At 40.9% G+C, this 72,089-nt stretch overlaps 1 protein-coding gene across 3 annotated transcripts; it reads right to left on the reverse strand.

Moving 5' to 3' along the window:
- Positions 1–5,623: 5,623 nt before the first annotated feature.
- insyn1 (inhibitory synaptic factor 1) lies at positions 5,624–49,609 on the reverse strand. 3 transcript variants are annotated; one of them, XM_040144132.1, is made up of 3 exons: positions 49,044–49,609; positions 46,876–48,497; positions 6,365–7,186 (listed from the first exon to the last, which is right to left on the reverse strand). In XM_040144132.1, the coding sequence occupies exons 2-3, from the start codon at positions 47,017–47,019 to the stop codon at positions 6,365–6,367; spliced, it is 966 nt and encodes a 321-aa protein (XP_040000066.1). In that variant the 5' UTR covers positions 47,020–48,497; positions 49,044–49,609. The 3 variants fall into 3 exon arrangements, with proteins under 3 accessions (XP_040000233.1, XP_040000066.1, XP_040000150.1); XM_040144216.1 differs by lacking the exon at positions 49,044–49,609 and adding an exon at positions 48,762–48,861; XM_040144299.1 differs by lacking the exon at positions 49,044–49,609 and having other exon boundaries at positions 5,624–7,186; positions 46,876–47,019.
- Between the last annotated feature and the right edge of the window lie 22,480 nt (positions 49,610–72,089).

The following is a 72,089-nucleotide window of genomic DNA, read 5'->3' on the forward strand; positions in this document are numbered from 1 at the left end:
TTACAGGCTGAAGGACGAAAGGTTTTCATTTTTTAAGTTGAAGTAGAAGTTGAAGTAGAAAAGAAACCTGCCCAGATCAATGTCTGAAACTGTTCACAGATATTTTTTGTCCTCTCTGCCTAAATGTGGACTAAACTTAAGGAAAAGCACTGAAGTTTTAATTAATTTGTGTTTATTCTTCCTGCTTTTCAAGCACCTGCCTTAATGAAATCCCACAGCTATTAATCTTTTGACAAACCTCTGAGCTACTTTGTCGGCAAGCCACCTTGAGAGCGCAAACCGAGCCTGACATTTGACTAATTGCAGTCATTTGAGAATGATCACTGCTATAATGTATTGGAAATGCACAGCGGCGTAACACAACATTCAGGCACCCCTCTCCGTCTGGTGACCCACTTTACAGTCAGAGTAAGGAGGAAGCTGTTGAACCAATACCAATTGGAGCAAGGTAAGTACAACAGTAATTATTGCAATAAGAACTTTTTTTTTTTCCAAGGTCCTGTCAGATTTTTGCAAGAAATGCTGAAGACAAGGAACCAATCCATGGCACAATCAGTCATTCAGTGCTACAGCATAACCAAACTCCAACTTCCCCTTCCTTCTGTTTCATAGAGCAGCCTCAGAAGAATGACTCTTACCTGTCCTTGGCACCTGGCGAATTGCTGTGTGTTTGATGAAGATCTCAGTCACAGCCTCCTGGGCTAGAGTGGAGAGCTCATTACAGCCAGAGGAGACAAGTTCATAGGAAAGAATGAAAAGAGGAGAGTCTTCATGTGTGTTAGAGAGAGAGAGAGACATAGAAAGAAAGAAAGAGAGGTAGAGTATGGAGAAAGTAGTAAATATGAGTGATGGGGAAAGCCCCTTGTAAGGTGAAATAAGGGGCACTTGGGGACTGGTCTTATACATTGCACCTGTCTTATCACCATTTAACTCTTATTTGTTGGTCATACTAAACTGTCAGCAATTCCCTGCCTTCTTGGCCTTTACCTGTAAAATGCCATGGAAATGCTGACAGGCTGCCAAACTGGAGCTGTCTGGAAAAGACTGCTGCTGCCTTTTCTTTGACTTCTACCATGTATTGTCAAAATTAGGTATACACACACAGAGCTGCACTCAGCTGCATTTATATTCCTCACACCTTTCAAATAAAAATTCATGTAACAGAGGCCTTTTCTAGTCGACTCTTCCCTTTCACAACTCACCAGTATCTTATACATATCTAATACATATTTTCTGATCATGCTATTTTCTGAAACATGTTTCACCCATTCCTGCAGTCTGTGTGAGTGATGTTTCCTGTAATTGTGTATTTTTCTGGATCGATTCAATTGTCTCTTGATGTATTCCTCGCTCAGCTGAGCATGTCATTACACACATCATTTGGGGGCAATTTAGTGCGGTATGCAACAAGGTTATATTTCTTTGGTAGTTCAATTTGAGGACTCGAAGCATTTCAGCTGCAACCATTTCTCTCTCTGTCTTTCTTTTTCGCTCACTCTCAGAAATTGCCTCAACAATGATTCCGCACCCCTCTGCCCCTGTCATGCCACATTTTAAGTTCACATTGGGAGATATTCCAATCATCAGTCAGGTAATTTGATGAAAATGGTAACTTTCTCTTTTTAGCCTGGATGTGCTAATCAATTCTTCCCAAGCGCACTGCATCATGCAATTATAGCCATCTGTTAATTTATGTCTTTTTCATTTTATGTAGCAGTTGCATGATTTATGTGCTTCTCAATGACTCTTGAATGGTGGTTGCACTGAAGTATGTTTCTGGTTTCTAGAAAGCTTATGCTATGCTATGCTCAGAACTGCACCTGTCTGGGTCGAGTAGAATTAGCCACACAGTTTTTACAATTAGTTGTATCTGTCATTGGTGACAAGTAGCGAGTTTGCCACCTTACAGTCAGTGCAACAAAAATTTGGACAGGCACAGAAAAGTAGTCAAACTTCAAGTTTGTGTACTGTTTTATGTTCATTACCCAACCTGCACTAATACAGTATTTCCCAACCAAGGTCCAATACAAACATTAAAAATTATTTGGCAGCTTTATTTGATCAAGGCCTTATGGTTGCCCTCTCTTTGACCCATCACAGAATAATTATTGCCTCCTATTACCTTTCTTTGTTTTGCTTGACACACTGCTCAATCACAATGCCACGGTGTATGTGAAAGTGACAGGGTTCTCATTAACTTTAATTACTGTGTGCCAAGTCATCTGGAGGCAGTGTTTTGTCCCAGGAACCACCCAGCCCCCACTCGCAGCCACAGGCCGTCCTTCATCACCTGTGAAGGTCTAATCTTATCTGTGGCTGTTGCATGGCTCTTCATTAATCACTCCCACTGCCCAATCAGATGGTGACTGATGGCTGATGTGGCCTTGTCCAGCCACTCCTCAGGTGCTGGGAGGCGCTCCTTGGTTTGCCAGGGCACAATGCGATATAGATCCTGTGGCTGATTGTCACCGGTGTCTGTCTGTGCATAAACACGACAATGTCCTCTACATGGGTCACTCGGTGTGCCATGTAGCTGTTTGCCAACTGTCCAGTGCTACACTAAATTATTATCCCATCTCTTGGTGAGCTCAGTTGAAGATGTGCAGTGACTTACAACAGTATGAATGGAAAAGGGTGTGTACGTTGAAAGAGGGTTGCAGGTGTGTGTGTGTGTGTGTGTGTTTGGGGGGGGGGGGTAGAAATAGTTTGTTCTTGTAGCGGCAAAGATTTAAATGGCACAAAGATGAAACAAATCAACCTCAGGTAGCCACGGCCTTTAGCCGATCCATAGTAATCAGTGAGACTGCATTGAACTCTCAACTTAATGGACCCTTTCCAATCAGCAGAGAAAACAGAGATCTCTCATCTCTTTTCCTCTGCTCACTGATGGAGGCATGGGGCAGTGCGAGTGAAGTGTGGTAATTATAAATGAACGGTGGGTAAGGAAGGGCCTGGGGGCATATGGTTCTGAGTTTTAGTGTCATAATCACCTTTTTAAAGTGGTTTTGCTCCACACTATTTGTCATTTACTCAACAGAGAGTGTCCCGCTGGCAGTGATTAGAGGATTGATCAGGGATGTGAGCTAATACGTGCCCACCGCTGATGTCAAAACACAGATGGCATGACTCACTTTGCAGCCTTCTAAAAGAGATTTTGTTTAATCTTATTTTTATGGACAAGTCTGGCCAAATGACTTACAGGGGGATGTGCGGCATCTATTTGTATTGATCTTCATTAATTGCTGTGACAGTGAAATATGAAATTAAACATGAGGCGATGTGTAATTCAGAAAATATCACTTATCCCCTCACACAGTGTGGCTGTGAACATACAGACAAGAGACACACACATATGCACACATACACAAACACACCGCATCTGTTATGCAGTGGCATCACAAAATGATCGTCCTGGTAGGCAGATGATTTGCCATCAGTGTGCTCAGGTTTTCATAACCTTTGGATGCATCCTCTCCTTGTCCTACAGAGAACCGAGGACGAAGCTCTGCCCTATTAGAGATGAATAATGAGCCTGTTGGCAAAAGAGACGTTGCTAATGTTTGTCCAAATATGTCACATCTGTCCCCAATGATAATGTATTCTACACTCGTGCCAAACAGCTCTATATTTGAGGAGGTGATTTCATCACAGGTATGACTTATAAAATCTTTAAACTGGAGAAGGAAGAAAAAGAAATCCTGTCAGAGTGAAATGTCTGGCGGGTGTATAGGCATCACAATAAGGGCTTAGTTTGTTTTCCTGTAATTGATGCTTTGCCTGTGTGGCGGCATAGCTTTGTTTGTTTATGCTAATGGCTGTGATGACCTGTTGGTCCCCAATCTAGCAGGGAAATGGCAGCCAATGCTGTGGGGAGTGAGCCATTGATCTCTCTTCAGTGCCTCTTTCTTCACAGGTGCTTGAGATTAACTGAGCCAGAGCAAGAAAAAAGAAAACGTTACAAAACCAGCAAAAAATAAAAATCACCACATTACCTCTGGTATATGCATGTATAGCACATCAGCTTCAGGCTATAGCTGCTTGTGCAGCTTCTACCGAGCTGCCTGGTGTAAAAGCGCAAACTCTGCTTCCCTTATATCAGGATCTTGAGGCTTGATGCACAGCTGCTATTCTCCTAAGCAGTGCACTACGCAATTGTTATACATGAACACACGAACAATAGGAAAGAGGTGAGATGTTAATGGATGTGCTTCTCGAAAGCACCTAATAATCTACAGTGTCGCAGTGGTCAGTTGTAGAAAACTGGGCACATCCCAAACTACGCCTGAAGCAGAGAATCACTGACAGCGTACCCAGGCTACCAGTGCTGGCATGGGAAACTCACTTAGGTAATTCTCAGCAGATTCAATATGAGCGGATAATTCGTTGAATAGTAACTAAGCTTATTTTTAGCCATATTTTAAACAATGAATGTCAAAACAATTATTTTCAAAATTGTAAAATCTGTACTACTATGTGCACTGCTGTGAGATTTAATTTATTTTTAAAAATGCTAACTTAGTCTGCTTTAAGTAAATATCTTTTGATCTATACTGGTTTACAGTACCATGATATTTTAATTTATACTTTATTAGTATAAAGTTATGATTGATTCAAATATATTGCTTTGACCCATCGTAGATGATTTTAAGAACATTTCTGCTGACTGAAACTGTCTCATCTCCATGAATTTAGTAAAATATTTGAATTATAAATTGACTTATTGGTTCCACTAAAAAGGAAAAAACAATTTTTGTAGAAGTAGTTCTATCATCAAAAAGTCCGTGATTTGGAGGTAAAAACAATATGGTTTGCTTGGATTGGTGTATTTTACTGCGCATAAAGATTAGAAAATTTCACAGTGTGTTCAACTACCTACATCACTGTGAAAACTAATTCACCAAACAAAATGTGTGGGCATTAAATATGTTATTGAGTAGAGATGGGTGTCTTTCTGTGCAAATGAAAAAAAAAAATTCTTCCTACTGCAGATGGTTAAGTCCACATAAGGTGATCAGAGGCACAAAGAGGCGCGAAGGTCAGCTTCACAGGAGTCAGCGAGGATTTTCCTTTTTGAGACTGCGGCATTTTACTTTTCAAACTGGAAACACAACATTAGGAAAGTAAGGGTGAGCAGACCCGGGGAGGAGGCTCACAAAGCCGTTCCCCAGGGAAGATTATTGCTCGGTAAAAAAAAATCTTTGAACAGAAACACTCTCTTTTCCACCATCAGCTTTCACTCCTGGACACAGGTTTTTTGAAATGTCAGTTCTTTAGGGCCACAGTTCTAATTTTTGTTTCACTCAGTGTAAGTAAATAGGTCTGACTGTGAGTTTTTGTTAACGGATCCCAGGAGATTGGCATGCATGCTAAGCAGAGAGGCCTCTCACTGCAACCTCCCTCAAACATATTGATCAGAAATGGCTACTGGCGTTAGCCCCGTGAATAAAATGCTGCTCTCCTGAGTTCATTTCCCCGCTGGGCAACTGCATGGAGAGACAGAACCTTTAACAATTTTTTGTGGACTGCTGTTTAGCTGCGATCTTAAGCCTAATGATGTCACCGGCAGGCACGGAGAAAGAGAAAGAACATAGGAAATGTCACTGTTGTGCTCCGCACATGTTCAAATAACTTTATATAGCTGTTTTTCTGCCTGCTACTCTTATGTTCCAGCCTCTGCAGCAGACCAAGAAGAGATCCCATTGAGATGATTTATAAAATCAATGGCAGGTAAACAGTGTTGTTTTCTGGCTCTTCACTCAAAGTTGTTTGTTGACATCAAAAAGAGGAAGAGGCTTGACATATGCATCTAGATACATTTCCCCACTGAAAGCAATAATCCCCTCAACATTGAAATAACTTGAACATGAAAAAAGACAATGTTTATACAGATTCAGAGTACAGAATGTGCAGCGTTTTGTATCCACATTATAGGAACAAGCATTTTTTTTTTCTTTTTTGTGACTTATATTATTGTATGAGGAGGAGAAAGGACCTCTTCATACCCTTCATACTTCACTTCCAATTTTGATCACTTAAAATGTTCTATTAAAAATGATTGCTTTTGTAATCTCTGTCATTGTTTCAATTGATTACACATTGGGAATCCATTCAGTGTATCTTTAAACATTAGAACAGGCACTAACCTTTTGGTCCACCAGTAACTTTTATCTTAATGATCTGCTTTGCTTCATTTCATTGTGTTTTCCCTGAGCCTCAGAATGACTTTAGGTAGTCGAGTGATTTCCCATATATCATTTATTTATTTAGTAATTAATTTATTTGTGTATTAATCTATGAGCTATGTATTTAATATTAAATAATGCACAGTCCTCTTCATGAGATTTATGATAAACTTAGGGCTTTCTCAGTGGTCCTTTGTTTTCTGTTTGGTTGGAATATAGGGCAGTACAGTTTGGGTGCTCTTGTCAGAGACAGTCTGTGTGCTGCTATTTCGTAACAGTTTTTTGCGGCAGCCGGGGTTTAAGAGACCTTTCCTGGGTAGTGTGTGAGCTCCTGTTGTCCCCTTCACTGGCGAGGAGACGAAGGAAGGGTCCAGACAGTTATGGAGGAGTGAGTGCTCAGAGGAAGAACGTTTGGGGGCGACCGAGCTGGCCAGGAGACTGGGCTCAGTGTCGCTATCTGGTGTAGCACAGCCACTCTTGTCCTCCTGTAACTCGTCTTGCTCCTCCTCCTCCTCATCATCGTCACAGCACAACGCGTGGTACAGAATTTTGTCACTGAAACGCACTCTTTCTCTTGTGCCGGAGGTACGTGAAGTCTTGTGGCTGTGCGTGGAGCTGCTGGCCTCCTCGCTGGATGAATCTGGAGTAATAATGCGGGGCCCGTTGGGGATGGGCAGCCCACCATTCATCTGGGAGTAGACCGAGGCAGTGGTGGGGGGCGGGGTGGGGGTCTGTGTCTGGGTGGGGATGGTCCCGCGGCCCAGCTCCGCACGTAGATCTCCTGGTTGCTCACCAGGTCTGCGGGCAGCGCCGCCAGCCGCCTCCAGGTAGCTGCAAAACTCCCAGCTATCAGAAAGCACATCTGCATTGAGGAAGTCCAGCCTGAAGGCCTCTCCCAAACCCCGCTCACTGCTGGACGTGCTGCTGGCTGTGGCCACTGTCCAGTCATCTGGCTCCAGGTCAAAGTCAAAGTCGGACGTTAGTTTATCAATCTGACCCACCACCTGCAATAGAAAAGGGAGATCATGAGAGAGAAGAAGTGATGAGGTACTGCAGAGAAGCTAATTGTGGGGGAAAATAGAATAGAATAGAATAGAATTTAATTCTGTCCACCCCTGGTCCAGACTGAGATATCTGAACAACCATTGGATGGTACTGGTACTGATGCTGGATGGATGGTGAACATAGTAAACATAATACCTGCAAAACATCAGCAGCTGAACATGTTTGCATGCTGACGTTAGCCCTTAGCTCAAAGCACCTCAGTGTTAACATCATAGTTTGAAAAACAAAACAAAGGGCTTTTTGCAACCAAACTGCAATACTTGATTTACACAAGGGGTTCATTATTATTTATATTTTAGTACCTTTAGAAACATTACAAACTCAAATACTGATCTTCCTTCTTACAGATAAATGACATGAATAGACTCACTGTAATGACAAAAAAGTTGACAGAAGTGTGAAAGAAACTTCACCAGAAGTATTAATTGTGAAACTCACTTTAATATAAATCTCTGTGACAGCTTACTCGATATGCCATTCCATGACATTTCCAGATGCACTACATCCCACTGACTTACCCTCCTCAGGAAGGTTTAACAAACGCCTAGATTTATTCCCAGCTGCTAATAGATCTGTGTTTGCCTTTACAGCTTGCCCTTATACTACTTTTCACCCACAAATCCTTAATTGTTTGTTCATGGTTTTAAAATTGTTTTTATTTCTGCCAAAGCCTCCTGCGGACAGGTGTTGTAGTTTTATGTTATACGAAGACAAAATTAAATATCCACTGGAATTAGGTTGTAGCATTGAAGTCGTGTCACAAGTAACCAAAGGGGCCTCTTCAGCTCTGACAGAGAGAGAGAGAGAGAGAGAGAGAGAGAGAGAGAGAGAAGGTGTGATGGAAGAACTGAAGAAGCCTCTTTGATGAGTGGTGAAAGTTGACACATACACAGTCCAGTGGCTGATTCTTTTTGTCTTGAAGTTGTACTGTATAGCTACCAGGATGAATGAGATGAACCTAAGCACACATATATCTTTACAGTACAGACACTTAACCCAGTGCCTTTGATGCTTGTACACTGATTTATATTTTAATTCAAGTGCAATTGTAATGTCCATGTAAAAAGAAAAAAGGTTAAAAGTTCACCTACTGCATGGAAATGTACCACATAAAAGCATTTCATTTATTGTTACCTCAAATTTAACCTCAGCGCTTCTGTCATCAGCAGCCACAGTGTTGAGTGTTTGATGAATAGAGAGCACTTCAGCTGAAATCACACTGGTTTGCTGACAACACTTAAAATCCATGCCCTCTATACTTGACATTTTAGCACCTTCAATCAGCCTGTTCTGCTCTCAACAACAATCTATTGTAAAATGAAAACACTCAGCATGCATGTACTGTAGCTTGTAAATGATACATTTCCCCAAACCATTCAGCAATTAAGCCTAGTGGTTTAAAAAGTTTTGTTTTTATTATTTTATTTTCATATGGGTTTGCAACATAAATGCAGCGGAATAGCAGAGAAAGTGTGGTTTTACCCTGGGATTTGTGGAACATGATCTTTTGTATAAGTATTTGTAGTGTTTGCTTCTTTCTGCATATTCTGGTTTCTGGTTATGACTACAAATGAGTACGGTTGTATCAGCAACACAAAGTCTTATCCCAGCATGTAGAATTAAAAATTTTTTTCATTCTTTGTCCAACTTTGAAAGAGAAATGATGAGTCTCAGACTGAAAGTGCAAACATATGATAAAAAAAGGGGTACTGTTCTGCTCAGTAAAAGCTCAGGTGATCTGCAAGTTAAATTTGGCGGCTGACATCCATAAGCTTAATGATCCTTTTCAGCTGAAACTGAAAATTTGAATCTAACATAAATTTGCTCACTAAATCCTTGAATCAAAAATAAGAAAACTGACTTACATTAGCAGCTACAAATTTTAGATAGAATAAACATTTGTAAAAAGAGTGTGAAGGATGACTAGATGCTGCTCCTCTCCTCACTACTGCATTTGGTATATGTAGCTCCTCAATCCTTAGCTCTAAACAGTGGTATTTATTGATGTTAATTCAAACCACCCGCATTCATATCTGGCCGTATACGTCTGCTTTCACGGCACTGGTTCATCTGTCAATGAGCTTCCCTGCAGATCTGCCGGTTGTGGCATCTTACACCTCATGAGTACCTGGACCGTGCTTCTCTATTGGCAGACTGCCTGGAGGGAATTGGGCTGTATGAATCCTCTAAGCCTTGAATTACTCAACCTGTTTGCTGTGTGATTTGCAGACTTTTTACTCATGGAGTTGTTAATGTAAGATGCTTCTCAGACCCAGAGGAGGCTGAGTAGCTTTGTTTACTTGATTACACAACTTGAGCGAGGGACTTAATTTAATCAATGAGTTAAAAAATTATCCGTCAAATGTATTTCACAAGCCTGCCATGACACCAGTGCAGGCTATTGATTGGTTAAGAGCTATTGTAATGAGCAGCAAGTCATTTTAAATATATCTTATTGTCATTTTTATTTAAAACTGTTTGAACCAAGGCACTATACTGTGATATGTTGAAGGAAAGGTAAAAGGATTTGCAAAAATGAAGTTTCTAGTTCCCCATCATCACCCAAATGCTGCTGTTTCTCTGCAGTGGATCGTGACTGCTTATTTTCCGTTTTAAATTGCAATCCTGAGTGTTAACGGTAAGATTTGCAAGCTCCCACTGCCGGTTACTGACCCCTGCCTGCGGTATGTAGGCTAATTTAGCTTGATAACTGTCTCAGCTCTAAGGGTCTGCTGAATCTTTCTAGGTCACAATGCAGCACATGCTCAATGAAGCAACAATGAACACTAGTCCCTGCTTTTTCTTCTAGTCCGAGAACGTGTGATGAAGGAGCTATGCAGTGAATTGGAGGAGCAGATTGCTTTAGCACAAGGGATGAATGAACACATCAGGAGCCAGTCATTAACAATGCGTACAATGTGTTTGAAATACAAAAACACATCATGAAAATCTACAAGAGTCTAAAATAGAGAGCAAAAGTAATTATGAGACTTTACAATCAAACACTTTGTAGAGCAACCCCATCAGATCTGAAAATCAGGGAAGATAACACATGTCTTTTAGATATTTTCCTTTAGAAGGTGCCACTATGCAATAACAGGTAAGAGTAGAAAAATAACCAAACACTGTGAGAGTAAACAGAATTAGTTCAAAACTCATTCCCTATGTAATAACCAGCTCGTGTTTACTGTGCAAACACTTAATAATCCTGTGTACACAAGTCTTATCAGCCCGAATAATTGAAAAACACTAGTGTGGGTGGACAACTTACAGAGTTACATTTCTGAAGTGTAGGCTTATAGGTTAAATACCAGTATTAGTATTATAACTGTGTTTGACATCTCCTTTGTCAGGCTGTGTATCCTCCATTGACCTTATGGTGCTATCACTCTACAAAGTTCATGACACAGTAATGGCATGTCCTTGTGACTGAAAAAACTCCATATGCAACATAGTTAAGCAGTAATGTATAGTACAAGTAAGGATCTAAGTGCTGTGGATTTGAGTTTAACTTAAGTCTTTAATTTTCCCTCAGTGTCTCTGCTGACAACTTCACTTACGGTCTTAACTGTAAATGCTCGCTAGTGGAAGCTACTAAAAACTATGTCGATGGCCATAACAATATCTGTGATGCTCTGTGTGGGAATGATTAGCATACAAATTATAGCAATAAATACATAATCAGTTTTTTTTTCTTTTCAGTAATATTTTAGAATATGGTCTCTTCATTGTAGAGGCGGGATTGCCAAGCCAACACTAAGCACGCCTGATCTTGTTTGTACAGTCTATACACAGCAATAACTGGTGTAATTTTGTTTTTTCTTTTTCACTGCACACCATCAGCCAGCCCCCACAAGTCAACTGTGGTCAAAGCAACTGATCAACACCAGGTTCAGTCATTCCAGAGTCCTCATAGGTGCTTTAAGAGAGAGGCTGTCTCGGCTGCATCAGGCGGGGGTTTATTACTGTACTTCAACACCTGTCTGAGATGATTGGGCTGGGTAATTCAGGGTCAGAGCGAAAGAGGGCTCTTGGAGTCTTGTCTGTGGCAGAAAGGTACAGTGATGGAAAAGACAGGCAAGGGTAATCTAAGACAGAGTGATGGTCAGTAATGTAACAACTCTCCGAAGAGCTTCTTGTCAGGCGGAGTGGTGATGTGGGAAATAGATTCAGTACTGTTGGCTATCATTACGAGAGTCCTTCTCTCGAATATTCAGGTCCACCTGGTATCATGATTTATTTATTGTGAGTGGGTACCTGCTTTTTTTCCCCCCAAGTGAATGCCTGTCCTTGGTTAATGCTAATTGAAAATGTACTGGAACATTAGTAGGGGAATAAGTTATTCCACTACAAATGTTTAATGTGTTGTTGAATAAAACAGACCGAGGTCAAAATAAGCAAATGTGAAAATTTGGGTGTAAAATTGCCTCTGATGAGAGGGATATTTAACACATGCTCTAATCACTCCGTTGATCTTTAAACAGATGTTTAGCAGGAATAGCTTGTTTTGATGTGAATTTATGGTTCTCTGCATGAAAAGATTTTTTGTTAACTGTCTAGTAAACAGATGCAGATTGCCTTCCTTTACGAGTCTGATATATGTGACTAATGAAAAAGTGCCTCTTTAACATGTTTCTAATGATGCTAGTGGAAAGGGTATCATGGTGTCCAATTCTATGCTGTATTACATATTCTAGTATCTATCAGCAAATGAAGACAAGTCTGAAACATGGCCTCTGGAGCTATGCAGTTTGTACATATGTAAAAAAATACATCAGGTACGAATTACCAAAATAAATGAGACATAACACCCTCACTGGGTTCATTTAAAATGCACACTATATGCGTGAATTCTCTGTGGATCGCTTCATTGCGCTGTGTTCAAGTGGCCTCTCTCCATCTGTTCCTGTGCCCCCCGCTCTTCCAGGAGTCATTTTCAGAGTAGACTGAGAGATGTTTGCATTGCTTGTTTGTTAATTATGCAGAATCCAGCAACTAGCATGGCTTTGCTTTTTTCATGGGAAAAATCTGTATTGTGTTCAAATACATCGAAGTGTTATTTCTTTCTCAACATGTCACAATAGATTTCCAGCCTGCCCCAGTGCAGCACTTCCAGTGCTGGAAGCCGTGTGTGCCAGTTAGGAAGTCTCAGCAATTATCAAAATGGCCTCACATGCTGCCTCTGTAAGTAAATTGTTTGCAAATATTGTTTTATGTAGTTATCTCCTGCAGTTTTGCAGTTCCTCCTGACTCTGTACCCCACGCTTACTTCCCCTCTGTTTATTTCTCCTCAAGATGTAAAGAGGGGAGCCTTCCAAGCCACTCAGTTTGTGGTGATATGGTTTATCTTATCCCCCAGGAGCTAATGTATCATCCATGACTTACTTGGAAAGAATATAATTACTGAATACACTAGAAAAATTGTCCAGTAAAGGTGTGCAATCTCTCACAGACATCTTATTCACTGTTGGATGAAACAGCATTTTAGGAGCATTTTTTATTTCTTGTTACATACTTGATATTACCCAGTTGTATGTGAACATCACACACAATTTTCCATATCTGCACAGCACTGTTGGCCTGAACGCCTTGGGCCATATGACTTGAAACCTTAGGACAGATTTACGGCGCAGTATATTTTGTTTAATATTAATATAATATATATGCACGTTTTTTCGCTGCACTTCAAAATTTTCCATTTTCCAAACTGACACAAATAGTGTTAACTTTGGTAAAATAAGATGCGTCACTGATTATACCTTCATATGCATGAAAAAGAGCAGTGGTCTTCACTTGTGGTGTGCGAGCTTGCGTCTCGGATAACAGGTTAACGCCCTTTACTGACTGGGGTGCATAGACATCGCAGGCTCAAAAAGCATCAGAAATGCAAGAAAATGTGGCTTAGTAAGTGTTCTCTGTAAAGTGTAGAATGTATTTCATACATTTCTTAGTACATCTGATCCCTCATTACTGGAACAATGTGCTACTGATCGTATGTTTTGCACTCTTCCTTAACACTGCATGTGACATCCTGTGACATACTATGGGACTAACTTGTCAATATGTTTTTGCAGCGAAGTCATCAAGTCTAATTCCTGTATGCTCATTGGGCCAGTATACTTGGTGTATTCTCATGCAGTTGACTCTGTAGAGGTCCAGTGAGTCTGTGGGCGGGCAACATTACAGACAAGCCAAGGGAACCTGATTTAGGTCAGGCCATCTTGATTGGTGAGATGTGTTGCGTGGTGTTGGCACAGGGATGAAGTGTCCTTTGAAGTGTTCGCTGGAAGCATTTGGTGTAATTATCCTGTCATGAGATGGGCTATAAGCCTGAGACTTCATTAGGCACAAGCCTCCTGCTTTTTCATCTTTCCTCAAGAAAACACTCATCTTTATGGAGGTCTTAAAGTGCTAAACAACGCTGTGATGAGCGTAGGGCCAATACCTCCTGACAACTCACTAATCAAAAGCATCATTACAAACTTCACCGCATAATGGGCCTCATTTATCCCTTTGGGGCTTTAGAAGATGTGGGCTTGTGCAGTACTTGAGGCCTGGGAAATCAACCAGTTCCTTAGCCAAATTTAGGTCATTAGACTGGACAAACTCATCCACCTGCTGTATGGCATATTTGGAGAGGTTATGGGTTGTACAATCAGAGAGGAAGCAAGATGGGACCAGCAACAGGGAGGCAGCAGATGCAGCATGCATTGGTGCTGGCAGAGCACACTGATCATTTATTGAGGTTCTCCTTCATTGCTTCTATCTGTGCTGAGAAGCCTAGAGCCAGTAATGAGCAGAAAAAGATGGTAGTGCCACGCTACGGGGCTCCTCAGTCTGTCTGCTTCCCCGAGATAGCACTCGGATTAGGCCTGAGCACTGTCAGGTCACGCTGTTCACAACATGTGAGGAAAAAGGGTGCGCATGCGAGTGCAGCCAGGCCACACTGACCTGTTTTAAAGATTCAGTAGAGTTTTCATTAACAACATGTTGTCTTGGTGTAGAAGGCCAGCAAAGGTCTAAAGTGATTGTAGGTTGTCAGAGCGCAGCAAACGTGTGCGTGTGTGTTTATGAGTGCATAGTGGGTTGGGGGGTTGAACATAGTGGACCTGTACTGGAAAAAGGGGAGAATGTCTCTGGCAGGGGAGAACACAACTCTACTGGAGCAAGGTCAACCCAATCCAACAGTAAATCCCTCGCCCTGCACTTCACACTGCCAGTTTATCTACAGGCCAAACCAGTAAATAGATAAGCAGTAAGTCTACCCTTAAAAAAAAAAGTGATTTCTCACAATAAAAATTACTCACATAATTCTTACTACAGCAATACACTGGCACTAGGTACTGCTGCAAACATGTTGGTACATTAAAATATCAAAGCATAATGTGGTAACAAATCCTTTTTACATATGCTGCTTTGAGTAGTAAAACAAAATAAAAAGTGATGGTTTACTAAAAAATTAAATAAATTAAGTATATCCGGTAATTGTGTTGGAGTCATGGCCTTGTATTGTAAAACTAACAGTAGGAATAGTAGTAGTAGTTCATATAGTCAATCAATTGACAATATTTTGGTCATTACTGAAAGAAAATGACACAAACTGGAAGGAAAATGAGGTTTTTTACATAAAGTCTTGTTTAGAAACATGCAAGCTGAAAGTGCACATTTAGCACCCAATTAAGATATTCTGTGGTGCAAATACTGACAGTAATGTGGGTCTTGGGCTCATGTAACTGTAGAAAGGCACGCACACAAACAAAAAGCGTGCATGTGTGTCTTCACGTTAGTCTAACTGGAACATACAGGCATCCATCCATGGTCACAAGTTCTAACAGCCGTCTCCATTTCAAAGTTATTAGAGAAGAAAGTTAGAAAGGTGATTGAGGGATGGTGGGAGGGACAGAGGGATGGAGGGGACACAGCCAACCAGCCGGGGAAAGACTGATTGGCAAGAAAATTGCCCTCTTTATCAAGACTTATTTTCACGTTTAACTTACGCGGCTTTTTAAGATCTCATCGTCAGCTTTGTTCCACTTTTGTATCTATGAGAAACATGTTCATATCTGTGAAGAATATAGCCCACAGTAAGACTTCTTCACATCAGACACAGTCACATTATCACTCATGTACAGTTGCACACAGCCATCAATGCCTTTATCATAAGTGAGGATTAAACTGCAAACAACCCACTCAGCAAAATATCTTGCAGTAGCCAGTCCCCTCCGCCAACAAATTCTATTTATGGTTGCGTGAGAAATGTCCAAGTCTAGAGTTACCATGCAAAAGATATCACCTGCTTTCTCTTTGTAATTAAAAATGCTTCCTACCAGATTTGTGTTATGGCTCCTATCACAGTCTGTCTTCCTGGGCTGGGGATAGATTATATTGCCTAATGACAGTTTCCATGCCACGGTATTAGATGTCATTTCACAATTCCAGGGGTGTAAATGGATTTACACACCCCCAAAAATCTGGAATAACATGCCAAGTTGCCAAAAAACTACCCCAAAGGCAACCTTTTTTATCAGAGGAGAACATATTTTTACTGTTTTCCCGACAAGATTTTGCTGTCAGATCTATCAGCTCTGTCGGTGGTGAAGAAAATAAGGAGAGGTGAATACACAGTCTGTTTGCGGAGGATCAGATATGTGAATGTGTAAAAACTGGGCAACTCCATCATGCAGCTTGGTATTAATAACACAGGTATCATCCATGACAGCTGCCAGACTGTCTTAAGTTGTTGACATAACTGTACCCGCATGTCAATAAGTCGCAGTTCTTCCTTACACTTAGACACTAGTTCAGGGTAAGTAAATGTAGAGGTAGTTTGGTTGCTGTAGGGTTTATAATATTACGGATGTTTTCGTTATTGACATCATTTTTGTCGAGTTCAGTGTCAGCTTTACCGTGTCAGCTGTCTATACTGTCATTGTTTGTCTGAAGCAAGCAGCAACCACAATTGCTACATAGTGCAAGAAGTGCCTTAAACCATAGTTTCTAGAGCTGCAAGATGTTAACAGCTAGAAAATACTGACTATTCTGAACATGGCAGTAAAATCCTCAAGTCAAGTTAAATCATCTTTTGTTAAGAATTTGGTTTCTCTAAAGGACCCAACAGAACTGAGTTTTGCGTTACAAGTCCTCATTTCTAAACAACAAAATAGGTCATTTGTCAATGCCATCTAAAAAAACAAAGATAGGCATTCTTAAAAAAAATCTCTCATACGGTTTTTTTCTTTTGTTCTACCCTCCCAATGGCTAAAGTTGATGGATAAGAACTCAACAATTCAACTTTGTCAACTGTCCTCCCCAAACTTTTGCCGTGGTATCATGACTTCACACTATTTCTACTTTCGCTTTCTAGAGAGGACAGTCATTAATTGCACAACCTCAAAAGGTCATTTTTTCAAGAAAACATGGATGGAGGTTGTTTTAAGCGTTTGAAAAACCAGTGCTATTGGTTTCTCGGTTAGAACAGTCTCTGTATTATGCTCCAAAATGTTGTTGTGTAGTGTGGGCTATATATTCTAAGTATGTAGAATGTACTAATAATTTGGACACAGGTATTGGCAACGCAGCCAAAATATTCCAATTTACATGCCGTGACATTTTACTTAAACTATTCGCCGTGCAAGAAACATCTGCAGCTCTGCTCCATATGCCATAATGCATTATATATACGGCATTATGAATTATGTGAGCACGTCCCTCCTTTCATTCAAACATCAGCTATGAATCTGCTGTGCCTGGGTGTAACGTTTTTGCAACAGCACTGGCTGTGCTGCATCTGTACTTGTTCTCACACACAGAAGTGCTATACCCTGATGAAATAAGACTTATCCATCAAGTACATGCCAACAACAGAAAGAATAAATCCTTCACTAAAATGTAAATGAACTGCCGTTGTAGAAAAAAAAAAAGTCTGTTACAGCCTATACAAGGCCGGAAAGCTAACCAATGTGCTCTGGGCTCAGGGGTTTCTGTTGTTATTGCTCTGTGTATTAGCATGCATGTAGTTAATGATGCTAATTAGCTGGCACCGAGAAATACATATGTGATTATTGATCAATAATCAATGTTAATTACTACTCATCACACCTGCCACAAGTGATTAATTTTTTGACTGCTTTTCATGGTGTTTTTCTGGTTTTACACAGTCACTTCTATGTTTAAACCTAGTCCTTGAAAGTGTCATAATATCATGGCATCTCCCCTAACATTCACTAGCCAACAGAGTCTGTTTAGTGGAGAACAATAGTTATTGTTTTCCTTTATATCTGACACATATATTATTCATGGCAGCAAAGTATGACCAACAATCGCTACACAGCACTTTTTAAGGAATTTAATAAGTGTTAGAGCACCGATCTAAACTATTAGGCCTTGAACAAACACTGAGCTAAAATAGTCTAAAACAGATTACTCCGCCGCTGATTTTGCTGTGCTCTGCATTTCAATGCACTACAACTGTCTTTTCAGGTTTACAGCAATTGTACTATTTTTCATTTTGGTTAAACTTTGGGTTACTTGTCATTGCTGCTCATTGTTGTGGGGCCACAGCTTTGGATGAAGTTTCCAGGCTGAGAGAGCAGCAGCTAACCCTACTATTAATACAGGGCATGCAATCAATATGCCACTGGCATTTCTAGGTTTCCTTGGCCTGAAGCGCTTATCTTAATGGGAGTGTGCTCCCATTTTCTTTTATTGTGTGAACCCATATATCATTACCCACCAAATATAGCTGGATCTACCATGCTGAAGCGAAAACATTAAGGCTCCACTGGAAAAAAAAAAAAAATTATGCGATTTTTTATTTTATTTTAACCTTCTCTCTGCTGCTTTGTGGTGGTTGCGGTAAACCTCAGGAATTCATTTATAGATATTTCATTTCAGCTCCACCTTCTTTGTCTCTGCTGTGTACCTTCGGACAAATAGTTCTCTTTGGTGGTTATCAGCCAGCCAATGTTTGCAGCCGCATTACTCCCCATGAGCTATACCATGTCAGTACAGGATGATGTGCTGAAGACTTAAAGACTTAATATATGGACAGAAACAGATTTGTGTGGACAGATATCATCAGTCCCCCTCCTTCCTGCTCATCTGGAATGAGCTTGAAATGATACACACTTAGTCACATGTCGCATTATCCTGCTGAAAGATGATGCATCTGGTCAGCAGCAAGGTTGCATAATACTTTGCGGTATTCAAAAAATACAGTATGCACCTAGAAAAATGCTTCATGCCACCATATCGCCTTTATCATTTACTGATGGTGACAATGACCTTTATCTCCATTTCATAACAAACCCCTTTTTCATGATTTGGCGATCGTTACTACTAATTTACTACTGTTGTAGCATTTCCGAGGCCCGATGATGTTTATTCTTAGATGCCTATTTTCACACTGTTGTTGCACTAAGCTCTTACTTGTGGCCACTCTGTTAGCTTGAACAGGGCTCCTATGACCTCCCATCAACAAAGCATTTTTGCCCTCAGGACTATGACTGTGACTCAGTGTCTGGAGGAGTATGCTATTTAAAATAAGCACTTTGTTTTACCTCGCCATGGTAACGGATATGCTATGAGAGGGTCCAATTTACAGTGATGCATTATCCCAAGGTGTTATTGACTTTTTAAGTTGTACTCAACTTTAAAACAATCTTTAAGAAAAAAAATAAAAACAAAAACTGATATTTTCTCATGAAGACACCGATAATTCAGTAAATATAAACTTTGACAGCTAATTTGTGATCCTTAAAAAAAAAAATCAAAAAATCATTAATCCTGTGAACTTAGACATACAGTGTATTTAATCATGAGCCATTTTATCCTGTGGTACAGATGGGAGAACAAGAGAGCTCGAAGTAGTGAAGACTTCAAGAGATAAAAACCTGTAGCTGCTCTATTAAAAAAAAATTGGAGATTGAATTTGTGTACTCATAAAATGTTTGTTTGAGCTTTTACACCCAAATAAGCTTTATTTGTTGTGGTGCTAGCAGTTACGAACCAGAAAATGTGCCCATATCTCCGTGAAATCACCCTGGCTTCTGCTACCGTGTTCACAGTGTCGTTCTTGAGCTCACTCAGTGGAGCAGATCAAGGATTGTTCTCTTGATGACATAATAAGAGTCTTGACTTCTTCTATTTTTTTTATATAATAGATTGTTCATGTGCACATGCATATGTACTGTAACCATCAAGGTGTAAACATCAAAGCTTATAGAATCATGGGGAGGGAAGATTAAGTATTTTTAAGTATTATTTATAGGAAAGCAAACAGCCTTTGAAACATACTTTAAGGTACATGTACGTAGTTTAGATAAATGTTAAATTGTGCAGGGTGCTGGGAACATAATTTAGCTTAATGACTAGCTCTTTATATTTTACAAATATCTTAACGATCTTCAGTCATTTCTATCTGCAGAGAGAACCCAATTTGCGAAAGGTCAAGACACCTACACAAACGGTCATGGGGAGTGAAAACGAAGATCTTGAGTGATGGCTCACTCCCCTCCTTTCCCACCGCCATGCTGAAGTAGGCCACAGATATTGGCATGACTTGCTCTCCTACTTCTTTCTCTCAAAACAATTTGTCATTGCTTCCAGGGTTCTGCCATTTCTATCTGTGACAATCTGTAGGGCGGTCGCCTCAGAGAGTGACAAAACCTGTCACAGTGCGTCACTTTCACTCTCTCTCCGGCAAGCGGCAGGACATCTTTGAGTCTGCAGCACCTTTATCAGATATGGCAGTTCCTAAAGCTCTGCCTATAACAGCAGGCAAGTTGGAGGAGAGGAGCCGGCAACTTTACAGAGATACAGAGACCCATTTGCAAACAAAATCACTTGGAGACATTCCCCACAAGGCACCATCTGGCTGCCACACATACCTGCCTCCATCACTCCCTCACCATCACCAGCTTCTCTATTTATAGATGCTCTCCTGTCCACCCACCCACACACTGTATCTTGTAAAACAGCAACCAAAATCTAGCAAACTGAAGAATCTCCTTCAGGCAATCAATCATCAGGGTGACAGATGTCAACACATCTCCCCGTAATGTGTGGATAACATCTTCCTAACAGTCTGCCGTTGCTAACAATAGAAATGAACAATCAGCCTGCTCCTTGCCAGACCTTGCGGAGGTAGCGAGGCCGGCAATGACCTTCTTTGTCATTATCTGAACTCTTCTCCTATTTTTAGCTTGGCTGTGTTAGAGTAAATAGCGAGATGAGTTCTGAAAGAAGCACCTAAGTTTGGGGCACATGGTGAGGGTATGGGGGTTTGATCTAATCTCTGCATATTACAGTTGGAATAGAACAGAATTTGTAATGTTGTGATGTGTCAGTTGTCAACCAACAGTGGGTTATCAGAGTTATCAATAAAGCAATTAGTGCCTCCTCTCTGAGGGGGGTAGGTTGAATTCTGATCATTCGTATTTTGTTACTGAACATGCATTCCCCAGCAAGGGCATGATATTTAGGGCCCTATCACAGAACACAGACGTGCACTTGCAAGCTCGCATAACATTGCAAACATTTGCTGCATTTTGATAAGGTCCACAGTGACTGTATTTTGAATGCTATGAGAACCCTCACAGCAGTGTCCTACTTTGATTGCAATGCTAAAATGTCACATATAATTAAACTTAGGCAAGGACTGCAAAATACTGCTTCACTAATAGATGTTCTCTCTGCATCCAAACACAAATTCTCCTGTATTTATTTGTGCATTTAATTTATGCTCAATCCAAGATTTTACCCTCTCAGAGCAAGAATGGACTTCAACAAAATTCTAAGGTAAAATACAGCCTTTGAGTTTTAAATTTGTTTTCAAAATCCAGATGTGCTAGTGTGGCTCCCTGAGCTGTAACAGCCCCTCTCTCTCTCTGTGGGTGGATTGCACCAACCATCCCATTGTGAGAACAATTAATCAATGTGCATGGATAAGATCATTTAATTACATATTGAAATATTACTCATAAACTCAAAAACATATTGATTACTTGCCTGATATCTGCAGAGAATACATATATGTTCCCTTCAGAGCAATACCACAGCATATTTAACTTCCAAACAACTTCTCTTGATTTGCTTTTAAAGTGTGTGTGTGTGTGTGTGTGTGTGTGTGTGTGTGTGTGTGTGTGTGTGTGTGTGTGTATGTGCGTATATGTGTGTCTCTTGATAATTTTAGGTTGCAGAGTTGGCAGGGAAACATGGTGGTGTGTGAAAAAGCACTACCTCACTCTCACTCACACGAGCCCTCCCGGCAAGAGGAGCCTGGTATACAAATCTCCCCAAAGTGAGGTAAAAATGTTTAACTAGGGCAGTATTTTATTGTACTATTAATATTTTGCCATTTTCTGGACTCATTTCTGATAGTAGGGGAAGGGGTTGGTATTGTCCAGATGAAGGCATACCACCAGATAAATGGCCCATTCTTCAATGTGCATAATCAAAAAATATCATGGTTAACTCGGGTTATTTGGATTTCAAATATCTGCCAGTTGACAAGAAAATAAGACAAACTTCAGAATGGATGAATCTGGATTGTCAGACTCACATACTGTAGGACAGTGTAAATGAGAAGTCCATGGTGGCCGACCATGAATGTAATATTGTGCAGTAATATGCATCATACATCCATCAGATTTCCTCCCATCTGCCAAATTCTGCTCTGCTCTCTTGTGAGAGAAAACACATAACACAGTGGGGTTCTCTACCTGCATTCTCCAAGAACATTAAAAGGACCAATTACCATAGACAAATAAGCAATGTACACTGAAGGTGAAGGACAGGACAGGCAATTTTCCATCCTTTTCTCCTCTCACTTCATCTCATGCTTTCATGCTTTAAATTGCCAGTCCATAAACAGTGGGCCCATTGTACTGTGCTGTTGACACAAATTGGAAGGTGTGAAGAATGGAGATGTATTTTTCTATGTAAGGCATATTCATCTTTTCAATAAAGTTGGCATTGGTAGGGAAGATAAACCGTTACGTCAGGCGCAGCACGTAATTAGCAGGTAGAAGTATAGTACGGTCGCTTCCTTGAGCCATCTGTGGGGAACATTTTTGAGAATCTGTGTTACCGAGTGCCCCTCGCTTTTTTGTCTTCACCTGCACTTCTCAGTGACCCTCTCCCCTATATGATTAGCCTGCCAGCAAATCGCCTCCTCCAAACCTACTGTAGTCCCTGTTTGCAAGTCTGCATGATGCAATAACTGGAGCTCCCTGAGGCCCCTTCTGATGCAAGCCCCTCACACACCATTCTACAAGGTTCCTGGAAACATTTGAAAAGGGGCTGCATCAGTAATCCAAGAATTCTGTGTCCTTGCGTAAACGTGGCGCCAACCTAAAAGTGTAAGTCCTTAGTTGGCCACTGTTTTGACACCTTTCAGGCTTTCTCACTCTTTCTCTGGCAGCTGAGCTTTGATTGATGACAACAAAAGGATTGGTGAAATCTGAGGGCCTGATGGAGAGATAACTGACTGGCTGAGAATGACTCAGTCTGTAGCAGAAAGTCAGTCCGCTGCAGCCTGGAGAAAGAGAGCAAGAGAGGAGCTCAAGAGCAAGAGCGAACGGGGAAGGGTGAAGATATCACGGGGTAAATGAGGCCTTGCAGTTTGGTAGTGCACATAGCTTCATCATCCTTGGCTCATGTTTGGGAGGCAAACATGATTGGGCTACTGTTGCTTTATTTGAGAAGAGCAACATCACTGACAGAGTGATGTGACCAAACACACAGGGGGGCATTGCCAACAGCATTCTATCTAATCAATCTACTGTGGGACAAGAGAAAACACACACAACCAACATTCACTCACGCAAGAACACACACCCACAATAGGTTTGTGCAAAACTACAGTATATGCACACACACTCCCATACACACAGCCAATCTCATATCTTCTGGCAGATACTCATACACCCACGCAAACACATGCATCAATCACTTTTCCCACTCAAACAAATACACACTGTTATACACACACACAACAGATACATACACTGCACGCGCCAAATCAGTCTGACTGCCAAGCTGGCTCATGCTACTTTGATCCTGATGGGAAACAGTGATTATTCTGATGGCAACTTGGTTGCAGAGTTTTATTTATAGGCCAACAATAACCCTTAAAAATCTGTACTGCAGCTCTGACTGCGTCTCTGACATCATCAGGCAAATTCCCTCCCGTGTGACCTTGGCTTTTATGTGGTGAATCTATGCAGATGTACAGAACGTGCAACGTGATCAAGTCAGTCACAGCAGAAGAAAATGCCTCTCTCCCCACCCCCTTGGTAGCCATCATTTATGCTTCATGTTTTTTTTGTCACAAGGTGATGGCTGCCAATGATGTCAGAGGGGCGGCGGGTGCAGTGTGGACACTGGCGTCGGGGGCTTTGTCGTGCTCTCCCTCTTTAAATAGCCCCAGATCCAATCTGCAGACAGCAGCAGAGTTCTGACAGATCCTGCCTCGGTTCCTCCTCCCACTAGGTGACAAATTCTTTATTTATTTTTTCTCTCCTCCGCTCTGGTATTCACTTCATGGAGCACTGGCCCCTCAAGCTATTGTCAGTTCCGTTCTCCTTCCATGTCTGAAAAACCAAATGGATTTACAGGGTTTACTGTCAACCCCTCCCTTTTTCTGGGCATATGAATGTAGCACAGTCTTCTATTTCCACTCTTTTATTTCCACACTTTCCATCCATCTATGATGACTTGGTCTCTCTTCTCATAATGGGACCCTGCTGTTTTGGCACTAGCTTAACTTTGTTTAAGAATGTCTTTCACAGGTGATGTCATAATATGTCCTGGCCTGTGAACAACAGTACAGTCTTTCTTCAATACTGTATAGTACAAGTTTATGAGGCATTCACGACTGATCTGTATAGTTTTGAACCTTTAACCCGCACCACTTTTCAGGTAAACCCGTGATTAAGATGGAGAACGTACTGTAGTATGAGACTGCTCTCCCAAAAATAATGACTCAGGTTCAGTTCAGCAAGTGCCACATAATGACATATGGTTGTGTTCAAGTGACAAAGCCCTCTAGCTACCTTAGTGATCATGACAGGAGCAAAGGAGGAAGTCAGGTGACAATGTTGTAGCGCGTCAAAGTCCACAGAGGGACGAGGTCAAGGTCAGTGGATGGATGAGTCAACAAAACTTTAGACCTTAACATGAAAGACCGCTGTTTATTTCCTTCTTCCCACTCCGGGTCAACATGGGTTTTAACCATGATCGACTGTAACCCTAACCACTTGGTTTTAACCATGATGTAGAAGCTCACCTAATCTTAAAGAAGTAGTCATTTTGACCAATACTAAGATGCTTTTCTAACCTTCTGGAAGTACTTTTTTAAAAGCTTAACCATGGAATTTCCCTAACCCTAACATAGCTGTTTTAGTGCCTAAACCTCACCAGACCTTAACTATAGCCTTGTCAGATCACAAATGTAATTTTCCAACCTCTATTTGTTTTGTAAGGCACAGATAAATTATGGCATCCTATTAACAGGGGTGTCAGATCAGAAAACTCTATGTTCCGGTGATTTTGTCATTCAGTATTTAGGACTTGGATGGTTGACACCAATGTACAACTTCTGCTGCCTCAAGCTCCAAATACCAAAAAGTGCAGTGAACATTGCTTGCTTGATATCTTATTGCTTTGAGAAAGGTACCAAATCTGCAACTTCTCAAAGGTAGCTCTACCAATGGTAATGGAAATGTAAATATCATTTTTGTTTATAACAACTTCACATTCCTGCCAGCTAAGGTTACAAAGCTCTTATGATGTCATAGCAATACATTATTTGCCTTATGAACTGTTTTAAGACATACTGTAGTTCATCGTTAGCTTCAGCACTGTAATAGTGCTCCAGAGATGCACTAAATCACTATTGGCTCCATTACACTGAACCTAAGTCCTTCATCAGAGACATGAAGTTCTAATTAAATGGCCATAAATGAGTATAACTGAATGAATTACGTAATTCATCAAAACAGGGTGATAATAATAATTCACAAAGACGGCGGAGAGTGTTTCAAAGGATTTGCTCAAGCAGTCAACATCATTGCAGAATGTTGAATTCAATGTGGAAGTGCCTTATAATACAATTCTTTTATTCTATAGATGCAAGTTCCAAAAAATATGAGATGGAATTGAACACAATAGGATTTTCTGGCCCCAGTGCATGATGTATGACAACAGTAGCAATCAAAAACTCCAAGCTTTGTAAAATCTCTTCTGGAAGCTATGAGTAACTTCACAGATGCCATGTCCAATTTTTTCTTAAGGCTTTAACCACAATTCTATTTGTGAGAATGTGGAGTTTTCACTTTTCACTATCCATTAAAAAGGGTAGACCTCCTTTAAGAATTCCTGCAGGTTTCACCTCGTGACTTAAGTGTTTAGGCACAAATAACCACTGCACTAACAGAAAACCTCAAAGCCTTGGGATAATCTTGAGGCAGTAGTCTCATCATATGTTGGCTCGCATAACCGTTTCAGTGTAAATGCCATACATACCATCTCTCTGCACACCATGCTGACAAGCCTGGAAATTAGCTAATGCGTAATGCCGCACCGAATCTCTGCACTGCATTCTGTATTCTAGCGGAGGCAGCAGCAGTGTGGACTTTGCTGGGATGAAAGAGGAGAAAACAAAGAATATAGTTTTACTTTATGCAATTGTGTGATGACATGGTAAAATCCAGAGATATTCTCTCGACCCTCCTTACTCCATGCACACTTAATTTGATACAAGATAGAAGCATAAATCCTAGATAATTATACTGTGTTCAGGACAACAGCAATGAATATTTTCATCTTCTCAGGTCTCAAGAACAGCGGGAGACAGGTAAATTAGTTTTGTTGTATTATTATGTAGATGCTGCTGCATTCTGCAGCATCGACAGGATTCAGCAGTTGAGGTGTGTGTATGTGTGTTATGTGGGTTGAGTTGGGGAGTCAAGCTTATTTAAGTTTAAAAAAGCCACACGTAAATATCCTTTTTTAGTTTTTTTTTTGTTTGCAAGTACATTTTTTTACCTACAACAAATTATGACATTTCAGTGACTGCAGGTTTTCTGTCTAGGGGTGGTATTCATATTGTGTGTTTTCAGCAGTGATCCTGTGAGGCGAGACTCTTTGGTAATGATCAAAATGTAAATGTAATCATAGCAGCGCCACCCCTCCCTTCCCCCCCAGAACACAAGCACAATTAAAAGCACAGTTGTTCAAGCTGGAAAGCAGCCAGCTGTTCTGGGTTAATAGATGGGCTTGGCCAGACGTCTGAGAGGTGACCGTGAGCTGGTAGCCTGCTGGATAAGGTTGCAGATTGTAAGTGGACATGTACTGTGCTTCCCTCTTTGTGCAGTTGTCACTGGAGATGATGAAGCACCCTGAATCTCCCTCCTTCTCCGTCTTTAGCTCCCTCGTCTTGCCCTAATTCTAACCTTAACAACCCTTCTTTCTCTCCAAGGCTGAAGCAAGTGTAATGTTGACACGTGGGTACCATCTCCCTGGCCCCCTGACTTTAGACCCCAGAGTTGAGTGTCTCTATAGACTCAGGGGAGTTCAAGGACTAAGAGAGCAGGATAAAAGGAAAGACAGAGGTGAGGAGAAAGAGACAGCAGGAGTCAGGGACAATGCTCTTTGGTAACCCGTGCCCTATCTCTGAAAAGCAAGACATATCATCAACAGTGCTTAAAAGGCATGCCCCTACTGTACTTTTATATAAGTATGCACTCAAGTTAAATCTGTGCAGGGACAGGCGTGATCTGCTTTGACCTGGAATGACATGAAATGGCGTGCTAAAATATGTACATTGCTCTAAATATTCACCCAGTGTGTCCCGGTTACAGCTATTTCTTATTTCAGAGCTGCTCTGCACAGTGATTTTATTTGGCATCTGCTCTAATTTCCAGAGGAAAAAAAAAAGAAGAGAGAACAAGATGGCAGTTGGTTGCTTGGCCAGCCACAAATATTACTCTAGCTTTTACTGGAGTGGTGTCATGTTATCGATGTTGAACAGAAATGTTGGTCAGACACAAGCAGACAAAGTCCCACGAAAATATTGCTTCATAAGCAGCAAGGAAAACTTTCACTGCAAGCACTTAAGGGAGCATGAATTATCCATGTGTCACTTGTGTTATTAAAAATCAAAGACTGGAACATGTATTTGATTTACAAGCTGTTTAATTTAGGGGCAACATTTAGATCGAAAGTAAAGTCTGTTTTCATAATGTCGCAAAAGGTTTGACTAGATCAGCAATGTTGGTAAACTGTGAGTAGTAAAAACCTCTATTCTAAAATATGATCGATTGAGAAACATAAAATGCTGATTTTCCATCTACAACTCATACTCTTCAATTATGTATGTGAATATACTGTACCAACTCAATAATTCATATAGTCAAACAAATCACTGATTGGGCCACAAAAGTATTCACCCTTTCTAATGCAAAATTGAGGGAAATCAGAGTATGTGAGCAATATTCATCAAAATGCATATGAAATATTCATTTAATGGGTCACACTTTATTTGGATAGTCCAGTGGTGAAAATAAAGCGACTTTAAAGTGTCACTAAAATGCTTTTGGTGTTTAAAAATCGCTTCATAATTATGTGAGAAGTAGTCAATATATCTCTGGGTTACAGTTAAACTTACGGGGTTAGTAGTACAGTGTCCTTAAAGCCTGAAAGCTGTAATGCAGTAGAAATGGAGGAGGAATACAGGAGTGGAGTCTCTTGTAGCTCTGGCTCTGGTTTCGCACTGGCCTGATTAGTATTCTGTCTGCAGCGTAGGACACTGGTCTAAATTTAACCAATAAAAAAATAAGGAACTGGACTCATCCTTCCAACTCTGAGAGAACAGAGCTGACCGGACCTGAATTGCTACCACACCAGCTGGAGGACCGATGTTTGTGTTTTTTGCCTCTGGCCACAATTCTGACACTTGAGCAACAGTCCTGTGTCTGGCCTTGATTGGGTGCTTCTAATGACATGCCTCAGTGCTGCTGGCAGGGTGCTTTAGGCCCACACTTACACTACCACAGCCCTGCTACTGTATTGCTGGAATACGGCTTAGCGATGGCACATCAGTAAATACTTACTCTCTCGAGTTGCATGGCATAAGGTTGCTCCTTTAATCAGTGGTATGAATAAACATGGAAGCAAACATGTATCTCAAGAGCTCGAATATGCAGAGTTGATATTAAGATGGCTCCATCTGTAGCTATACAATTAACAGCTGGCCTGTAATGAAGGAATAAATGGGGAAGGAAAAAATTAATGTGGCTGGTATGTAATACGTCAATGCAGCAGTAGCTTTTAGTCCCTCGTCTCTCTATTGTCACTCTGAACATGCCACTAAGTGTCCTCAGATAGTGAAGGCAGATGCTCCTGCAATCAGTGCAGTCCACCCAATTCATTAGCCTCCAGATACCCAGCACTGATGTCAAAAACTCACCGTTCTGCTCCGAGTAATGAAAGTGGCAATAAATGGATAGCTTTGTGGGGAGCGGGAGAGTGAAAAAAGAAAGAGCACGCATCTATCAACTAAATGACAGGGACAGAGTGTGTGCGGTGAATTAAGAGAATCCGATGGCCTATTTTTCCTCTCTCATTGGAAATCATCAACACTAAATACAGCAATAGCAGATAAAGGAAGGAAATCCAATAAAGTATAAAATGGATGGAAAATACAGCCACTGGCTGTCTCAAAAGTTTACAGCGGGTTTGTCATCAGAAAAATTCTCCACTCCTCCAAAATGAAGTCTCACTATTAAGAGTTGCTTAGGCTTGCTGTGGTGCACCTTTCATCAAATAAATTCTATTTCTAAATTGAACTGCTATGCCAGATTGTTTCTTTCTTTATAGTCCGCAATGTTGTGAGAGCACAGCACCTCCCACAAAGTCCAGCATTTTCTCCAGCAGTTCAGAGGCATGAAACACTTCTGACAGTTATTTTGACAATGTGGTATGAAAGGAGGATAAGAAGTGGGTGGGCGGGCTGAGTGACGACGTTGTTAGCGGTGCCAGCGCTCCTTTTTCCTTCCTTGAAGCTTGTTTTCGCCTTTAATGGCTCAATGCCCCTCAAAGAGATGATACCCGAGGCAACCTCCAATTGTTTTCCCTGTCTTTCCCTTCCTTTCTTTTTTTTTTTAAGATGATCAGACTGAAAATATCTGCCGCAATTTTATTTGTCAATCCAAGATAAAGGACATGCATATTGATAGATGTACATGAGTTGAAAATAAAATCCAATTTAAGCATCTTCATGGGTCAGAAGTTTTAGTATCCAGAGCATTTGAAGCCAGTCAATCTAAGATAACATGCTGGTATGCACGTTTAACTCTGCACACCTCATTGCAATGCTAAACTGTTGACATGGCAGTGCTAAACCATTATTTATTTAATTATTTGTTTGGTGCAGGATGTAAGGCTTGGTTGTGCCACATCTTAGTGTGCAAAAACCCAGATACAACACTGTCTTTGATACACTAGATGTGTATCAAAGTAAAGTTTTGTAAATTCTGGCTCTGCAACAAAGTTTGTTATTCCTCAAGGATATTCATCGGTGTCCTGGAATCACAGATCAATAATGTATCCTCTGCCTCCACTAGGTTCACTGATTAAAAAAAACACAAAAAAAATATGTTTAGGTGCATAAAAGCTGGTTTAAATTCATAACCCAGGCCACAACCTCTGGTAGCAAAATAAATGGCAGGTCAGGTGACTTTGGGGCTATAAGTTTGCTTGCGCAAAAAAGAGGAGCAAGGAGATTCAGCGATTGAGACACTAAAACTTCAATAACAACTATTATTATGACATATATTTGTTAAACAAGAGTCAAAGCACGTCAGTGATGGGAAACACTAGTTGAACTTTATACCCAATTAAGACAACCTGTATTCAAAAATGAAAATAGTTCAAAGCTTATGGGTGGTTTGCTACTCCCTCCTTCTTCCTGAGCCTTTACGGATACATATGTATAGTGTTGAGGCAGGCAGGCAGGATTGGGTTGAGAACCGCATGAAGCCGCGTTTTACGCTGTGTTTATCTAATTGTCTGACCACCAACGGTTATAGTCAAATTCAGATCCAGGACTAAATGTTTCCCGAGCTCTCCTCCACTTGCCAACACCAAAGCCAACCGCCCTGGAGCCCTGTGGAGGCGGGGCAAATGGCCCGTCTACCTGCGGTGAGTAGAGGCCACATTCAACCTTTATCGATCTGTCAATCAGTTAGGGACTGAATAAATTTTAGAGCATCAAACCCCATCAAACCTCTTCTGCGGGATTTGGCTTCAGAACAGTTTCCCAACAGCCAATATTATATATCCATGCAATTAGACGGAGGGAGAGGTAATGGTGTCGCTCTCCTGCACGTGTCCGTAGAGGGCGCTGACAGACGTTCTCAGAGGTGCACTAGTCTAGGAGTGCCACTAAGTCTTCACATGTAGGAGTCAAAGCATCAGCTTTTTTTTTTTTTTTTTTGGTCTTGTTTTGTCTTTTTACTGCAGGCATCAATTAGTGGAGCTGGAGAGCTTTGTTTGAGATCTACATTCACAGCTATGTTATATGCAAAGGTCATGCCTTCTCCTGCCTGTGTGTTAAGAAAAAGTTTTGAAACTAGAATTCCATACATGTCTATCACTTTTTTCTTTTATTCCTCTGGAGACACACAACTCCCCTGATGAGCACAATATTTTCGTAGACTTCACTGACAAAAAAAAAAAATAGCACTAGATGTCAAAAGAGGGTTATCTTTGCTTTTGAGCTTCTATTGAAGACTGTGTTTGAAGTTCTAAAACAATAAGTAGGAACATCATTAACTAAGAAACGAAGCTCTGTAAGGATGAGATCCGTTTTTTGGAATCAAAGTGGGGTATCATAATGGCAACTTAGTCGGCGATACAAAGCGCTGTGGGACTTTCTCCCAAGCAGAAAGAGAGGGTACAATGATCTGAGCAAAGTGGTGTGATAAGTAGGGAAATGAGGTTTTCATTTACATAGAAATTGTGGAGAAAGTTGCTTCACTCACAGCATTGCCAGGAGTTCCCTTTACTGTTTTGGAAATGTTTGTTTGTTTTTCACAGTGCATAATTTTCCATAAACAGTGCACATGTATCCTACATAGACTTCTATGTGTTAATGTTGTGTTGTCACATTCAAGGTCTTAATCCATATTTTTTTGACAATTTAAATTTGAGGTGCATTCATCTTCATCATTGAAGAGCTTGAAATAAACAAAAGATTTTGTTTGTTCTTCAAGATCACTCAGTGATCAGTAATATTTTAAAATAAAGGCAAGCTTTGAAATTAGGACTTTAGATTTGGTTGTTTGTCTAATTCTAACCAGTGTATTGAAAATAAAATTAGTCAAATCAAGCAGCTGATAGCAGCTCCTGGTCACTTTTCTCATTTTCGGTGGTGGGGCAACTGTCTTGTTGAAGACATGGGCTTCTGATTTGTGTTAGTTTTTAACTCAGTATACAGTACTATTTGTTAATAGTTATTTAAACATTTTGCCACATTTATGTTTAGAAACCTTAAACAATAGTTTGACACTGTTGTCCCAAAACAGACTTACATATTGAGATTCAGACAGTTTAAGTCGATCTTGTCTGTGATTCCTGCTGAGGGGTAGGGACTACTTTACAAATTTGTGGGGCGAAATTGTGTTGAGCCACGTTTTTTTGCTTTTACATATGTATAGACATATTTATCAATACATATGTAAAAACAATCAAAATACAACAGCAACTATGTTTATTTTTGTTTGTTTTTTTTTTTTCTGATTTTAACCGGTATCTCAGTTGCTGTTCCTTGTAATATGCCTTGAGGTCACAGTGTGATGAAAAAATGTTTTTTCCCATTTTGTAAGATAATTTTCCATGTAAAAACATTCACACTGAAACAAATGCCACCCCAAAAGTGCTCTTTTAAAAATGCTCTTGTGGTTTTAAATCAAAATCCAATTTGAATACTAATTTGGTTCTTGTACTTTCAGGGAAATGGTGCCTTCATTGTATGCCGCACCTTTAGCCCTCCATCACATAGAAATCTTTTTCTCTTCCTAACCGATATTACATTAGATTACATTTCTGAATGATGCAGCCCCAACATTATTCTCTGCCCTAATATTCTGTATAAACAGAGAATACAGTATATCAGTTGAGGAAGCAAGAGGCTCTCCAGATCGTGTATTTGTGATTTTACAGGCAATTTTAATTCTTTGATTTAGGCATCGCCTTTTTGTTTTTCCTTTCTCCATAATGTAGACTTAAAGCTGTACTAAAAACCCACATCCATCACACATCACATTTAGCTACTTGCAGCCCATTTAATATTGCCTCCATTTAGGTCATAGCACATGTCATTGACTAAATGTAGACCAAAGCTATTTTTGGTTGTTACAAATGACTCTGCAAAGCAATAGTGATGTAAGACAGATGGATCTGATGCTTCTTCGGGGCAAAGGACTTGTCAAATTCCACCATCAGTTAAAAATAACAGAGTTCTGAAAAAAAATACAAACACACAGATGGATAAAGAGAAGTCTTTCGTGCTCCTTCGTGAACCCTTGCAAATATGCGTTGGCTAACCGCCCCTCTAGTCTGCTCCCAGTGCAGGTGCAGGAATGACAGGTGTTAAATTACTAGACCCAGTTTTTTACTGTCGTGAATCTGCGACTGACTTCCAGCCATAGAATTATGGGATGAACTGCTGACCCTCTGGCTCATGCACCCCGAAGAGGAACAAACTCCCCCCCCCGGGCCCTGAGCACACGGCTCCAGCTCTGAAAAAGAACTGTTGTCTGCAGGCCAAGAGATAAGCCCTCTCTCTGTCTCTCTGGCTTTTCTTTTTTCTCTGTCTCTCCCCGGCTCCTCCTTTCTCCCCCTCTCTTCCACCCTGCCTCCATCTCCTCCTCCTTCTCCTCATCATCTCTTGATTCTCAGTTTCTAAATATTTTCCCTCCACACACAGGCACCTGTACTGCGACGGACAGCGGATGCCTCCTGTGCTATACCCTTGTCCTATTTGTTTTTTGCTGACAAAAGCCTCCCCACTCAAACTCAACAATGACCTGTGTGTCTTCGTCCTCACCTGACTGAAAGTCCTGACTGTGGGCAAACCACTCCATCAAGCGGCCCTCGTTCCCAACATGAACAGCTTATTCTAGGAGTTATAACTCTAGCTATGACCTTGATAGGCAGTTTGGAGGTCATCATTGCGGCCTCACTCAGCTTCACCTCTCCTTCCCTCCTTCTTCTAATCCATGTCAATGGCTCTAAAGCCAAACAAGAAAAGGCTCTAAACATTAGGTCAATTAGTCAGTTTGCCTTTTGGCAAGTCACAGATGCACACAGAATTGGTAATAAACCTCAAGCTGCAGAGCCGGGCACTAAAATGTATGTAGTAGTACCAGAAAATTTAGCTCAGTGGGGGTCATTGCAGTCATGATTAACCCTAATCCCTTGGTCACTCACAAACTGCAACACTTATTTCTTCTAGCTGGACCACACATGGTATAATGGTATTCACTGACCATGCAAACTATACATGTACTATTTTACATAAAGAATTAAAGAAAAAAAAACAGGACAGAATGAATTTATAATAACATGTAAAATGTGTTCATCCTCATTTACCAGCACAACAACAAAGTACGTTATAGTAACTTATTTAAAAAAAGATAAATCAGTCCATATCTTATCCCATCCAAAACGTCATACTTAGTATCTCTATAAACCATCTCATTTCCACTGAATAATCTGCGCTCACTCTCCGGGAGCCACAAAACTGTGAGTCATAGTTGAATACAGGGCGGTAGAGAGGCTTTACTTGTCAGACTCTTCAGTTGTTTCGTACTTTCCTTACCACACAGAGCATGCAAATGTGGATTTTGCCGTGCTGAAGTGAATATACTGTATGCCTGTGTATAACTTGCAGCTGTACATGTGAGTCAGTGTGGACGAACATGAGGATGTCTTATGTAATGGATGCTGTAGAAATGACCGCGGTTAACGATTAACTATACAGAGTGTATTGAATATACTGTAGAGTGTATTTTTGTATGTAAGCTAAGGACAATAATGGAATCAATATTTACATTAAGTCAGTAAGTCGAACCATATTAATTTCAGTCAACCTTAGAATGCATAACTACACAGAGCTGCACGCTCCAATGGACGGGGTCAAGGTGTACACCACTAAAATCAATGGGATCTGTTCTGGATCTTTTTGTGTTGATCTTTATCTTTGAATATAAAAATTAACCATGCAATTGACCTTGTAGTATTGTTACAATTAGAGGTTGAATTATTGATGCCAGGATCACCCTTTGTTGAGCTGGCTTTAATGCAACCTATAAGTCCTTGCGAACAGTGAGCCGTTTCTCTGGGACGATCTCATGTTAAACAAACTTAAGGCTACAACTAACGGTTCTTTTTATTACAGATTCATCTGCAGACTATGTTTTCAGATTAATTTTCTGTTTATTGACTAATCGATTAATTGACTAATTATTGCAACTCAAATTGTATTTAATTAAGGCATAAAATTTTATTATACAGGTCCTGCTTGATTGATTCCTATGTTAAAAACAGTTTTACTTTTTATGCTCTTTAATACACCCAGTTTATATTAAGCAGCCACATTATATGCCATAAATTTTTCAAATTAAAATCCCTTAAAAGCAAATGACCTTTTCAGATCTCTACAGATCTGTTTATCCTGTTGCTTTTGTCAAAAAATGTAATTTCCAAATTGTTCTGTGATCACATGTTGTGTTTAAATATATCTTATCACGCAATACTGGTGTTATCTTTGGCAAACATCTATGTTTCTGTTTTCAAACAGCTGCATGGTCATAAACTAGGTGGTTATAAAACTAGCCAAAGAGGCTAATTGTAATCCTTGGGCTGTTAGAATTTTGAGACCCTCGATCAAATCATTCTTTTCATAATCATGCAGCCATGTGACAGCAGAAACAGCTTCCCACAGGCCTCCCACCTTTGATCACTGAGCAAACAACTACAAGCCAGTGTGTCCATGTAAGACTACACACAATAGCCCACAAAAAGTAGCTAATGTTTTCCACTGAAGTCAATCAAGATCATGTGAACCTACTCATGACGACCCCCTGGGATGGTAAAACAAAAGACATTTTTTGAAAATGTAAATATATATGTGTGTGTGTGTGTGTGTGTGTGTGTGTGTGTGTGTGTGTGTGTGTGTGTGAATGTATATATATATATATATATATATATATATATATATATATATATATATATATATATATGGAAATGACTTGCATGGCACAATGTTGGAAAGAAAGAAGACAGTCCAGAAGGTTATTAACCTTGGGAATTTCCTAATGCATGTCCATCAGTAACTTCATCAGTAATTTTTTTTTTTCCAATCTCCTTTTCGCAAAATCATAATTACGATTTTTCTCTCTAATCAGAACCTGCAGCACATGGTCCGCCGCAGCCCACACCAACCTGCAGTCCCATCCTGTTAATATCCTTGAGAATAACGGCAGACCAAAAAGTCTAATTATATTTTTCACCCTCACAGACCTTGCTGTATCGTCTGCTTTGCATAAAAGTCAGAAATCTCCAGCTTCATCATCTTGGCCATAAACTGCCAACTGCACAGGTGACTGCGCAGATGACAAAAAATATTAATCACCCAAACAGTTTGTTGACATGTTCTGTCCCCGTCCGCTCTTAGCTCTGTGTCTGAATAATTAGCCTGTCCTCTCTGCTGTGCCTCCTGCCTTGCCCTGCATTAGATGGTGCGTCATGCTGGCGTGTCATGCTATTGACAGTGACAGTGGTGGCAGCCATCCATGCCGTGCCAATGGCAGAGTGTGAGCTGCCAGTGCAAGACAATGAGAGAAAGAGAGAGAGCGGGGGAGATTCCAAAAACATGGAGGGCTGCCTTTGAAGACACTCATCACGGTTTTACATCTAAGACTCCAAGATTTTACAGGTGCTGCCCTTTGCAGAGAATCAAAATGACTGTGAGGAAACATTTACAAACATATCATTATGGCAAAGGCTGCATATTATCAGCTGAACAAAAAGGATTCTTGAGCTTAATCCATGCTGGAGTTATAACTCTTTATCATGGCCAACTTATTCACCTGCAGCCTCAACACCTGCTCCACCAACACTTACTAGCACACACCTCGTCCATGATGGATAGACAGCTGTTCTTTGGATACCACCCCTAATGAAATCTAACACCACCAGTCCAATTTACAAGCCAACAACTAGCCACCTAGTCAAAGTGATTGAAGAAATAGTGCACTTGAAAGAAACAATTACAAAGCAAAGAAAACCACAGACATGCAGGAACCTACAATCATCGGCCACAGTCTCCTTTTCCCTGTTTAGGCACCCAACTCCCAGCTAGCAAAAAGGCTTCCTGAGTTAACAGATGTCACGCTCTGATATAGCTCTGTGAGTCACTGTTTTACTTGGCTGGTTTTCCATATGAATATTTAAATTTTGTGATTCATGGGTTTAGTACAGCGGCCTGTAATGAATTGTTTTCCTTTTAATATCACAGTTCCCAGCACTAGCTCTGTGATACTCAGTTAGCCACGTTACTGCAAGGCAATGACATCCATACCAAAAACTGTACATTGCTTAAGGCTGGTAGAATTATTGTAAACTCTAACAGTGTCGGCCACTGTGAAATTCAAAAACTGGAATTCCACTCAGTAGAGCACATAACTCTGCCAAGGTCAATGTCAAACAACATACACCAGACTTCAATGAAAAAAAAAAATTCAGATTTATAATAAATGATTCGGATCTGCCCCAAAATGTAATGGGTTCTTCCCTGGCCGATGCCCCATCCCTCCACCGAGTTTGGTGCAAATTGGTTCAGTACTTTTTGCGTAATCCTGCTGACAAATGAACCAACAAACAGACACAGGTGAAAACATAACCTCCTGGGCGGAGGCAATAACTGAATCATTAAGTAAGACAGGTCCTGCTCAGGTCCACAATGCAGATTAGTTATGACACCCTGGGCAAAGCTCAGACGCCTTGCCTAGATATTGAGACAGACAGGCTCATCTAAAAGTGAAGTAATTAATGACATGTAAATGTGAAATGGATCTCTGTATAGTTGGCATTAATTAGATGAATTAGAAACAAATCTCAGTAAGAGAATCTAATGTTTTGGTATTTCCAGAGTTCTGATGCTTACATGGCGAAGTGCATTACCTCTGTATTAGCCCATTACTCCCTCCAGGAGTCTGTGATCTTGCAGTCAGAGGAAATATTGCAAATTAAACCAATCCCTGCATTATTTGCCAGAACTCTGTGTCTATTCTCTGCTGTATTTCCAAATTGAGAACAAATTGGAGGGAAAAAAAATGTAAAATTTTACAAAGTATAGTCAAATTCACAACTGTTGTTATGAGCCCAAGCTAAACAATGGTAATCTTCAACCTCAGAAAAACCTACATGCAAATACTTTAATACATTTGGGTCATGTTCTAAGGCAGTGCTTACTATCAGGCTTTGCACTGCCCCCAAAAAGCTGTCCCAATTCAAATTTTAGCAAACCCCTTTTAACATTAGACAAACAAAAACCTAAAAAAAACCATTTTATTCATGAGCTTCATGGAAATCACTTAACAGACTGAGAGTAAGCACTAGCTTAATTCGGGGGAAAATTATCCCTCAAGAACAACATTTTACTGTTGCCTTGGAAGAATGGTTTTCATAGGCCAAATTCAACCATACAAAAAAAAAGTGAGACAGCTTTCTTTATATCTGTGCTCTATTGTCACTGCGTTGTAGAAGTCATTTTGTGAAAGTCAAACTCTGTTCTTCATTGCCTAGGAATGTATTCTAAAAAATAAATCTGAAAATATAATTAACTAAATCTAAGTAATCTAATGTAATTATCCAAATGTAAATATGAATACACCCAAAATCTCCAGACACATACTGTTGACAGGTCTGATTGTACATCGCTTTAGAAACATGCAGTTGAGATCATTACAAAAATATTTGCCATGTAGAAATGATTTTTAATTTGCAGTTTTGGTGTCTGGACTCCAACACAATCATAAAACAAGTCTAAATGAAGACAGCATATGTTGTGCCAAAATTTATAGACCCTAAAAAAATTAGTTTTCCAAAGCAGTGTGTCCTTATTTTGTCCTCTGTGTGTGTTGTTTTGCCACTACACAAATAAATTATGCCTGGGGAAATGTGCTTAGTAACAAATGAACACAATCTACACTACTGTATAACTCAACTTCCTTCAACTGACACCTTCCTTACGGAATCATCGGACTTTTGTGTTTTGAGATAATAAGATCAGAACTCATCACAAATGTACTTTGTAACAAGGTAAACAGGGGACATCATTCTCCACAATCCCATGAAATGTTTTGTAAAACACATCAACAAAAACTAAAATGTTTCAATGAATTTTCCTCCCTCATAAATTTAACACAAAGACCTTGTAATGGATGACACAGACTTTTAATGTGTCAAACTACAAGCACCCGTCAATTCTGCAAGTCGTCAGACTGAATGTTACTCTGTATAAGCACTTTTCTCCCATGATTGTTTCTTTGTGCAGTGGCTTATTTGTGACAAATATTTATGACATATTTTTGACTTCTTTATTATAGTTCAATGAACTGCAACAGTAAAGTGACCAATGACACATGCACTAGCATTTTATAATAAAGAACTTTGTGGAATAAAGATTTCCACTATGTATAACATGGTACAAACTAATCTTACCACCCTTTCAGGTGCTAACATGAACTATTGAGCCAAGAAGCCAAACCTCCTTCTTTTATTCATAGATGCGATAAAATCAGGTGATAGTAAATAACCAGGGAGCTGATAGTACATTTAAATAAAATTCAAAATCACATTATCAGCAATGCACTGTGGGTCTATACATTATCTACACTTGTGTTTACATACAACTAATTTTTAATGAAGCTACTTTTCTCTTGCTTCTTTTCCCCCAACGATTCAAAATGACAGATGCCATACCTGTAGAGAAGTGATTTATTTTGTTATAACTTGTCACACACTTTTTTAGCAAATTCTCCCACCATGCAGAACAAACTAGCAGATGTATTATCATTTTTCCATGGTTCAAATTTCAGAGATATTCTACACATACAGCACTAAGAAACCTCCTGTACGTTATCTGTGAGGTCCTTCTTGAAATTACATTTCAGGATGGACATGCTACAGTATTTGTGTAAACTTCAAATCCTTTAAAAGGCCTTAAAAAAAATGTTGGAGGATACAGCTGCTTAGTTGTGTGCCATCTCTGTTTCTGCTGGTTAAGACTGAACAACCTCATTCGAATCTGGGTTGATATATGATGCATCACAGACTACGGCTAAAAATAAAAGGAAGGACAAAAAAAGCCTCCTGATGATCCCTCTGTATAACACATTTCCAAAAGTCGTAGCTGGATTAAGCTGCTACACTGGTGAGTGAGTTGGCCCACGCAGCTCTGGGCACTTTCACAGGCTACGAAAATATAGCATCTCTTCAAAATCAGATCAAATTATTAGTATATATTCACTGGTATGCCCTACGTGCATCTGTACTCTTGGTAAAAAGTAGTATCAACATCAGGTAAAAGAGAGTCTGACTCCCTAATGGAGAGCGAGCGGTCCCTCCGCGTACAGTATACTTTGACACAATGAAATGATGTAGCTATTCTTGGAGGCTGCTTGTGCACTTCGATGGGTGCCATTTTTCACACCATTAACTGCAGCCTACTGGTTTTATTCACAGCACAGAGATAGGCCAAAACAATCCTAAACACGCCCACGAACGAGCACAATTGCAACAATTGATATAAGCTGTTCCACCCAGTCTGTCGCAATTCCGTGCAGCAGCAGAAACCGTTATCTCCATCCACCCTTCATCTCTCTCTCTCTCCGTCTCTTTCTCTCTGGCACACATTTTCTGTCTTTCTTTGCTCTGAGTTTAACACCCCTTTTCATCCTATTCAGCTCTATCCTTGCCGAGGGACAAGCGAGAGGGTTCGCGGCTGAATCACAAAGCACAAACATGGATGGCAACAAATTTTCACTGCTTTATCTGTAACTAGCCTACAGGAGGCGTGCTAGTTGATAAAAATCAATGAGCATGACGAGCACAATTTTTGGAATGTTCACCTCAGCAGAGGTCTAACCTAAAGCCCTCATTACAGTCTATGTTGAGTGCAGCGATCGCAGTGGGAAGCAGAGCTCAGAGGGCTGGCTAATCTAGTTGGTCTCACAGGCATGATGGGCTAGTCAATATGCTGGGCCTGCACCCTAAAAATGCTGGACCTCCACAGCAGAGCTATGTAAAAGCTCAGGGGAATGCTTTGCATGGTGCAGTTTTATTCTCTCCACAGCTCTCAAGATTAGATGCTGCTAAAGTCTTAACCTGTTGTTTACCACTGCTCCCTCCCTTCTTTGATACTGCTTACTTTTTCATGTGGGGATCTAGGAATTAAAGATTATTCTGATATTTGCTACCATTGCAAGATAGTCTTGGTAATAGCATCAGCTAAATGAACAATATATTTAATATCTTATATATCTCCTTTCATTAAAGCAGTGAGGGACTATATTATCTGTTAGTCAGCGGGGTCACCATGATGGATTTGTGTAGCGAACGTGAGCATGGCTGTGGCCAAGTCAGAATCCATTGAAAATCAGTTCAACCAAAAGATGATCCGACATTCTACTTCAAATCTGGAAGCAGTGTTTCATCAGTCCCGAGAATAATTGAGCCTGTGATTCATTCCGAGAACGGGCCAATTTATGTGGAGCTCAGCTCAAGGCAGCAACACAGGTGTGGCGATGGCAGGGTGTTTTGTATTCAGAGAAGAATAGATAAGGCTTGAGGTGCCTTGTTCTTGTTGTTTTCCTGAGCAAAGAGAACTCTGCTAGAGGCACTACACCTAGTTTAATTTAGGAATTTAATTTTCACACACAAAAGAGGTCAGGCAAAGAGGAACAAATTGACAGACACAGTAGGCGGGTACTTGTCATTTCTTCCAAATGGCTTTTAATGAGAAGAAACCCTTTGGCCCAGGTATATCAGGTTGAAGGGTACTTTCCTCTGTGAGTGGTTAAGCTTTCAGCATTGCCCACTTAGGGTTGTTGGCCTGCAAGGACAGCTGGTCTGCATGTTCACAGGTCGGAGACTGGGCAAAAACTCTGCTTTAATCTGAAGTAAATGGATTCTCCAGTTGAGATCACTGGGCTGTGGTCAACTTGGCAGTGAATGTGCAACACTGGCGGACAAAATGGTTGCTTTGTGGGAAATTATCCACCAGGACACAGCTTTGTGACTGATTGTAATTTCTCATTGTAGGCACTCATTTGGACAAACAGAAAGTGCCACAATCACGTTCCAAGTTTATGTGATATTCAGCCAAATCAAGACACCATTAATAGTTAGAATAAAATAGATTTTTATTTGCAATATGATAACTTCAGCAGTAGATGCTCTTATTTAGTAAAGTTTTCTAAGCTCTGAATTTGTGATGAAGAATTAATCCATTTCATACATCGGGGTAAAATCTGGAATTTGGAAATACTTGGAAATACTCTGTTGCATGGCGTGCCTCTGCAGTGACCCATTTTCCTCACAGGAATCATCAAATTTCCTAATATTGTTGCAATGCCATTAAACATTCCCCTCATTCCCGGGTAATAGGATCAGCAATTGCTTGGAATGAGAATGTGTTCACCAGTGTCCTTTATATTGTTCTGCTTCCTGAGTGGAAGTGCTAGTGATTACGAGAGCCCCCCCCCCCCCCCATGCTTGTTGTAAATGTTGAAGTGTTCTTCCCTGGCAGGTTTCTGTTCCCTGCCCTGCTCAGCAGCAGCAGCAGCAGGGGGAAACACAGAGTGAGGAGAGGATCTGGCCCCTGCAGAAGAAAAATAGCCCTTTGGTTTTGGTCTCCCTTTGGCTTCCTCTGGGTTTGGAACAGATTTGGTTCAGTGCTGAGCTGGGTAGCTTCAGTAGAGAGGAGACTGTGGTTTCCCCCCTTGATGTAGATGTGTCGTAACTAGTTTCAGTCTCGATCAGGAGACACTACTGGCTGGCTTGCTGGCTGGCTGTTAGGCTGACTGATCTGGGGCCAGCTGTTTGGATACCTCATTGTCCACACCGGGCTTCAGCAATGCAGCATTTAAGCGTGCCTCAGACATGAAAGAGCAGTGCGTGATAGCCTCTCTGATCAGATCATTTACATAACAGTTTTTCTTTGACAGACTCCATTTTAGCACAAATGCCTTGATTTGACAGCGAGGCCAATGGGATCATGCGCCTAGTATTGGGTGATGAATAGAAACTGAACAGACCACCCCATTTGTGCTGCGTGTATCCAACTAAGCTTGTCGAGCACACAGTTGTCTCTTCCAAAAACAAGCAAAACACGAAGGCGAAGAATGACAGTTCGGCTGCTGCTACTCACAGGTGAAAACAGGATGACTGTGATTTTCTGTAGAACAAAACCATTCATGACACACTTTCAAAAACCCATTATATAATTCTAAAACTGCATGTTGTCTATTGCATTAATAAAACTGTTACTCGGTACTTCATTCCTAGGAAGAAACATTTTTCACCTGACACCAGTGCTTTCCTGCTGACTCTCTTCTTCAGTCTTCAGTCTGCTGGTTAGCTGAGTAGAAACAGTAAGCAAGTCTCCAGCATAAGCTTGAGGATGTGTAGACAACTACCAGAAGGCCGACTGATGATTGACTGACTGAGGCTGGTGTCCTGGACATGCTGTACTCTGCTATTGACAATTGCTCTTTGTCCAGCTTATATTCACTCCTCTCATTTGCAGCTTTATTTCTATGCGTTCTGAATGCCACCCTGTTTTCATTTGTCTCGAGGAGACATACAGACGTACGGCATCATCTGCTCGTTGTATGATTCTGCATAATAACTATATCCACATAATAACAGTCCATCATTCCTATTTGGTTCCATATAAAGGTGTGTAGCTCACTGCCAAACCTCCCCACCCCACCCCCAGTCCATGATACTGCCCCTTCTCCCCTGTCTCATTTTTTTTCTTTAGCACTTTCATTAAATTCTTTCAATTTACCAGACCGTATGTCACTAATAAGCAACACGGGTGCACTCCAAGATTTGCGTTACCCTGGTTGCCCTTTTTTCAGTGTAATTAAGTTTCAGCAAAAGGAATACTCAATGTTAGAAAATTTCAGGGGGTCCTTGCAATCTGTTTGTTTTCCTTTTTTCCCAATATTTATCCTCAGACTTCTAAGACGAAGGTTGACATGATACCTAAATGAATTATTTCCTCTAGAGATGCCACTCCTGCCAGTATTATTATTATAAATGGAGTAGTTTATCAGTATATTACCTTCCGATGTCCTTCCCTTAGATTCTTCTCATTTTACCTGTCATGAAGCCTGTAATGGGATTCGTAAGAAAGACAGGCTGCATTTGACTGTAATAGGATTTTGAAGGGAGCAATCTTGAAAAACTACCTGTGCTCTGTGTTAACATTTTTCTTTGACACATAAAGGAGATTTACTGCTTGAGAATCTACTGCAAAATGGACAGAAATCCGTATTACTTTACATACTTCAATTAAATGATGTCTACAAAAATCCTGTTTTTGGAAAGATAATGATTTAAGATGTTTTTATCTGCCAGCTAGGAGGTAGGTAACCACCTGACATGGGTTGCCAAGTCTCTGCTTATTTGAACTGCGGACAGCTGATTTTGGTGATCAACACACCTTCAACCGAAGAGTAACTACATATATTGTATTGCATGTTAAAGGCTTTCAAATTGGTCTGTTTGAGAGCCAACTGGGGACTACTACAGTATGTTACTGGCTGAAAATGATTGCAGTTATCTATGTACCAGGTCAAATCCAAAACCGGCATGGATATACAGTACTTGGGGACCAGAGGAATAGGATGGTTAAAAACTGCAGTATGCTGTAAAAATTTGACTGAAAAAAACATAGGCCTCACATCCTTAAATGGAAGTTTCCTTGGTATTGCTTTTTAATTTAACTTTAATTACTACTCATTTCTATATAATGTATAATGAGCATTTGCTAAAACGTTACTAGAAATACACTTATAAAATAAGAGATTATTAAAACTAAATTGTTACTACGCCACTTTCATCAGTGTTTTTAATACTCCAAATTTCTGAATGCCATTCACTGGCCACACAGGAAACAATTCCCATTTACATGACAGTGATTAAACTTTAATGGTAGGTTCACCACAGGGTTCGATTAGACTGCACTGAGTGTTGCTCGCAGTGATTCAAACTCTCTGGTAAAATCGATGAACCTATTTTTGCAATTATTTAAGATGTGAGTTGGGCCCCTCCGAGGGAAGGGATGTTTAGCAATGATGATGATGAATTCTGGCAGGTAAGAAAGTAAGACCCATGGGTGACCCCTTTTTTTTAAGACTACAGTGCCTTTATGAGGATAGCAAGTCACTTTGGCGTAGAATCAGTTGTTTATACTATCATGTCGGCTGTGTTCGACATTTAATCATTAGGTTAAAACAATATGCAGAATATACATTTTAATGGCTTTATGCATAAGGCTGTGAAGGCCAAACAGCTAAAACTAGAAAACCTCCACAAACTTCACATTTTATATTCCTGTGGCTGTATGGACTAAATAGTCTAAATGAACACTGCAGTATACAATGTACGCACATTTGATTGTGGTTGAAAAGTGGGATTTTATTTTCAAATAAAATTCTGGGATTTTAGTCACTCTTTTGACTTAACTGGCTGAGGTAAGAACATTAACACACCAGCGACTTTTTTTTTTTAAATTTGTGGGCAGCTATGAGCTCTGTGTGTCAGATTTAACTCCTCAGAGCACTGCGGTGTCTCCAGCTCCCCAAAGACCTTGTGGGTGATAATCAGTCATTACTGCTCCTTCACTGAGTTATTTATTTCACCACATTCATATGGCAATTCATCATTTATTTATGTGACAGTTTTCATCTATTATGTTGTTCCTTTCATGTGGCCAAGAATGAGAGATTTTACGGAACATTAGGCTTCCATGCATCTGATGGCGCTACACTGATTCTGTTTCTTCGTCTCCCATTGTTACAGACTGCAATCTCACAGGTCAGTTAATTGCAGGATATTGATACCAGCATTATGACTGCCACTGCAGCTAATATGATTCCTTAGCCATTTCAATATATGGGATTGTGCTCTCCCAATAAAAAATGACATTTGAGCCACTGTGCAGAGCCCTCTCTAATGGGGTCTGGGATAAGAAGAGTAATATGCGTTGGAGCTGGCAAAGGCACAGGCCGTGTTTTTGTTTATAAATAGCTCCAGCCAGCATTATTCCACTTGCAGTTGTCCCATAATCATCAATCACTCCCGCACGCAGGCCGGCTTCTCCTGCTCACCAGAGAGAAGGTGCGCTGTGAGTTGTGGCCTTGCACCTCCAACTGTTCAAGTACGTAAAGTAGAGCGTGGTGAGTGGGAAAGAACTGGGAGTCAGGGAGAAGGGAGGGGAAAGGTCTTAGTGTGGTGATGCAGTGAGTTATGGCAGCTTCACTATGGCTGTTTGAAACCCTCTTCCTCCTCCAGGTCATCACGTGCACCAACATCCGCTATTTTGCTTCTTCAACAAATTTGGAAACATACACACATACACACACACACTCCCTCTGCATCCCTGATCAGAGGCAGGTGGGAGGCTAATCATGTCATGCACTTGGAGGATGTGGGAGGGGTCAGACACAATTGCTCAGGTTTCATTTGTCTCTTTCTCTGTATCTGCCTTCATGTCTTTCTTTGGAGGAGCTTTGCAAGAAGAGCTCACAGCTTTGAAGACACCGCAGGGGGAAGATCCCAAAAAGATGATGAGTGCCATTTTGTACTCTCACACACATGAACAGATGTACTCTGAATGTCAGCCATCACAATCATATCTTTTAGCCCAACTACATGTAGATGCATGTAAGAGCACATGCACGCATGGTGATCCTTGTTCAAACTGTGTACTGTAGATATACACACGCAAGCACACACACACACACACACACACACACACATTTCTCAGCGTTATCATGGCAGTTGCAAAAATACAGTAGGAATCCAGCTGATCCTTAACAAAATGGTTATATAACTATTGCAGCGCTAAGTCTTGTATCTTATCTAAGCATTCCTCAGTGTTTCCTTTCAACCTCGCTTTGCTGCTTTTCAGTAGCTCTTCACATCTACTGTACCTCCCACAAGACACCACTGAACACATGAAGGACATTTGTAATTGCCGAGTAGCAATTTTTTGATCGGAAAAAATGGAAGACAGCACTGTTGCGGTCGTAATCAACAGTATCCTCCTGCTACAAAAAAAAGAGAGTGAGATCTCATCGCTTTCAAATCTTAATCAAAATCTCCATGCTGCGAAAAGAATTTCACACTTATTTAAATGCAGCCTACTTGAGAAGCACACCCACCTGGCACCCACATTCTCTCCCTGCCTTCGTCTCTTCCTCCCCCTGTTCCTCACTAAATCCCCCCAAAAGCCTGATATGTGTAAGCTGATTCAGAAGCTCACCTCCCGGAGTTCCTTGGCCACATCCTTGAGCTCTTTGAGAATTCCTTCCAGCTGGTCAATCACCATCTTCATGTGGCTGCGGATGCGTTCTCTCGGGCTGGGGGTCTCAGAGGTGTCCCGGGCCGGAGCTCTGCTGAGGGACATCCTTTACAGGGTGACGTGGGGCCAGTGGCCAACAGGTTGAGGGCGTGGGGGAGCCGAGTCGGGGTCCATGTCTTTGGCTACAAGGAGCCTCAGTGCTACTGATCCGAACAGGGGCCCCGGCCACGCAGGGAGACCTCAACATCTTAAAAGCACCTGGGCAGCCAAAACACCTTGCCTCGCCCGCACACTCGGCACAGGGTTACACTCTGACATCCATGCCTTCTGGTAGGTGCTTCCAAAAACGAAGAGAAAATGAGCATGGGAAAATTCAAAGACAGTAAATCCATGGAAAAGGAAGAGGCAAAATACATGGGCTGAAGCTGGTATGAAACTCTTACATAATCATGTTGAGCCAACTCATCTCATGTGTCATTTTGTATGTTTGAAACTGTTCCAGAGGAGATGCTATTTAAAACACCTGTCTATACAGGGAAGAGACTTCTTCTCTCCTCCGCTTGTCCTGTACAATCTTTTTTACTTGTGAGACACAGGGACATATTGGCAGGCTAACAAACAAAAATGAAAGAAGAAAAAGGGTTCATATAACCCTCTTACAGAGCGAGCTATCCAACACAGAAAAACAGAACTCCCAGCAGTGGCTCAATTTTCAAAATTATCATGTTCTACATTATTGGTGGCCAGCGGGGACAAGATTTACGGTCTAAGTATAGTCCCTCAGTGAGGGCTACTGTCTTTAAAGAGAAAGGACAGATCCTGTTTGGAAAAAGGGGATATTCCTCTGTGCGGTGTGGTGTTTCTTCCTCCAGGAAAAATAAAAAGATCAAACTCGCATCAAAATAAACTTTGCTTCACATCCATTTTCTTTGCAGATGATGACTTAATCATTCTGTCCTTCATTTCTTGTCCATGAGAGCGAGCAATGTAGGTGTGGGTCTTTGCACAGAGCGTCCAATATCCCCCCAAAGCAGGGCTTATTCCAGGTGGCGTGGGATCAGAATGAATTGAATTCTAAGCCAGCGAAACATGACTTGTGATGAGAATTTGAGGAGGGATAACAAAAAAATCATGGTGTCGATGAGACACAGTTACAAGGGGGCTGGAAGGCAAACAAGCACCTTCCTCTGGAATTTGGGTGGCAGCTTGTCTTGTGCAACAGCACTCTCCAAGTTCTCTCACAAAACACTGACCCACAGCAGTCCACAGGGGTGTGCCCAAAAACCAAGGGAGCAGAAAGAGAAAAGGATTCTCTTCTCTCCTTCAGTTGTTGCTACGGGAACCCAGTCTGCCTCCTTGTGCTGTGATTGGATAATTATTTTACTTCTTATCCGTGTAGTGTATGTTTTCCTTTCTGGACTCTTTTCAGAGAGGCAGAGAGCTCTGTGCCATCCAGCAGGATGAGATAAATCCCATGAAAGCTTCCCAGAGGAGCCCCAGAGAACAGGCAGGGGGGAGAGCTTCTCGCCAAATCCAAGGCGATGCCACTGCCACGGGGTGCGCTGGCCAATCACACATGGCACCTGGACATACGGGAAGGAAAGCAATCACTTATTCTCTCATGTCCCAACCTCCTCTCCTTTCTATTCCTCCCTCTTTATCTACTTCACAGCAACATGAAAAAGCAACAACAATAGAGTGAGGGAGACTGAGAGATGGACGGGAATGAACTGCGTTGATGATTTTTAGCTACTGTTAAAATGCATCTCTTGCTTCAGCAGCACTTGTCTCACCTCCACACACACACACACACACACACACAAACGCCAGAACACACACCTACTCACCTTTCCTGTGCATCACTTTGCTGTTGCTATGCCCAGAGCTCACTGTCCACGCACAGCAGGATCATTCAAGCTACACACAACCTGCGGGTTCTTTAGCAGTCCCTCTGTCGCACACACTAACATCTTCCCTTCTCGCTGCCTTGCTGTTCTCTCTTCCTCTCCTTCTCTCTTTTTCTTACACACACACACACACACACACACACACACACACACACACACACACACACACACACACACACACACACACACACACACAGCTCTGTCCCTCCCTCCCCTACTTACTGTCTTGACAGAGAGAGAATCTTCTATCAGCAGGGTTATTTCACTCTGAGGCTGTGGCTCATCAGAGGAGGAGTAGAAGTGGAGGATGAAGCTGTGGAGGAGGAGGAGGAGGAGGAGGCAGGAGGCATGAGATGGGAACGATGAATGGCCCTGATAGGACTCTGAGAAGGGAGAGAGGAGGCTGAGGATGACTAAGAGCCAGAGCGGCGAGGAGAGCTCCTGCTTTGGATTGTGATGCTGCCGCGGCAACTACCATCACTCAGATAACTGCGCTGCTGAAAACATGCCACCCGTCATCCCCGTCAGCTTTCGCCTGCATTGGGAGGCAGCTGACAGAGCGGCTGAGCTGCTGCTGTGAAAAAGGAACTGTGGGATTCCAATGACAGCCTCTCCCTTTCTGTCTATCAGCCTGTTTTTGTCTCTCTCTACCCCCTTCTCTGTCACCCTTTCTCTTTCTCCGTCCCTGTCTCTCTGCCCCTGCACCCTCACTGTGTCCTCGCTGACTGCCGGATGAAGGGAAGCTGATGCCAGAGTTTATCTTGGGGCTCAGGTTCCTGCCAGCACCACTCGACTGTTCTGCTCAGCTCTGTGGAGGAGGGGCTTGGTGCTTTAAAGGCACAGTTTATCGCACAGTCCCTCCTCTGCCTTGCTCCTCTCCTGTCTTCTTCTCTCTGCTGGCGTCTACGCTCCCTCACTATCGCCTCTTGCGCTGCCTATCTAGCCTTTGTCACAGTTCTATCGAGGGTGCTATCTCTCTCTTAAATCAAGATGAAGTCTTCCTCTGCCGCCAGCCAAGCAGTCTCTAGGGACGGGGTGTCCAAAAATCCTGGGCTGTTACATCATTAATATACAAACCAGGATGGTGTTTGATGACCTCATCTGACTGAGAGACAGAAATAGGGAGGGAGGGCCAGCATGACTTTTTCTCTCATCAGGATTTTTCTTTTTTCAACACAAGACACAGCCCTGCATAACCCCACCAGAGGCAATTACCCTAACATGAAATGAGTTTTCTAAAGGAGATAATGTAACAGTAAAGCAAATTCATAATGACAACTTCTTGAGCAATGCACGCCAGTTACCAGAGGGTTTTGGCAGATAACTGTAGTGAACAGCCAAAGGCTCCATGCATTCCTTAGCATAATTGTAAAGAGAAATGTAGAGTGGAGTTAGGTTAGGTGGATCATCCATGCAGATGAATTTGTTCTGGGGTCCTCTGTGGTTTCTACTACCACGATCGCAGACATTATGCTGATGCTGTAAGGCTAATTGAGGGAATATTCTGCATTATGAAAAATTCTCTCTCGCATGTTTTCTTTGATTAATAAATGATCGAGTTTGGCTTCTAGAAAATAGAATAAAGAAATGTCTCGTATTCTGTGTTATCCTTTTCTAAGTACACAGCCACACTGTGTTATCTTAGTACTTGATCAGTTTTTTGATATGTCACATTCTGAAGTACGCTGTGGCTCTATATGGAGTTTGGTGACTGTGAGGAGATCCTGTTCCTTCCCTTGTATTTCCACATGGCTGGTGCAGCATTGCACAGACAAGATGCTTCTCAAAAACTGCTCCCTGCAAGAAACAGGTGTCCTTGAGCATGTTCCCTTTGTAGCTTCACTGCATCAGTCTCTCTGCACATATGGGAGGCTCCCTTCTTAGAACATAGCAACAGTTTGCGGCAGTTTTTTTTTCCAATATTCTCTTTTTTTCCGTGACATTGCAAAATAGTAGTGTATTTAATAGAGCTGTCCCTAAAAGAGAGAATGTATACTAAATGACCTCTCAGTGGGAAGGCCCAGGTGCACAGCACAGATAGCCCCATGTCAGTGATGCCTTCATTGGAAGGGAATTGGATTATTTCCCCCTGTAAAATATATTTTTTTAATGCTAAGGTCATCTCGACTCGTGAGTTTTACTAGGCATTTGGAGTGGGTCCAGCAAAATATTGGTTCCACTTAATATTTCTGCCTCGGATTTATTGTGCTATGCCATTTATGGAGACATTTTATAGAACGTAATTTTTTTTCTAGGTGGGCACAGGCTCACAAACAAGCACATAGATGCTTAAAGACACTAATACACGAAGGCATGCACAGGCACAGACTCACAAAAAGACACATCAAATACACACACATAAACACCAGGCTGGGCATTTCGATCCAGAGGAAACTATATTGGTAATTTGGTACCATAAGAATAAAGCCTGAGAGAGATTTTATTTGACTTGCATTGTTTACCTCCCAATAAGCTATCAGACTCCTACTTATTTGGTACAGCAGGGATCAAGAGTCTTTTTTTATTATTGTTCTTTTTTTGGCTACCTTCCCCACAGTGTCTGGGTTCATAGCCACTGATACAAGATGTGCACAGGATTTTTTTTTTATAATAAAGAGCAGAGGGGCGAGCAACAGCAATCATTACAGATACTCTGTGTCCTCCCTGTGTCCGTACAGCATACACATGTATGATAACATGGACAGGGAGGGTGAACTTTGGAGCATTATGGCTTATTTATGAGCAGGCACACTCAGGGGCCAATTTAATATATGATAGGAAAGCCTCAGCTGTAGGAAATAAAATAAAATATATTGTCTAATCCAAAAGAGAAAATCACCTACATTAATTGGTTATTTAGGTGTTTACAAAGCTTGACACCGGCAGGAAGACGTCAGAGTTCTTTATACTACATGCCAGGAGGTGACACCCTTATAGAACAGTTAAAATCAATGAATCAATGAATGTCTTCATAAAATATCATTTTGATTGCGTTATGTAAGTTAATGTTTAAATGCTCAAAACGGCCATTTCAAACTGCTTAAAGGAAATCCAAGATAACCATGACCTGGATGACTGAGAAACTTCACAGACTGCTTAGAGGAAAAGTTTGACATTTTGGGAAATACTTTTACTCGCTTTCTTGCTAAAACTTGCATGATAAGAAAGATACCACTCTTGTGTCTGTGCAATAAATATAAAGTTACAGCCAACAGCTGCTTAGCTTAGCTTGGCATTAAACAAATATAACGAGCAACTTTGCATTTCGTTGTGAAAGATCTGTGTCGGTAGGCACAGAACCTCCTGTCTTCTACAGAGGACTTTGTTCTTATGTGCTTTGCAACGTTCTTAATGCCTTCCTCCACCATCTTCACCATAGCCTGCCCCAACATTGCTCCTGCACCCATCTTTGAACTCAAAGGTGGATTTAATTTGCATAAATGTCTGACACCAATCATCACCACATGCATAATTGAAAAATCTGTCCTTCTCTGACCTGTAGCTCCCCTCGTTTCCTCGGTTTGAATCTGAGCATAATGTTGTAATAATGTTCAGTTGGTGGTATTATCCCTTTAATTAACCTGTACCCATTACGCTTTTCCTCTCTTAGCCATTGTGTGGCACTGTGGTGTAGTTGTGACGTGTTGCTTTTTCTCTGCTCTGACTGAGGACTAAAATGGTGGATGGACAGACAGAGAAAAGTTGCATGTTTCTGGTGTTCGACTGAAGCACTGAAATATTTATTGTTACATAACAAGGCTACTCTGAAAAAAATCACATAATAACAAGATGCAGAATCAAAGGAGGATTAATTGCACTTTTTAATGCACATTCAACACACATCCATGAATAAATTAAGAGATGTTTGGCAGTCAGTTCATGTAGAGCATCATTTATTTAAAAGTATGCATAGTCAAATGATTTTCACTGATAAAATACACATTCACTAAGAGGCTTAAGTATTTCTCCATATAATCTCTGCCTTCATAATTCTGTAGTTTAATTTCTGGCTTTATGATGACTGAGACTGAATGATGATTTATGAACCAAAGGAATTGGAAGGCACATCTGGCATCTACAACATGGCCAAACATAGACATCGTGCCCTGTTTATGATTTCCCGTTGTGCCCTTGATTTCACACAGACAAACACTAAGGGACAGAGAGCTCAGAGGCCCAGCCCGTCTTACGAAGTCACCAGTCTCTCCTCTTGCCTGTCTACTGACCTTTTGATATTTAGGTTTGTGTGTTTTTTGCAGCAGTAATGCAGCATGCAGAAGAGCGGAGGCTGTCTCAGACCATAACACCCTGTGATGGATCAGTGCTCTTACACAATGAAATGAAGCTCAATTGTTTGATTGATTTCTCATTTACTTTCCTCACCAGTGGTGGAAATATGGACTGTGCATGCAGCTGTACTGGGACCCCTGGTCTGAGAGGGCCTGTGGTCTCATTTTAATGAGTGGCTCTGTATCATATTCAGGACATGCTTTTGAGCTCAAATTACTCAGCAGTCCTCTGCCTGCCTGATCAATGCGGACTTCAGTAATTTAGAGTGTGACGTGATGGGAGAGCAGAGAGAGAGAGCCAGTATGTGTGTGTTTCTGTGTGTGTGAATGCAGTTAATAGTACAAGAGAATGACAGGTTAATTTTTGTATGCTACTGTTTAGTTCACATGTAAGGGAAATCAAAGCGCATTGCAAATTGCAAAAAGCTCCTCTTTATCCTGCCCACATCTTCAGTTACCATTCCTTCCCATAACATTCAAAAATTATCTGACAATGAAACAAGTGCAAAAAAATGTAGACTAGATTTTAATCAAACAAGGGGGAAGGGGTTGCTCACTAACCTAAATGACTAAGTCAACACAGGCTGTAGCTGTATTATATCTTTCCGGTGGTTTGCAGTTGCAAAGCTTTTAATATAAAATAGCTGCACAAAGTATTCAGCTCCCATTAACGCCAACGTAACAGCCTGAACACACATGTTGTGCCAGTCAGTTAACTGTGATGTGAACATAGTGCATTCGAGGATGGGGACCGTCATGGTTTGGCCCTGCTTATTGTGGGTCAGTGTGGGTATCTCCTGCTGTGAGGATGCAGTGAAAACAGAAATTACCCCAGCATGCCAAGACGTGCTGTAGCTTCCATTATAAATGCTTTCACTGCATTAAGGATAGAAAGCCATATGCAGTGAGAAACCCGAATGTGTAAACATTATTCCATGAATAACAGCCACTGGTTGATGCGTTGCTTGTTAATTTATTTATTGTTGTATCCCAAATGTAGATTGTGCTCATGTATTTTGTGCTGGCTTCTGTCAGTCAAGTAAAAACTACAGTTCTGTAAACAGATACCTTCCCTTACCACAATACAAACCATTACCCATAGGGGGTTAGGGGATTAGGTTTGATAGCTCATTTGCCCTAATTAGAGTTCTGCATGAGATGCTAAGAAATGTAGGATTCATAGCAGCAGTAGAAAATGGCTTTACCTTGCACTGTGGAAGGTGGTAGAAAAATGTACATCATCAGGTGTACCTCATGTCAAAGCAAAATCCAGCCTTTGATCAGGAAGATGAAGGGGGAAGGATAGAAGAGGAATTCAAAGCTGCAGGTCATACAAAATATCTTCAAAATAAAGTTATGCAACCTATATGTGTATAAATTATTCAGCGAATGAATGTACAATTACATTGAGTAAGCTTTGTTGTTGGTTGATGGCAAGCACCATTCCTGTAAAGTGATTGCTTAGTTCAACTGATTATTTTTCACAATTTTACATTTGCATTTTACAGAAACTACCATAATTTATTTCATAAGGAAAACCTGTTAACACCTGTTCGTCAGTAACAATGTGGAGAAAAGAGTCGAATAGGTCCTGTCATTTTAAAACGCCTAAACCAACCGTTTTAGAGGGCTGAGAGCAGCTCAGGTTCCACCATCTCTCTCTCTCTCTCTTTCTCTCCCTCTCTCAAACATACACACACACATATACACACACAGACAGATAAACATTTTTCCCCGTGTGTGTGTGTGTGTGTCTGTGTGTGTGTGTGTGTGTGTGTGTTTTTCAGCAGTCACAAGAGTTGCTAATTTGCAGGTGCAACGATCATCTGCACTCTGCTGAACAAAAATGCAGAGTAACCAACTCTGCTTTTACATTAACGGTGACAGTTGGCATCTCTCAAACTGGCACAGCACTTGAAACTAGATGAGGGAATGTCACTCAAAAATATTCTTAATATTCATGCGTAACAGGGAGATTTTTACAAATCCTCTCAAATTGTGCTAGGAATAGGACATAAAGGTTCAAATTCACAGAAAGATTAGAAAAAACATAATCCATAACAGCATTTAATCCCATAGTGTTTTTCGCTGTTTGGTCCTATTACAATGCATCAGTAACTTTAACAGTCAACCCAGTTTTTATCTTTCAATCTGTTCCTTCCTCACTTCCCCTGTGTGCTCACTTTGCTCAGGATGCCCTCTCTGTCTCCTTGTGAAATGCTAAGTAGTCATCCCCCTTTAACTTTGCCCTTCTCTCGGAAGCTATAGTATCTTTGGTGTGCTGTTTGCCAAGAGCTATAAACAAGTGTAATAGAATTGCAGAGGGGTTAGCCGAGATAGCCGATTGTGCATCTTCCATCACCCCTGGCTCCCCAGCCGTGTGCTAACAAGCCCAGCAGCATCATTGCAAATTCATAACGAGTCACACCAATGTGGGTCATCTCTGATGCCTCTACATCTTCCTCGTTGCCCCTCCTTCCCCCCCTTTCCTCAACATACTTTTTTTTGCACCTGTTTGCTTTTTTGACAAACATCATTTGTCTCAGCTGTGCTGGTGACTTGAGTAGATACATTTTTTTCTCTTGCAGGTCTACCTTACTCAAAGGGAGAGTAAAATCATCACTAATGTGTTTGCCACATGTACAAGAAGGAGCTTAATTAAAGAGGGTATTCAAAGTAGGAGATTTTGGAAGAAAATATTTAAAAGAAAGCTTTTAAGAATTACTGCCATTTTACTTGTGTTAAATTGGTTTGATTTGTTGTGCAACATAATGAATCTTGTGATTCCTCTGGAATAAGCAATGCACTGCCATAGTGACAAACCTCTTATCTCAGTGTTGACAACATCAAGAAAGCTGAAATGAAATGAAATGGAGAAGAAAGAAAAGTATGTCTGATGTATGTCATGCTTTTTTTTATTCATTGTTCTTATGTACCGTCTGCGTAATGAACTTAAAAATGAAGTCTGGCTACTTTTACAGAGTTGCCATACAGAGTCTGTATGGTCAGTAACAAGCCAGCTGATGGACTTTTTCCGTGCCAAGGGTCAGTGCAAAAGCTGTGACTCAATAAATAGACATTAAAATGTATAAATTCTTTAATATGTGCCACTGCTGTCTATTGGATGGTGGGGACACCTATTACTGGTATGTATTGTGTAGAGTTGTATGCCAACATGAATTTGCCACTGCTTCCTAGTCAGCAAGACATAACTCATCCCTAATCCTTATGTTGACAGTTGTGAAAAGGGAAATGCTGTACATTAAATGTATGTCTGGTATCCTCATTACATATGACTTTGCTGTGATACAGATACCCTGAGACCATTTTTCTAATCAGCATCAACAAAGTCCCTACACTACCTCAGACCCAACCTTCAGGTGCTATCTAATGGTGCCTTTTTAATTCCTCAAGAGGAGCCATTAGTTAATTCAGATATTTATGGGGTCTGAAGAGGAAGATGCATTCAGAGGGTGGGAGGATTGTTCAGATAAATGTGCCAGTGAAAATATGAATATGAAAATGTACTGTGATCCATGGGCTGAATTATTCAGCTCAGCTCTGATGCCTCCTGCCACTCTTGTTTCATTGCCTGAGGCAGCCCAAGTTTCCTCTCTCAATGCCATGGTCTGGAATCTAGCAGAAGACACCAGAGGAAGACTCCTCTACTTAGCATTTGTACAGCAGCAGTCAAGATCTGGTGTTAGGATGCAGGCAGCTACAAAATACATGAATCAATGGAGCAGTGGATTATGATCTTCAACACTTAATCAAAGTAAACCCTCTACCTAGCTGCTGTTAATGGAAAGATCTGTTTTGTAATGGGAGTTCTTATGATATTCAAATTCATGGGTTGTGTATGAATCTACTGAAGATGAATCTATTGATACTAAATGCAGTAGTATAATTACCTGGGACTCTGACTAAGTCAGATCATAATTTTAGCCATGCTAGCATGGCTGTAGGGATGACAGCATCCACCATTTTGGTCCATATTGAAATATTTCAAGAACTACTAGATTGATTGGCTTTAAACATTTGTACAGACTTTTATGGTCCCCGGAGGATGACGCCTACATACATTGGTGATCCCCCCTTTTTTTTTTTTTTTTTTTGCAGTACCAGCAGGTTTTTGGCTTTTAGTGAAATATATCACAACTGTTGGAAGGATTGGCATAAAATTTAGTACAGACGGTCATGGTTCCCAGATGTTCACTGATGATCCTCTGACTTTTACTGTAGTGCCACCATGAGGTTCAAATTTGTGGTTTTGTGTGAAATGCCTCAACAACCACAGTATTAGATGGATAGCTATAAAATTTGGTACAGACGTTCATGGTCCCCACAGGATGAATTCCAATGACTTTTAGTGCCATCATCAGCTCAAAATTTTAGTTCATAAAAGACTTTGGTTTATCACCAAAATATCTATAAAATTAATGACATTCCCATAAACCTCAGCTGTACTTTGTGTGCTAAGTAGAACATGTTAGCATGCTAACATGCTAAACCAAGATGGTGAACATGTTAAACATTCAGTTCAAAGCACTGCTGTGCCTAACTACGGCCTCACATAACTTAAAGTCAATTACATATATTTATGTTTTCATAAATATTTTTATTACAATATTAAAAGTCATTTTCCCAAGTGCCAGTTAAGCTCCCCAGTAGTAATGAAAACAGTGATCATTCCTATCCAAATCACATTCACTGTACAGGTTAATGCAGCTCCAATCTCCAGTCTCGGTACAGCAGATTTCAGGCCAAGGTCTCTGTCCTACAATTCTCCCCACTCACATCAACACACCACATAGACAGAGTGCTATGCCCCCCTATCCCGCCCACCCCTCGTCACTGACTCATCACAGCCTCTCAACATGTTTCAGGCTAGCCAGCGGCCTCCATCTGTCTCCCCTAGAGCCAGCCAGCCATGTCCATCCCAGAGAGCCACACAGGCAGAGAAAAAGTAATTCCCAAGACAAAGTGCGTTATGCCATGCAGCCGTTCCCCTTGAAAATGAGAACTCCATTTGGGGAGCAGGGGTAGTTTAGCAGGCAGGCCGCTTGCCTGTGTGTCAGAGAGGCTCGGAAACATGGCCCCGGCCACGCAGTGGAGAGCTGCATGGCTGCAGATAGTGAGAGGAGATTTGTCATCCTGAGACACATGCTGACATGATGCTGGGCTTCTTTAATATAGAAGAACAAACACACACAAGCTCAAAGAAGAATGGATGGACAACTGTGGGCACATACAAACATATTTAAGTACATATACATGTACAGCATACGTGTATTTATCCACACTAACTAACCATTAGTAGTTTTTTTTTTTTTTTTTAATAAATTACACTGTCCCACCTGTGGGATGCTTTGGCCTTGGTAGTGCTACTTTAGGTGTGTTTTGGTCTGTACTGGACTAAATCTTCACACAACATTGACAAAATATACATTGTTTGAAAGCTCTAAGTCTCTTGATTCTATCTCTGCAAAGCATTTTAGGATCCCCATATCACTACAACAGCTGTTGACACAGCACTGGTTCAGATTTGTGGCTTTGGCTCCAAAGTGCTTTTCACACAAAAGGTATTTAAAAAATTGGTGAGACTCTGTGGTGAAATCTAAGGAGCTGCCTTTCAAAGGAGACCAGTTATGGACCCTTTTGATTATGGTTATGAGTGTAATCAAAAGGGTTGAAGAACAGTAACCTTTTTATTTTGGAAACATTATTTTTGGGTTTGTGCACAAAAATGTCTCTCTGGTAAAAGGGTAATCACTACACTACTGTAAGACTCCGAATTATTGATGCAAGATACCACACATACATAACACGATGCGGTGACCTAGTACGGGTCTTCTCAAAAACATGTTAAGTTTATTATTAAGATTATTCAAGGTACAATGAAGCAACAGCCAAAACTCACATTTGGAAATTCAACCAACTCAGCAAAACGTTAAATCTACTCAACTGTATTTTTCTTCAACACACGTTGAGCAAACCCACAGCTGGCAGTTTTGGAAAACAAAGAGCTCTCAAGCCATGCGCTCCCCAGTTTCTCTGATGCGAAGTCTCTCTTTCTCTCTGTCAAACATGTACAAGGTACACACAGTATCTCAGCAGGTAACCAGGGCGAAAAATGACAAAAAGATTAGTACCCACTGTGTGTTGTCTTTTGGGATTTAAATGTAAAGCATCTAAATGCATGGAGCAGACATTAATGCCTCCATCCATGGCGCTATTGAGAGCGTGAATAACATGGACAAAGATAAGGAGCAAAGAGCAAGGTGATGGTTGTGGAAATTCTGCTGAACAGCACTGTTGATACATGGGTGTCCTTTTCCTTATTCTAGACACATAAGTAATGAGTTTGACTGGCTTCTGAATTTGTAGTCAAGCAGCCACGTCAGGTTTTATCTCCCAGAAACGATCAAGAACTGTAGCTTTGTCGATAACAAGTTAACATGCAACCATTGCCAGACCCATGGCTGTTGTCAAGTCACTTGCAACATCCACGCCAGAGCAGGAGATTTCCAGATTTTGTGTAGACTGTGGAGTATGTTCAAAGGAGATTTGCTTAAAAGTGTTGGTATAGTGGTAAAAGAGCGTTACCCTGCTTCTTATAATCAAGTAATTTTCAAGGCCTGTATTTTTCTGCCGTGACCTGAGCAAAAGTAATAACTTAAGTAAAGTCTCTTTGCTTGGGCAAAATATATCACAATTTGATTAATCTCTGTTTACAACAGGGATTGTCAGGGAAGATATAGGGATAGCGGTTAGAGAAATACAGGAAGGGGAGAAATTTTTCAGCCACAATAAAATCTCAGTGCCACTTGCACAATGACAGCAGAGTAAAACACTCATGAAACTCTTATCAGTGTTCTGCTTAAAATTAATCTTGTAGCCTTGATTTATTTTCAAAGGCAGCTTTTCTTGAAAACTCTCAAGAAAACTAAGGTGGCATTGGAAAAGGGGACATTACTTCAAACCACTGCCAATGTGCTTATTTACTTTAAAAAATAATATTTCAAGGCGGAATACAAAATTAAATGACATATTAAGATGATTTTTCAGAGCTCATCCAACATCATCACAACTTTCTCTTTAAGTATGTAATGATGGTGTGTTTCTATAGAGAAGGAGGAAAAACAATTAAATCATGCATGGTCCATACACCCACATGTAAGCATTGCAGCAATGCAGTGCCTTTCAGAGGGTGCTGTCATTGTCACCATGGATCTAATAATTTCCTCTTATAGTGTGTAAAACACTGGATTGCACTGAACTTTTCACACTTGTGTCTTCCAGTGTTAGATATTACTGCAAAAACAGGAGCAGAATGCAAATATCCTTTTTTTTAATATTAGGGTATTCACTGACCCCTTTTGCCCACATCAGGAATGTCCATCACCTTGTCTCACTGAAATTCTACTGCACATAACTGCTTACCTATCTGCGATCATTAAATTTTAAGAGCGGCACTGCAGGGTTATCTGAAACTGGATCATGCCGTGAATGTGACAGCCTGAATGTTCTCGCTGTTACTTTGCTATCAGTCTTCTAAACTAACAGCTGAATCTCTGACAGGCACTACTGGCTTTCCTGTTCACAGTCCTCCGTGTATTACAGCTTGCTCAGTGATGATGCTGATGGTTTTTCCATGGAGAGAGATTGGGCTATAAGGGAATCTTGCTGAGACACAGGTTAAAACCAGTTTTTCTTATGTTTAATAATCCCAAGAAGGGGGCATTTATTATAGTGCCCTCTGAATTTTATATATGCTTTGCATTAATCACAGACCTCTCTGGCTGAAGGTCTTCTCAGTTTAAAGACAGTTTGTGTTGCTGAGGCACTACATGCATGAGTTTGTGGTTGTGTATTTCTGTCTGTGTTTCTGTGTGTTTGTCTCCATTATTAAATGTAGCTGTATGTTGCCGTATCACTAAATAAAGGTGTATGCATGTGTTCATTCTACAGGAACTACTGCATGCGTTCACATTCTTGCCGGAGAGAAAAAGAGAAAGGAGGAATGAAGAGCTATAGAGTTTCATTATACATGGTGGCTGAAGGCAGCCTATGATGACTTGTAAGTGCATGATGGCCACAGCTGTGAGGAATATCAATAGCAGGGAGACAACAGTGTTTTTGTTTGTCAGCATGTGTGTGTTGAGGTGTGTGTGTCTTTTCGGGGGCTGATTGCATAGTGAAGACATTCATTTCTGTCCATACCTGCACATGTGTGGCTGTGTAAGTCTCTACACTTATACAAATCCATTTAAATGTATGTATTCCAATACCCCCGAATCTGCTGGTATGTCTATCTGCATGTGTCTGTGGAAGTGTGGGCATGTGGATGTGCACTGTAGTTGTGCAGCATTATTCTTCAATTTTCATATACTACTTGAGGGCCAGGCTCCCCATGAAGACAACAAGGTTTCTAACAGGGTGCAGTCACTCAGTCTGTCACTCAACAGTAGGACTCTCTCCATCTCCTCATTGCTCATACGATGCTCTCTGCTCAGCTGTCTCACTGACCGGCAAATGATGAGAAGTGACAGCCAAAGAACGCCCTGTGCTCAGCCACAGCCTTGGAATTGAGTCAACATGCAAAGCAGCAGCATACCCACACACTTGCACTTACACTGAGGCAGCCAGAAATAATTTCCACTGAGAGACATGTGTACATGCAGACCTGCACATTCACACACTTGCACAGGCATCCACGTTGTAAAATGAATGGCAATGTTTATTCTTTTTATACAGGATATATTGTAACAGCAAAAACTGCATCAGCATTTTCAGTAAAAGTGTGTCGGTTTCTCTCCAATTAATTCACAGAGACATAATAACTTTTAACGGTCATCCTACCCCTGGTTTGATGGCAAAAAAGCTGACACCCAAAATGTCTAAGTAACGGTAATGTAAATTTACCATCATTTTAAATTGCAATCCTTTTCACTACTCTTTACTGAGAAAAAGTAATTACATTACTGTGACATGTTACTAAATCATGTGTTACTGCCCAACACCGATTGAGGACATAGCAAAAAAAAAAAAGAAAAGAAAAAAAAACGTTTTTCTTGCTTCACATTATCAATACACAACTACAAACACTCACACACTGTTGAATGGGTCTACCACCCACAAGTGGGCGACACTCATTCACAAACGACAATGAGGACTTGACAATTTCTACCTAACGCACAATGTGCTGTGATTTTCACTGGATGGTTTATCCTCATTCTACCTCTGAAATGTTGAACTTAACATCAGGCATCTGCGTAATTTTGTGATACTGTGTCCATTAGTATTAAAGTGTCTTTAATAAGGGAGACAATCCTTGCTGCAATATCTATATCTAATATCTCCTGACTCTTTGGTGAAATTTGCGAAAATATGCAGTCATAATTTTATTAAAAATAATACGGTGATTGAAGTGCCTTTTAAAAGTGAAAGGAGTTGTATGCATTGAAATATACAATAGGAGTATTGGATTTATCTTGATGATGCATTATTGATCAAATAAATGTCTCCTATTACTTTGGGCCAAAACATAAGGTGAGGTGAATCTTGTGAGTCTCCCAGGTTCCAAAGTGAAACTAATGAAACTACATTTTATTCATAATAAGACAGCGCTATGGGTCCTTCACAGGCAAGGCTGGTCATATTAAAAATTTATCAGTGAAATAAACCTCTCCTACATTGAAACATGATGCATTGCTGAACTGGCAAAGTATGCATTATTAAAAAAACAACACAGATCACATTTAAGTAATCTGAGGAAAGTGAAAACCTTGCATTGGTCCAATTTATTTCTAATAGTGCTAAATACAAGGTGACATAGCGCACAATATGGTTTGCCAAATGCAGTAAAATCACAAATTAATAATGGATGCCTACTTTTGATTCTGGTTGTGAAATGGGACTTGACTTTGTAATATTTGCTTCCTCATTATAGTGGGACTGAGCATTTCTAAAAGCCAGTGCTAATTTTAAAAGCCAGGGGAATTGTTGATACAGATTTTAAAGGCAGAACCTGCAATACCTTTGAAAACGCTCTAGAGGACAGTTTTAAGTGGAAGCTATATATGATACCTAATTTGAGCCATGTGGGCTGTCCAGAAGATTCAATAAAATGAACAGACCTTTTACTGTAGGAGAACTGTGCATTAATACAACAGCTCCATTTTTCAGAGACAGGTGAAGTGAGAGGAAAAATAAATGCTAACCTCCGTGGTGCACAAAGACAGCAGCCTTGAGAAGGGTTCCCCTCTACAGATGGCTATGCTGGGATCTTGCAGAGACACTGACACATCTAGGCATGAAAGAAGTGAGTCTGGGATGACTTCACAAACTTTGGTAAGCTCCCGCAGCGGCTAGCTCCCTGGGGTACAAAATAGATCGTGCCTCACACAAGCTGGATTGCGTGAGGCCAGAGAGATGCTTGGCCTTGGTACACAGGAGCTGAGGCCTTAAGGGCTGAAACACCAAGCAACAGACAATGATGTCCTCTATCCGTCTCTCTTCTCAAAGCCGATTAGAGTACTGGGGGGCTAGGAGAAGTGACTATATCATCCCTGTCCGTCTGGAGACAGCTTTTTCTCTGCCAAACCTCCAGACAGAAACTGACAGAGCTCTGAGGGATTCAGCTAATATCTCACAGAGAGTAGTGCAGTTTAGGAAACTTTGCATCAATGTCGAGTGATTAACCTTGGAGGAAGGGGGTTGTTTATTGCCTCAATCAATCAGTCCAAATATTGACATGTAAAAACAATCTCAATAAAAGTGCAGGCAGTTTTGGTTTTTAGTAAAATGTGCCTGAAAGCTGGTTATATGTTATTTAAGCTCTGTCAAAAGGAATGACAAATGTGCACAATCAGTGAGGATCGCTATTGATGTAATAGCCAAGTTTTATATTTGAGTGGGGAGAACTCATTTTTCACTGACACCTCTACTTCCCTGTCATTCATGGATAAGCCATCCTCCTAAAATAGGGCCAAGTAAGAAAATGTCCCAAATTCCGATATATCTACAGTGTTTGAGTCACTAATATTCGGAAGGGGGTCACATGGGCTCAGTAGTTTTTTTCTAAGGGGTTACTGTTCCTTGGAAATACTAGTAGAAAATGCTTAATTTGAATCCAGACCAGTAATCAACCAAGAAAAGTAGCTGCTATTGAGGGATAATAACTGCATTGCATACTAAAATTTTGTTTTCATTGCTTTATTAATTACATTTAAAGGTAGAATAACATTTAGCGGTGAATTCTATTCAGTTGTCTTCTAAAGGATAATAATTACAGACACTTGATAAGTAATGTCTTTTAATTTAAGCTGAAGATATCAGATATCATCTAAAATTATGCTGTTGAAAGTTCTCAGTTTCACTTTGGCTGGTGAGCTAATGTTAGCTAACGTTATAATTTTACAAACTGACAGGACAAGCTTCTGGTCAGTCCTGAACGTCCAAAAGTCCTGTTTAAAGTGATTACAATATACATGTGATTTTCTTTGTGTCAACGTGAAATAGGTGGAGTTGGAAGCTTGGTGATGTAGTGACTACTCACAGGGCTAGTTGGTGAACTGCTGTAGCTGCCGAGCTAAACGTTGACTTGCTAGCCGACCAGCTGGGCTAGTTCTATCGTCAGTCACAATATTTCCGGCAGCTTCCCTCTATTTTCTCTCTACTGTTCAGTTTACTTCCCCTGGGCATTTTGTTCACCATTGACCACCATTGTATAGAAAAAAAAAGTCACTGAAAAGGGAAAATAAAGCTTGTTAGCTTAGTTTGGGTATTAACGGAACAAAAAGTTAACACAGTTTCTTCAAAAGATACATTTGTGACGCCAACTCCTGTCTCGTAACTTTCTGCAAACCATTGCTCTTTTCCGTAACAGTTATTACTCAACCAGAAAAGATTAAATAAAAGTGAATGGTGCATCACGGCTAATAACCTACGATAGCTCTCCATCCCCTCAAAGGTCAGCACTGTCAAACAGCTTGCGGTTGGTCAACTGAATTCTACTGCTGATTAATTTCGTCTCCTCGAGTGGATCCTGTGATCGTGGCAATTCCATTGGCACCAACTGATTTTATGTCTTTTTTAATTCCTGCTGTGTCCAGACCCAGACCAGCTTCTTCCAGTACAGTCATTACTCGACTGCTATCTAGCTTCATGTACCTGCCTAGATTATGACAAGAACACCAAAAAGATGCAATTCTACCTAACTTTTTAAAAATCAAAGCCATTTTTTTTTTTGGCCTAGCATACAGACTATCTATCTATCTATTGTCTGGCTCTCGGCATGTTGGTGTCATCTGCATGTCTCTCTGATGTATCTATCTAGAAAGAGCATGTGGAATTGAAAGGACCAAAGCAGTCCCCTGGTCTTTTGTTCCTTCTCATGTCTTTCTGAGAGCTAAGAGGGAAAAGCAAAACCAGTCTGCTTTGTTAACACTCCAATCATGCTTGCAACACTCTGTTCTCAAATTGAAGCAAAAATGAAAATATGCACCACACACTCACTCTGTCTGGCTTGTTCTCTTTAACCTTTATCCTTCTCCTTCTCCCTATATCTCTCTCTCACACACAAACAAAAATGCTTTACTCTATACGTCCAGTATCAAACTTTGCACACACGTACTACATCATACAAGCACATGTCAATCTGATACGCTATAGTGCAATGTGAAAACAAAACAATCGTAATTGTAAGCATTTTAATTTTCTCAAAATTTTTTCATATGTAAATCTCATACCTGACATTTAATTACAAGGAAGAAATACTGGCTCCCACTTGATACATATAATACACATAACGCCCCCCAACTAAATTTCCTGTCCAGTACCACTCCATTAATTTAAGGTAATCTCAGGGAATGTATGATAGTGTTCACTGCAGAAAGCCATGTCGCTAATTGTTCCAGGAAATGTCCATTCAATACAGAGAGAACTGTCTGCCTAATCAGACCAGAAAAAAGCATAGTTCACCGGACAGATTGACAACCACTGTCGAGGAACGCAGCTGCTTTCAAACCATCACTGCTTCACCAAGGCACATATTCCAAGCCGTGCATAATACTTTTTAAAAACTGTATGGAGGTATAGCTATTTACAGGTGTTATTTGTTTAATATTGGATAAAATTGTGGCAAGGTGTGCCTTTCTAAACATATTTGGGTTTGTAGTTGTGATCCACAGAGGCTTTAGCTTCCAACATACTCTATAGGATTTCTACAAATTTCATGTCATTGCTTTTAAAGGGAGTACAGCCAACCTGTGTTGATAGAGCTCATGTTTCAAATGTAACCTTCAGTCTTTTTTTTTAAATATTTTTTGCCCCACACATTACTTTCTATAAATCACCAGCGGTGAAAGAAGAATTCAAATCTCAGGAGCCACTTCTTGCACTATCAAGCTAACAGTTGTAGGTAGGGCCGGTTTGAAGTGTTGCATTTATAACCCAACAGTGATATCATGGTTTACTGATATAGTAAAAACAGTAGTAGTACTCCATTACCATGAAATGTATGTACTCAATTAATTGTACTAGTATATTATCGGCAAATTAACTTAAAGGATTGGTTAGGATGTTTGTAAGTTTATCCTAATACAACACTCACATACAATATGTACATTTAGATGGTTCACTGTTGTCTCGCCTCAAAATTGGGTTTGAAGCCAAAGCTAATATGCAGCTCCAGAAGTCTGAGTCAGACAAGCTGAGTCTATTTTGAAGGGCAGTGATATATTTTTGTCTGCCTTTGTCAAAATCATGAAGTCTTCAGATTTTAATACCAACTACTGTAGTAGACATTGATTTATCTTAGAATATGGATAGTAAAATACAAAAAGAAAATTTAACTTTTTCAGAAGGACCAATGAAAGAAATCCTCAAGGTCAGATTACACTGTGTCACAAACTGCGGTTTTCCAAGCAGTGGCATCAGGACCTCTGTTCTCTATATGTTTTGAATGAAAGTATTTTGTTTGCAACTACTAACTATTGCTGTCAGATAAATCTAATACACGTAATGTGAGCAGTACAACATTTCCCTCTGAAATGTTGTGCTGTAGATAGATAAATGTCAAAAAGGCTAACATTGTGAGCTTTTGAGGGGGCATACGTATATCACCAACAGAGCTGAGGTTAAATGTTATTTCGATGCCTTCAGTATGTTTTGTCTTTTTGATATAGCTTCCAATAGTATTTTTTTGTTCTGCTGCCACCTTACCACCCATTTACATTTACTTAATGTTAATAGGCATTCCTTCAATGTTGAGGGAGATTTTTCCAGCAGTAGGAAACAATAAGTGGAAGGAGTAAAGTGCATGGCCCGCTAATGGGACTATTTCATTCCATTTAAAAGGGCAATATTCAGCCCAGCTGTTTAAATAAGCATTGCTAATGTACCTCAGGGGTTTGGCGATGGGCATTATCTACCAAACAGGGCTCCATCTGGCAGAGGCACACTGATTTTTATTTTTATTCCCTACTGTTTTTACTCAGGTTTATTTTACAGAGAACAGGGCAACCATATCGTAGTTTGGGGATCACAGGGGTTCTCATCTGAACAAAGCAATGTCTGAGCTGAGCCTGATGTATACTGCTTCCCCAACTCACCCTCTAAAAACAAATCATGACTGTCTTCACACTCATCCAAGCATATTTATGTACACTGAAACCATGCGAATCATTGAATGGAAACAACAGGCAATTTCTCTAAAGACTGAAATTTGCCTTCCATGGGAGATTTTGGTTGCCAGCTGGGAAAACGTGGACGAGATTGCAGCCCTACAAGCAAGGTATTTAAATAAGGCTGCCACTTCTGTGTTTGCTCTGCTACAGGGGGTAGATCTTTCTACAAGCCAAGGAGCTGTAGGCTGGGATGATGAGCTTGTGAGGTCTGTGTTCAGCTTGGTCAGTTCCTCTCTGACTTCAATCAGATTCTCTGTTAGAGGAATTTAATTTGCATCACACGCCTCACCAGTCAAGTCTCCCATTTTATCAAAGCATTTTCAGAGACATCACCCCTACTGACTACTTTCAGCCTGGTCTAAAATGCACCTCAACATTTAAGCTTTAGGATGGACTCCAGTGGTGAGAGCGATGCCTCGGCTATTTTGTTTCAAAAGCAAAATATCATTTTCAATTTTTTATGAATCCGTGCACTGCATATTGTGGCTCAGCACAGTTACACAGGGAGGCAGACACAGTGTCACAATTACTTAACCCACTGGAGAGCTGATTTTGACCCAGTCTATCAACCCAGTCAGAGGTATCCCTCCTCCCTTTCCATCAGAGTCTGCCTATCACAGAGAAGAGGCTGTGTCAGGGAGATGCACCAGCATATACTAACCTAATTGGACATGAAATGCTATTAGCCCCCTAGCTACCAAGGTTCAAGCTGATTGGGGCCTGTCATTACAGATTCTTATCTCCTGATTGGGGACAGGTGAGCACGGATTATCATCACTGCTTAAGATGATAAGAAGTCCGACTACCTGACAGCTGAAATCTGTGCACCTTGGCCCCATCCTTTGTTCCATTATGGTGATAAATGAGGAAGGGGAAGGTTTTACCAAACTCTATTGTGAATTATACTGTACATACAATCCATCGCAAGTCTCCTTCATGCCTTCATGAAGCAAGCTCATTAAGCAAGGTACCAAGAGGCAAGCACTCTGGGTAATGATTTCTTCTACAGTGATTAGCTTGGAAGAACCACTGCAGTTGGTTTAAAGGCCACCTCAAGTCAGTTGTACAAAACATGTAACTGTCAGGTTCAAACAACCTAAAACAGATATAAGCACAGAAATGAGGCAGGACACAGAGTGGTGAGGTTAAATACTTGCAAGGAGAACGGACAGAGAGTGCTCAGTTACAATCTCCAACCCGCTCTGAGTTTCTCAGCCGTCTACCTCGCTCTTTTATTTCCATAGGGTGGTTCGTATGTCGGCATAGCTGCACAATCTCATCTAAGAAGCAGGGTGCCTCCTGCCTGTCTCAGGGACAGGTCAAGAAACAAAAACAAGGAAAGAGGGCAATATATAGTTATTGGGGGTAACTGCTTCGCAGCTGCAGTACTTCCTTGCGCATAGTTCTCAAGGGTGCTGATAATAAAACAGAAATAGCGAAGCATGGGATAATTTATGTACATTCTTCTAACATTTCCCTCCTGTTTATCACATATTTGCTCATTTCTCATATCACTTTAACAGCCACTTCAGTGGATTTTCAGCTGTAAGATCATTTTTCATGAGAACAAATACATTTACACTCAGAGTTTAGTTAGACATAGCTCTCATCATCATCATCATTTCCATAGTCCTCAGGATCGAAGAACAAATCAGAAAGATGATAGTCGTCATCTTTGTCGTCATCTGCATCTTCCTCACGTGACTCTTCACCCAGGAGAGTATACGTTTGTGTGAAATCTTGTTTCATAGGTGTTATCGCAGTGAAGATGAGTCGCTGAGTGAGAGATCTAATACAGGGAATACAACAACATCCACAGAGGGTTAGAATAGCAGTAAAAACAGCAAGTGACACTAGGATGGAGGACACCAGAGCCTTGTATCTCCCGAACATGTTCAGCCAGTCATCCCACATGGAGGTGTCGACGCCGGCGTGTTCCTTCATCTTCTTGTTCAGGATTCATAGTCCATCTACTGCAACAGACAAACTGCCATCTGCAGCGGTGTTATTAGGAATGAACGTACAACATCGTTCCCCAAACATTGAACACACTCCTCCTTTCTCGGCTAGAATCATGTCAATGGCTATTCTGTTCTGGAACGCCATTAGGGAGGTGGCTGCTAATTGCTGATGAACTGCTTCAAACCCTCTCTGTGTCAGATTGCCTAATATCTGCACATTATAATGGACATAGTTGATTCTGTCAACATTTTTGTTTATAGTACACCACCAAAAGACGCTAGACTCAAACCCTGCAGCTACCTGATCAACCAATTTGTATTCATCAGGCACTCCTCTTGGCACTCCTATAGCATCAATATAGGTTGGGTCTGGGCTAACATCTCTTTTTGTTTTGAAAAGAAGTTATTCTCCGATCATGTTGGTGAGTTATTCTCTCAGCGTCAGGTTGAATCTGTAGGTAAAATAATATTACTCCAGTCATTTCCACTAGTTTTGTAACCGTTTACATCAATATAAGCATTGTATCCCGCCAAATGCTTTGTGGTATAGCCTCTAGTCATGGGCAAATCATAGAAGCACCAATCCGCTGTGCCATTCTTGCAATTATAGCAGAGGTAGGGATCTGGTGTTGTTCCACCTATAGTGGTCGAGGTATTGCAGGGATTTGAGAATGCTCCTGCATGAGTTTTAACATGGGCATCTGTCCCTACCCTTCTCCGCGTTCGCATAAGTTGAGGTGCTTCTGTTTGGATTTTGACTGTTTCAGTACTATTTGCGCACTTCGACGGAGGGTCCCACAAATACCATACCAGGAGAAACACTACTATAAATGATAGCAGAAATAGCCAGCACTTTACGAGGTCTGACAACACACGCGGTCGAGTCATTGCGGGGACTGTAACTGCTATAGATTTAGCGGCTTGTAATTTCTTCTCTGAGTTTCGAGTCTACTTGACCTCTAGACAGTCAAGTCCACTCTATTGTCAGTTTTCGCTCGCTATTTCTGTTCAGTGTCCTCGGCCACAATGACACGTTTGCAGTGTGTTAAGTGGACCCAGGTGGATCTCTCCGCTATCTTTAATGCTGTGTGTGAGGCAGGACACAGAGTGGTTGTGAGAGCAATGTGGCCATGCACGACAAATGGCGAGCAGGTGACAGGAAAGTCATACTAGTTTGCAGTAATAGTGCTGAGACCGCATGAGGCACTTTTAATACTAGTGGGTGGAACAGTACTATTACTGCACTTGTTTCCACAGCCACAGAGGCTGCAATAACCGCTTTCACACATTGTGGGAGTGCACAGGCCACACTGTCTAGTCTCGATGAGAAATATGCTATTGGTCTTAATTTGTCACCGTGCTGCTGTGCGAGACCTGAGGTCATGAAATGACCTTTGCAGTCTACCATCTGTATGAACGGTTTGTTGTAATCTGGTAAGGCCAACGCTGTGCTAGACACTAACACTTGCTTGATTGTGCAGAAAGCTGTCTCTGCTTCTGCAGTCCACTTCAACTGAGATGTCATTTTGAGATCTTCCTCATACATCATTTTGCTCAGTGGTGATGTTATTTCAGCATAATTTGGTACCCAGTTTCTACAATAATTAGTTAAGCCTAGGAAGGACATCATTTGCTTTTTTGTTTGAGGTTTAGGTGCCTGCAAGATTGCAGTCTTTCTGTCTTCCACTATAGTTCGCCCTCCTTCATTCAAATTGTGTCCTAAATACTTAGCTTCTCGTTTGCACATCTGTAATTTATTTTTGCTCACTTTGTGTCCCTCTTGTGCTAGATGTTTCAGCAGTGCCAATGTGTCTGTTTTGCATGTTTCTTCATCAGGGGAGACTAACAACACGTCATCTACATAGATGAGGATTTGGCTCTTCCCTGGAGGCGTGAATTTAGCCATGCTAGCGTTCATTACTTGAGAGTAAATTGTGGGACTTTCACAGTACCCTTGTGGCAGTCTGGTGTATGTGTATCTCTTTCCACCAAACGTAGATGCAAACCAAAATTGACTCTCTTTTGCGATTGGTATGGAGAAAAAGGCATTGCTGATATCTACCACAGTGAAAAACCTTGAATCTGGTCTTAATGTATTCAGGAGAGTGTAAGGATCTGGGACACAGGGAGCTCTTTGGATTACTGCATTGTTTACTGCTTGTAAATCTTGTACCATGCGCCATCCTACAGATGGTGCTTGCTTTTTGACCGGGAATATAGGAGTGTTACATGGGGAATCATCACACTTAATTATCACTCCTGCAGCAATTAAATCAGTTATCACTGGTTTTATGCCTTCACTTGCATCTGGTTTTAAGGGATACTGTT

This window comes from Xiphias gladius, chromosome 1 (genome assembly GCF_016859285.1).
Source record: "Xiphias gladius isolate SHS-SW01 ecotype Sanya breed wild chromosome 1, ASM1685928v1, whole genome shotgun sequence".
NCBI classification, from domain to species: Eukaryota; Metazoa; Chordata; class Actinopteri; order Istiophoriformes; family Xiphiidae; genus Xiphias; species Xiphias gladius.

Excerpts from the sequence above, each read along its gene's own strand:
- insyn1 (XM_040144299.1), bottom strand. The coding sequence starts at position 47,019 with ATGTCCCTCAGCAGAGCTCCGGCCCGGGACACCTCTGAGACCCCCAGC. Across the intron at positions 7,187-46,875 it reads TGGCCAAGGAACTCCGGGAG|GTGGTGGGTCAGATTGATAA; the intron begins GTGAGCTTCTGA and ends TTTCTATTGCAG.